This window comes from Etheostoma spectabile, unplaced genomic scaffold (assembly GCF_008692095.1).
Source record: "Etheostoma spectabile isolate EspeVRDwgs_2016 unplaced genomic scaffold, UIUC_Espe_1.0 scaffold00019182, whole genome shotgun sequence".
Classification (NCBI taxonomy): domain Eukaryota; kingdom Metazoa; phylum Chordata; class Actinopteri; order Perciformes; family Percidae; genus Etheostoma; species Etheostoma spectabile.
Window position 1 is genome coordinate 2,429 of NW_022604727.1, and position 72,089 is coordinate 74,517.

The 72,089-nt window shown below is 46.4% G+C and overlaps 1 protein-coding gene and 4 long non-coding RNA genes across 5 annotated transcripts; all 5 read right to left on the reverse strand.

The window, feature by feature from the left end:
- Positions 1-15,728: 15,728 nt before the first annotated feature.
- LOC116684008 (protein FAM98A-like) lies at positions 15,729-40,278 on the reverse strand. The gene is made up of 6 exons (XM_032510030.1): positions 40,099-40,278; positions 37,300-37,325; positions 36,123-36,265; positions 35,620-35,722; positions 29,707-29,840; positions 15,729-16,922 (listed from the first exon to the last, which is right to left on the reverse strand). The coding sequence occupies exons 1-6, from the start codon at positions 40,276-40,278 to the stop codon at positions 16,594-16,596; spliced, it is 915 nt and encodes a 304-aa protein (XP_032365921.1). The 3' UTR covers positions 15,729-16,593.
- LOC116684011 (uncharacterized) lies at positions 17,374-19,495 on the reverse strand. Its single transcript, XR_004330742.1, has 4 exons — positions 19,258-19,495; positions 18,130-18,272; positions 17,627-17,729; positions 17,374-17,435 (listed from the first exon to the last, which is right to left on the reverse strand). It is a non-coding gene; the product is annotated as an uncharacterized LOC116684011 (long non-coding RNA).
- A 2,320-nt stretch (positions 40,279-42,598) lies between the features above and the next one.
- Positions 42,599-44,387, reverse strand: LOC116684013 (uncharacterized). Its single transcript, XR_004330744.1, has 3 exons — positions 44,294-44,387; positions 43,525-43,914; positions 42,599-43,351 (listed from the first exon to the last, which is right to left on the reverse strand). It is a non-coding gene; the product is annotated as an uncharacterized LOC116684013 (long non-coding RNA).
- A 9,011-nt stretch (positions 44,388-53,398) lies between these two features.
- On the reverse strand, positions 53,399-55,221 carry LOC116684012 (uncharacterized). The gene is made up of 3 exons (XR_004330743.1): positions 55,128-55,221; positions 54,359-54,748; positions 53,399-54,184 (listed from the first exon to the last, which is right to left on the reverse strand). It is a non-coding gene; the product is annotated as an uncharacterized LOC116684012 (long non-coding RNA).
- A 14,253-nt stretch (positions 55,222-69,474) lies between these two features.
- Positions 69,475-71,495, reverse strand: LOC116684017 (uncharacterized). The gene is made up of 3 exons (XR_004330748.1): positions 71,170-71,495; positions 70,401-70,790; positions 69,475-70,227 (listed from the first exon to the last, which is right to left on the reverse strand). It is a non-coding gene; the product is annotated as an uncharacterized LOC116684017 (long non-coding RNA).
- Between the last annotated feature and the right edge of the window lie 594 nt (positions 71,496-72,089).

Genomic DNA, 72,089 nt, shown 5'->3' on the forward strand with positions numbered 1-72,089 from the left:
TTCAAATCCCATAGCCAATCAATAGATACCACCTCTGGCCATACACACTGATTGACTGATTCCGGGTTGTGGGAGGGACTCCCTCCTGCAACCTATAACTAACAAACAAATCCGTGGGCGACTCACTTACAGAGCCTCTGAAGAAGCAATAACATTGCGAAACGTCAGGCTCCTTTCTGCTAGCAGGACGAGTTTCCTCCCTTTTTTCTTCTTAACTACTCCCCATTTGGGGCAGGTTTTTACCTTTTTAACCCTTTTTTTTCTCTTTTGCACAATTTTCTTAAAAGTAACAATTATATTGAGACAGTCTCAGGGCTGCTTGTGGGGGGGCTCTGCCCATAGAGGCCGGCCTCTCAACCACTTTTTGTGCTTCCTGGAGCATACAAAAACGTTTATTCTCTCCTTATGCACTTTTATTCCTAAGTTTTAATACTTTTAATTGCTACCACCGTAGCACACAGTTGTTTTTAATTCCCCAGGCCTCCTACCTAAGAGGATTGGCCACGACAACGGACCCACCACAACAGGTAAGAGCCCCCCATTATCCAAGCAGTTTTCCAGTATGTCTTTTTTTTCAGGGAGGACCTCTCCTGCCGGCGGAAGGGTGAGTCGCCCACGGACTCTACACAACACACACACCACACCAACACCACTGATGTCACTCAACATTCTTCCAACACCTACACATAGGAATAGGAATAGAGACATGCCACCCACCCAGGCCCTAACTGGACCTCCAGATCCTCAGACAAGAGCAACCAGTAAAAGATACTTTAAGTTAATACAGGCAGTACATCACAAACAAATCATTGACAAAGCAATAACCACCAACCACTTCCCAGTGGGCATGACAAGGCAAATGTCCAGGCTGACGGAATTCATCAAACCCTCCACACCTTCTGACGACACCCGTGAAAAGGTGGAAAACAACACTACAACCTGGATGAGGAACAACATGTACATATTGCAAGAACATTATCAGAACATCATTTCCAGCCTCACCACCACTCCCCTCAACTCACTTTCACTACAAATAGCCCTGGGTTGGGCAAGAAAACGATATGGAGACCGCTTCAGACCAGAAACCCCTCTGATAATCCAACAACTTCTGGACCCATGCCCCTTCACAAACAACGTCAACTTTAACCCCCAGACCAACACTTTCCCTCCTACGGAAAACATGGCAAGTGGCATTGACTCTCCCCCCTCTCCCCCTGATGTGACCAACGAAGAAGAATTTCCCCTACTCCCGTCACTCCCCCGCCCAATACATCCACTTACTAACAAACGAACACTTTCCTTAGGACCCAGACCCTCCCTTTTTGAACTCATAAATCACCAACCACCCCAGGGTATCCAACGCCCACCGCTTCTCCCCACTCCAGTGGGAGTACCAACTATACAACAGAGACCAGGTCAGCCCACACAACCCATACCCCACCCACAACCTCCCTCTCAGGTTAACCCTGCCCAAGAGCTTCACAGACCCCGGAAACCCACCATCAATCCTGTGGTCCAATTCCCTAGACAGGGACATAAGGAACACAAACAGATCCCCATCGGTGCCACCTACCCATCAACGCCTCTACCACAAAGGAAGAAGAAGGTCATCTGGGGCCCCAAGCCAACCATTCAAAGCGAACGAACTTCACCTAATCCCTTGATAACACCACTCACATCTTCTTCAGCCACCCAGAATTGCGGCCATCCAAATCAACAACCATCCACTGTTTCACTCCTTAACCCACAAACAATAGACCCCCATCCAACAACCCCACTTCTCAGTACTTCCAAGGACACCACCCAACTCCAGGACCCAGGCCTAAGATTGATTAACCTAGAATATATCTCACCTACAAAACCAACTCCTCTCCTCTGCCCCGAGACCATCACTACAACAGCCCCCATAAAAAAGAAGAATGACATTCATCTGACCGTTGAAGTCCATACAAAACGGACTAAACCAGACCATGTCATACCCCCTCCAACATCTTTTCCAACAACACTCTATAAATCCAATGTTTCCACCATTACCCAGGATCTTATCTCCCCTCTCTCTCAACCGTCAACAGGTGGTGCTGGTGCCAGGGGAACCATGTGCTTGGCGGGGCCAAACCAAGATGCACAGGAAGCATTCTGTGGTGGAGCGGGAACACTCATGATGAAACACACTCAGATGGCTAAAACTGCCAACATTGAGAAAACCCATTCTGAACCCTCACCACAGCAATCTTCACAGACTGCCCCGCCTTGCCATGCCACTCTGGACACCAGCAACCCGTTATCCCAGACTGATGCTCCTGCCTCTATTCCCCCTTCCCCTCTCTTCTGTCTATCCGCATCCCCTCATACCAAAACATTTAAACCTAATTATCACATGGCTCGCCCCACCCGGAAGATCACTGACTGGTCGTTTCAAGGCAAAAAAGAAGTCCTAATTCTCGGCGACTCAAACATTAACAGGATCCCACCTCACTCCAATCGCATGATACAGCTGGACAGTTATCCGGGGGCCAAATTCTACCACTTCATTGAAATCTGTAAGAAAACCACCCCCAATCCACATCCCAAAATTGTGATCATATCCGTTGGAATCAACAATAAAGATGAGGACCCCAAGCAAACATCATGTAAGCAACTCAAAATCCTTTACAAACAGGCCACAGAAACATTCACAAATGCAGACATCTATTTTCCTATCATTAACTTCTCACCTCACCTCACCAGCACACAACAAGCCAATCTCACACTCATCAATAACACCATAGCCACATACTTACCGTTTCTGGCAGAAATACCACACGACACATTTACTACACAATCAGATAACATTCATTGGACGACTACTACAGCACAGACAATCTTCAAGTATTGGTGTGAACAGTTAAATTTATAGACAAACCCGAAACCAACCCGGCCATGGTTTGCACTAATAAAAGTAAACCATCTGATCCCCCACCTGGTATCACTACTGGACATGATCTGGACTGGACCTCCTCCTCCAACATCCTCAACTTATCCACACTCTTCAACCCATCACCCATGCAGCTCTCAGTTCTGGAAAAGGGACTCTCCTTTATTCCAAGGCCATCCAAATTCGATTGGGAAGAACTACATAGGGACCTTCACAAATACCACAGAAGGATAAAATTAATCGGCCATTTTTACACCCATAACCAACCACACTCAGCTCACCCATTCACTCAACCGTCCAACTGGGAACCACTCCAACATCAAGTCAACCCTGCAATTAAAAACCTTATCCGGAATAACAAACAGACTCTACGTTCATATCAACCACCACCGGAGGCCCCCGATAACCTGTCAGATGACGAACGCCGGGCACTATCACAAATCCGACAAAATCCAAACATAATCATCAAACCGGCCGACAAAGGATCGAAGATCGTCATTATGGACAGAAACCAATACCTCACTGAAGCTAACAGACAACTATCTAACACCGAGCACTACCGACCCATCCAATCAGGCATCCAACCACAAACCCAGGCACAATTGAGGAACATCATCCACTCACTTTACAACAAGAAATTCATCACAGCAAAACAGAGGGATCATCTCTTCGGACCAGACCAACCACGCCCTAGATACTTCTACCTTTTACCCAAAATCCATAAAGATCCACACACCTGGACCATTCCCTACACGGTACCCCCTGGCAGACCTATAGTTTCCGATTGCAATAGTACATCCTACAACATCTCCACGTATATTGACCACTTCCTCGGACCCCTCTCGACTCAACACCCCAGTTTCATAAAGGACACTTACCATTTTCTGGATATCATCAGACCCATGTTGGTTCCCCACTGTTCCCATCTCTTCACCATTGACATAGACAGTTTATACACCAACATCAATACCGCATCAGGATTGCGGGCAGTACAATCAGTTTTCAAAAAATACCCCGACCCAGGCAGACCGGATCAAGAAATCATACAACTCATGGAACTGTGCCTCAACAATAATGACTTTGTATTCAATAACAAACATTATCTACAGATTCACGGGACAGCTATGGGACAACGGTTTGCGCCATCATATGCCAACATTTATATGAGTGAATGGGAGCGAGAAGCACTAACCAAATGTCCATACCAACCCCTCCTCTACCTCCGCTTCCTGGACGACATATTTGGCATCTGGACACATGACATCACTCTCTTCCCGGACTTTATCAAAATTCTCAACGGCCATCACCCCTCCATTAAAGTCAAATACATACTACACCCAACACAAGTTAACTTCCTAGACACCACAGTGTTCCTGCAGTTAATTAATCCATCACAGAGTTGTCTCCTCACAAAAGTCTTCTTCAAACCAACAGATACACATGCCCTACTCCACAAAAAAAGCTATCATCCCAAACACACATTTAAAGGCATCATCAAATCCCAAATCATCAGGTTTCACCGCATTTCTTCTCGCCCACAGGACTTTCAATCAGCCATCACTGCCCTATTCAAAAGCCTCAGGTCCAGGGGTTACAGTAAAAGATTTCTTCGCGCTATTAAGAGCAGCACAATATCCGCCCTCACCCGCACTAGTTCTGTTCAATCCCCTACAACCCAACCTACACTTCCCAACTATGCCTACCTTTTGCCTAATCCTAACCTCGGTCTTAACCCCCACCCTAATCAGGATTTACGTCCCACCATCCCCCACTATGACTCCTTCAATCACAACCCTACTTGTCTCTCCCCTAACCCTAACCAGGATGTATATCCTAACCCTAACCCTAAGACTGCCCCAAGAACCAACCCTAACCCTAACCCTAACCCTAACCCTAACCCTAAGACTACCCCAAGAACTAACCCTAACCCTAACCCTAATCCTAACCATAACCCTACCCCAAGACCTAACCCTAACCCCAACCCTAACCCCAACCCTAGCCCCAACCCCCTACCTGAAGGTGCAACCTTGTCCCAGAACCCACACAAAAAATTGCCCCACCTATCAGCTTCTAGGCCTTCGACCACCCAAAATATCATACCACTTGTATCCACCTATTCCCAGCGCACAACCAGATTACACTTTCATATCAAACAGAACTACACCACCTTAAAATTGCAACATCAGGCTTTTCAGAATCACAATACCATCTCAGCTTACCGGAAGAACAAAAATCTTCAAGCAATATTAGTCCGTTCACAGTACACAGACCACAAACCAGTCACAACCATACAACACAGCACCCTCTATAAAAACCGAAAATTCATTTTTAACCCTCATGGCCAGACATCCCACCCAGTCTTTCAATCATATTCTCTCAACACCAGCAATGCTGTTTATATCATTACATGCACCATCTGTCACAAACACTATATAGGGGAAACAAAACATACCATACTTACACGACTAAAACAACACCTGTATAACATTGGGGAGGGAAAACTTGCCACACCCATTGTCACACATTTTCAAGAACATTCCGCCAGCCATCTGATCATTTCTGGACTGGAGTCCAATGACCGCTGGACCGTGGGACAAAGAAAAAGAGCCGAAAAAATATGGATCCACCTTCTTAGAACCACCGTCCCCACAGGTCTAAATGACGTCTAGCCTCCCCAGCCCACTGTATATAATAAAGGTTGTTTTGTTTTTTTATTTTTTTGTTTTTTGATTGTGCATGTCCACCTCCGTCTTCCCTGGCGGGGGATTGAACTCTGGTCTCCCGGGGGAGAGACATCGGCGCTTCCTCTACCCTATCTTCTTTCCTTTCCTATTCTATATGTTCTTAGATTAATTAATTTAATTCACATATATTTAAGCATGTACTTATCTAATTTTTTACTTAATTTATTATTAATTAGATGTGTGTTGCATGCCCTACATTGCTTTGTGTACAGTTTTTTTTAAGCACTTATGTTACCCATTATCTTTGCATGCTTCTTATTCAAATTTTATGAAATGCTTGTGTTCATTTATTATGTATCTATTTATTTATTATTCATTATTTATTCCAGTGTGTGGAGTACATGATTATATGCTCTGATTTTATGATTATATGATTTTACTGGCACTTTTATTTTTTCTAGCACTTATATTTATTAAATTTTATCAATGTGCATGCTTATGTTGTATTACACTTTGCTTAACTTAAAACTGGAGCACTTATTTTAACTCTTCTTTTAGACCTTCTTATTGTTGTGTTGTTTCTATTTTTCATCCTATTATATGTACTTCTTCTCCCATGAAGTAAATTATATTCCTAATTAAAAAGACACCCTGCTACCCTCATAATTATACACAAAGGCCCAATGTGTTCCCGTACCTGCACTGCCTTTTGTCTTGCGGTCCATTGGTGTCACCATGCCTGGGTCTCGTACCCTACTCCCCTGGGTCCTGGGGTTACCAGTCCTACCCCTACACTACGAGTCCGTCTGCCAACAGCGGATACATAGTCCATCTGTTGAGGTTGTTTATTCATTTATTCTTTAAAGTTTTTTTTTTTTTTTTTTTTTTTTTTTTTTTTTTTTTTTTTTTTTTTTTTTTTTTTTTCTCTCTCGGATCAATAGGCCAGTGCCAAAAAAATTAAAATCCTTACAGTGTAAACCCTAACCCTAACCCAACCCTAACCCTAACCCTAACCCCTAACCCTAACCCCCCTAACCCCCCTAACCCCTAACCCTAACCCTAACCCTAACCCTAACCCTAACCCTAACCCTAACCTAACCCTAACCCTAACCCCCTAACCCTAACCCTAACCCTAACCCTAACCCTAACCCCTAACCCTAACCCCCTAACCCTAACCCTAACCCCTAACCCTAACCCTAACCCTAACCCTAACCCTAACCCTAACCCTAACCCTAACTCATATCTGAGAGGCAAACTTGGTATGACAGTGGACATTGTAGGACCTGTAAGTCTATACTGACGTGCGCCGGCCCGTGCATTCACCTTTGGTCCCCTCGAACTGCCCAGTCGACGGACGACGCAGGGGGGATCATCGTAATAACTAAGTCTAACCCTAACCCTAACCCTAACCCTAACCCTAACCCTAACCCTAACCCTAGCAATACAATAGATGAGAATATGGAAGCAATCTAAATCTTTATAACTCCTCAGTACATGTACCTGGAGTCTTACTTTGAAATCTGCTGTATGCATCAATCTCTAGGCTTCCATTTCACATTAGAATCAGCCCAATTCCTTACACACCCTTTGAAATAAGAGCCTTTGAAATAATTCCAGATTTCCATCTATGAGCAATACAATAGATGAGAATTTGGAAGCACTCTCATGGCTTCATAACTCCTCAGTACATGTACCTATAGTCTTAAAGTGACCTGTGTTGTATGCATAAATGTCTAGGCTTTCGTTTATCATTAGAATTAGCCAGATTCCTCAAACGGCCTTTGAAATATGAGCCTTTGAAAAGATTCCAGATTTTCATCTATGAGTAATACAATAGATGAGAATATGGAAGCAATCTAAATCTTCATAACTCCTCAGTACATGTACCTATAGTCTTCCAGTGACCCGTGTTTTATGCATCAATCTCTACGGTTCCATTTCACATTAGAATCAGCCCGATTCCTCACACACCCTTTGAGATATGAGCCTTTGAAAAGATTCCAGATTTTCATCTATGAGTAATACAATAGGTGAGAATTTGGAAGCACTCTCATGGCTTCATAACTCCTCAGTACATGTACCTATAGTCTTACAGTGACCTGTGTTGTATGCATCTCTAGGCTTCCATTCCCATTAGAATCAGCCTGGTTCCTCAAACGGCCTTTGAAATAAGAGCCTTTGAAATAATTCCAGATTTTCATCTATGAGCCCTACAATAGATGAGAATATGGAAGCAATCTAAATCTTTATAACTCCAAAGTACATGTACCTATAGTCTTACAGTGACCTGTGTTGTATGCATCAATCTCTAGGCTTCCATTTTTCATTAGAATCAGCCCGATTCCTCCCACAACCTTTGAAATAAGAGCCTTTGAAATAATTCCAGATTTTCATCTATGAGGAATACAATAGATGAGAATATGGAAGCAATCTAAATCTTCATAACTCCTCAGTACATGTACCTATAGTCTTCCAGTGTTGTATGCATCAATCTCTAGGCTTCCATTTTTCATTAGAATCAGCCCGATTCCTCACACACCCTTGAAATAAGAGCCTTTGAAATAATTCCAGATTTTCATCTATGAGCCCTACAATAGATGAGAATATGGAAGCAATCTAAATCTTCATAACTCCTCAGTACATGTACCTATAGTCTTCCAGTGACCTGTGTTGTATGCATCAATCTCTAGGCTTTTGTTTATCATTAGAATCCGCCTGATTCCTCACACGGCCCTTGAAATATGAGCCTTTGAAAAAATTCCAGATTTTCATTTATGAGCAATGCAATAGATCAAATTTTGGAAGCACTTTCAAGACTTCATAACTCCTCAGTATATGTACCTAGAGTCTTCCAGTGACCGGTGTTGTATGCATCAATCTCTAGGCTTCCATTTTTCATTAGAATCAGCCCGATTCCTCACACAGCCTTTGAAATAAGAGCCTTTGAAATAATTCCAGATTTTCATCTATGAGCCATACAATAGATGAGAATTTGGAAGCACTCTCCAGGCTTCATAACTCCTCAGTACATGCACCTAGAGTCTTACAGTGACCTGTGTTGTATGCATCAATCTCTAGGCTTTTGTTCATCGTTGGTATTGGCCAGATTGCTTAAACGGCCTTTGAAAGATGAGCCTTTGAAAAAATCCAGATTTTCATCTATGAGCCATACAATAGATGAGAATTTGGAAGCACTCTCAAGGCTTCATAACTCCTCAGTACATGCACCTAGAGTCTTACAGTACCCTGTGTTGTATGCATCAATTTATAGGCTTTCGTTCATCGTTAGTATTGGCCAGATTTCTTAAACGGCCTTTGAAATATAAGCCTTTGAAAAAATTCCAGATTTTCATCTATGAGCCATACAATAGATGAGAATTTGGAAGCACTCTCAAGGCTTCATAACTCCTCAGTACATGCACCTAGAGTCTTCCAGTGACCCGTGTTGTATGCATCAATCTCTACGCTTCCATTTCACATTAGAATCAGCCCGATTCCTCACACACCATTTGAAATAAGAGCCTTTGAAATAATTCCAGATTTTCATCTATGAGCAATACAATAGATGAGAATTTGGAAGCACTCTCATGGCTTCATAACTCCTCAGTACATGTACCTATAGTCTTCCAGTGACCCGTGTTGTATGCATCAATCTCTACGCTTCCATTTCACATTAGAATCAGCCCAATTCCTCACACACCCTTTGAGATATGAGCCTTTGAAAAGATTCCAGATTTTCATCTATGAGTAATACAATAGGTGAGAATTTGGAAGCAACTTTTCAGGATTCATCAGAGTCTGCCCCTGACAACATATAAATGCCATAATTGGTTCAAAGTCATAGCCCGCCCGTCCCCTATGATGCGGCCATGGCCCCTTTCACAGAAAATTAACTCTGTGGCCTAGTGTCTTGTCTAAGGTGTCATTGAACTCAGCAGAGTTTACCTTCTTTATTGGTGATGGTTTGGCTACATTCACTACATTGAATTTCTTTCATGTATATGCCAAACAATCAGCAGGACACCGCAGGGAATCGAACCCCATCCCAGTAAACCAGGAGTACCATTACCGGTGCCTTTTTCTTTTTGACAATACATGGAAGGTAAAGCTAAACCTGCATTAGCTTTAGCAAGTACCACTGTTTGACTATTTACTAGTTGGGCCCATGTCCCTAGCTCGTTGCATTCCTGTGTTATCGCCGTTTATGTATGAAAGGTCAATAGGTCAACTTCCAGATTCTCATCTAGTCAATAATCAAGTCTTTTTGGCTCGTATTCCGGTGTTTGACAAGCCAGAGACTTGAAACTTGGTTTGAATGCAACTGGTATCCCCCGTATGACTTATCCTTTTTTTTGACCCTGTGGCCCCAAAGGAAGGCCCCAAAAGGGATGAAAAAGTCACTTTTTCAGATAGATGAAAATTGGAATTCAATAGATTGTATTTTGGAATGACTTTAGGACCCCATTATTTTTTAACCCTTTGACTTAGAGAGACCTGCATGCCACCGATGCGATCGGCTGACTGAGCACTACGAGACAATCCCGAGGCTATCCTGATAACACCTTGCGTTGCGGAGTTTGCCCCAGAAGGCGTCCACCTGCAGGGGGGAGACATATGTGATAGACCTTTTTGAATGCTTTCCATTGGTGCCTGTCCCACATCGCTGAGTGCTTCGGTCGGTGACTTACAACCCTTAAAAGGGTAAAAAATCTCACCCTTTAACGCCACCTAGCTCTTCACTGCAACGTAGTAGAGCTTTGTTTCCAAGACGGCTGACTCCGGCTCTGGGAGACCTTTCCGGCGATGTCTGGGTCAAGAACGTACGACCTAAAATGACTGAGATAGCATCTTTGACCTTTCCTGGAATAATCCCCTAACAGGCGTCAAGTTTTCATGGGCCTATGTTTTGTGGTCAGACCAGAGCCGGACCCTTAAAAAAAGTGACTATGGACCTGGTTTTGACATATGTTATAAAGCTCCCCGAGGGCTGTCGGGAACAATTGGGCCCTTGTCCCTAGCCCCTTGCATTCCTGTGTTATTGCCCTTTATAATTTAGGGTCAAAAGGTCACAAATTCCAAATTTGGGCCTAGTCCTAAATAGAGTCTTTTTGGCTGGTATTCGGCCGTTTGACAAGCTAGAGACTTGAAACTTGCGGTGAATTAATTTGGTATCCCCCGTATGACTTGTCTATTTTTTTGACCCTGTGGCCCCAAAGGAAGGGCCCCAAAAGGACTGAAAAAGTCATTTTTGAGGCCTGCTCTAGATAGTCCAGAATCTGGAATTCAATAGATTGTATTTTGGAATGACTTTAGGACCCCATTATTTTTCAACCCTTTGACTTACAGAGACCTGCTCCAATGCAATCTGCTCAGGTTGTCGGGCCCTTTCCGATGATGCCTGGTTTGTCGCTTTATGAAGCACCTTTCAAAAGTTGCTAATTCGCCCCTCCCCCACCCTGTTCTCTCCCTCTCATGAGCAGCCCATGGACCTGGTTCTGACATATGTTATAAAGCTCCCTGAGGGCTGTCGGGAACACTTGGCCCCTTGTCCCTAGCCCCTTGCATTCCTGTGTTATCGGCCTTTATATTTTAAGGGTCAAAAGGTCACAAATTCCAAATTTGTGCCTAGTCCTAAATAGAGACTTTTTGGCTGGCCCAGTCCAGAATCTGGAATTCAATAGATTGTATTCTGGAATAACTTTAGGACCCCATTATTTTTTAACCCTTTGACTTAGAGAGACCCGCATGCCACCGATGCGATCGGCTGACTGAGCACTACAAGACAATCCCGAGGCTATCCCGATAACACCTTGCGTTGCGGAGTTTGCCCCAGAAGACGTCCACCTGCAGGGGGGAGACATATGTGATAGACCTTTTTGAATGCTTTCCATTGGTGCCTGTCCCACATCGCTGAGTGCTTCGGTCGGTGACTTATACACCTTAAAAGGGTAAAAAATCTCACCCTTTAACGCCACCTAGCTCTTCATTGCAACATAGTAGAGCTTTGTTTCCAAGATGGCTGACTCCGGCTCTGGGAGACCTTTCCGGCGATGTCTGGGTCAAGAACGTACGACCTAAAATGACTGAGATAGCATCTTTGACCTTTCCTGGAATAATCCCCTAACAGGCGTCAAGTTTTCATGGGCCGATGTTTTGTGGTCAGACCAGAGCCGGACCCTTAAAAAAAGTGACTATGGACTTGGTTCTGACATATGTTATAAAGCTCCCCGAGGGCTGTCGGGAACAATTGGGCCCTTGTTCCTAGCCCCTTGCATTCCTGTGTTATTGCCCTTTATATTTTAGGGTCAAAAGGTCACAAATTCCAAATTTAGGCCTAGTCCTAAATAGAGTCTTTTTGGCTGGTATTCGGCCGTTTGACAAGCTACAGACTTGAAACTTGCGGTGAATCAACCTGGTATCCCCCGTATGACTTGTCTATTTTTTTGACCCTGTGGCCCCAAAGGAAGGGCCCCAAAAGGACTGAAAAAGTCATTTCTGAGGCCTGCTGTAGATAGTCCAGAATCTGGAATTCAATAGATTGTATTTTGGAATGACTTTAGGACCCCATTATTTTTCAACCCTTTGACTTAGAGAGACCTGCTCCAATGCAATCTGCTCAGGTTGTCGGGCCCTTTCCGATGATGCCTCGTTTGTCACTTTATGACGCACCCTTCAAAAGTTGCTAATTTGCCCCTCCCCCACCCTGTTCTCTCCGTCTCATGAGCAGGCTATAGACCTGGTTCTGACATATGTTATAAAGCTCCCTGAGGGCTGTTGGGAACACTTGGCCCCTTGTCCCTAGCCCCTTGCATTCCTGTGTTATCGTCCTTTACATTTTTTAAGGGTCAAAAGGTCACAAATTCCAAATTTAGGCCTAGTCCTAAATAGAGTCTTTTTGGCTGGTATTCGGCTGTTTGACAAGCTAGAGACTTGAAACTTGCGGTGAATCAACCTGGTATCCCCGTATGACTTGTCTATTTTTTTGACCCTGTGGCCCCAAAGGAAGGGCCCCAAAAGGACTGAAAAATTCATTTTTGAGGCCTGCTGAAGACAGTCCAGAATCTGGAATTCAATAGATTGTATTTTGGAATGACTTTAGGACCCCATTATTTTTTAACCCTTTGACTTAGAGAGACCCGCATGCCACCTATGCGATCGGCTGACTGAGCACTACGAGACAATCCCGAGGCTATCCCGATAACACCTTGCGTTGCGGAGTTTGCCCCAGAAGGTGTCCACCTGCAGGGGGGAGACATATGTGATAGACCTTTTTGAATGCTTTCCATTGGTGCCTGTCCCACATCGCTGAGTGCTTCGGTCGGTGACTTACAACCCTTAAAAGGGTAAAAAATGTCACCCTTTAACGCCACCTAGCTCTTCACTGCAACATAGTAGAGCTTTGTTTCCAAGACGGCTGACTCCGGCTCTGGGAGACCTTTCCGGCGATGTCTGGTTCAAGAACGTACGACCTAAAATGACTGAGATGGCATCTTTGACCTTTCCTGGAATAATCCCCTAACAGGCGTCAAGTTTTCATGGGCCGATGTTTTGTGGTCAGACCAGAGCCGGACCCTTAAAAAAAGTGACTATGGACCTGGTTCTGACATATGTTATAAAGCTCCCCGAGGGCTGTCGGGACCAATTGGGCCCTTGTCCCTAGCCCCTTGCATTCCTGTGTTATTGCCCTTTATATTTCAGGGTCAAAAGGTCACAAATTCCAAATTTAGGCCTAGTCCTAAATAGAGTCTTTTTGGCTGGTATTCGGCCGTTTGACAAGCTAGAGACTTGAAACTCGCGGTGAATCAACCTGGTATCCCCCGTAAAACTTGTCTATTTTTCTGACCCTGTGGCCCCAAAGGAAGGGCCCCAAAAGGACTGAAAAAGTCATTTATGAGGCCTGCTGAAGACAGTCCAGAATCTGGAATTCAATAGATTGCATTTTGGAATGACTTTAGGACCCCTTTATTTTTTAACCCTTTGACTTAGAGAGACCTGCTCCAAAGCAATTTGCTCAGGTTGTCGGGCCCTTTCCGACGATGCCTCGACTGTCGCTCTACGACGCACCCTTCAAAAGTTGCTAATTTGCCCCTCCCCCACCCTGTTCTCTCCCTCTCATCAGCAGCTCATTTTGCCTTTTTCAGCTCTGCAGTCAATTTTAATGAAATTTTCAAAAGTGAGCTAGCCATCTCTGCATCACATATGTTGTTAGGCTAAAGGATTTGTGCACATGACCAGATTTGGATGGACCTAACCCTAACCCAAGCCTAACTATGACGTCATCAATCACTTCCACATTATCATTCCTGATTCCAAATTCTGTCCTATTCCCATTGCAACTTCTCTTGACTTTAGCACACATTTCTCAGCAACGATGCGACGTAGCCAGCTCATTTCAAGACAGCTATGTTCAGGAAGTGGAGAGCTACGAGAAGTTGTGTGTTTTGCCGTGCTCGAGCAAACTTTGGTCCCATAGATGGCAGTAGCTGTACGGCGCTGACATATGATTGACAGCGTCTCGAGGCGATTCTGAAAACGTCTCTCTTTTGATGTGCGACTGAGGGAAAAAAAGATCATCCCCTAACCCCCCCCCACCCTGCTCTGTACCTCCCATGACTTAGGACCTCTTCTGGCTGAATGCCGGGGTCGCACTGGTAATTCCTGTCAATTTTGACACTTACAACACAAAAGGAAGTTATAAAACACTTAATTTAAATATCTGCTGAATATTTGAGTTTTTAACATGATAATACATTAAAACCTGGAATTAGGGTACTTTTTATTTAAAATATGGAATCTGTGGACATAGGACCTCTTCTGGCTGAACGCCGGGGTCGCACTGGTAATTCCTGTCAATTTTGACACTTACAACAGATAGGAAGTTATAAAACACTTAATTCAAACATCTGTTGAATATTTGAGTTTTTAGCATGAAATACATTAAAATCTGGAATTAGAGTACTTTTAATTTAAAATATGGAATCTGTGTAAAATACTGTCCCCGGTGGTCATTTTATGGAATTGTAGACAAGAATCTGGAATTTTATGTTTTGCTACCATCTAGGGGCGACTTGAGAATTGCATCCAGAATTCCAACTTTTGATTTTCAAAATCTGGAATGTGGAATCTGGAATTTCCAGATTCTTGTTTAGTAGATTGAAATCTGGGTTGGAATGTTGGAATTCAGCTTTTTCAATTCATTGTCTATACGAAAACCCTAACCCTAACCCTAACCCTAACCCTAACCCTAACCCCTAACCCTAACCCTAACCCTAACCCTAACCCTAACCCTAACCCTAACCCCCTAACCCTAACCCTAACCTAACCCTAACCCTAACCCCAACCCTAACCCCACCCCAACCCCAACCCTAACCCTAACCCTAACCCCAACCCTAACCCTAACCCCACCCCAACCCTAACCCTAACCCTAACCCTAACCCTAACCCTAACCCCTAAACCCTAACCCTAACCCTAACCATGACATGTCTAAACACTCAGGGGGACGCCCTGAGCACCGGGAACACACTCCCAACGTAATACAATCGTCCTAGTCAAAGTAAGACAAAATGAAAAAAAACAATGTCACGAAAGTAGGCCATGTTGGGTGTCTAGGAATCTGGCTTGAGGAGAGGATTACAAAGAACCAATTTTGAGCTGGCTGCGACCTTCCTACGAGGACTTATGAACTTCTTTTCGTCAAATTTTGACAATTTTTTCATATCTCGAGAACCGTAAGTCGTAGAGACAAGCGGACACTTCTGGCGTGTTCAGAGACCCCCAAAATGGGGAGGCGGAGCTTGGTTTCATCCCTCTATCTCCTTTCGTTTTTTGTCTATTAAATTATTTTCGTCAAGACGTGGTGTTTACCCCCTATCCTAACCCTAACCCTAACCCTAACCCTAACCCTAACCCTAACCCTAACCCTAACCCTAACCCTAACCCTAACCCTAACCCTACCCCTAACCCTAACCCCCCTGACCCTAACCCCTAACCCTAACCCCTGACCCTAACCCTCCGACCCTAACCCCTGACCCTAACCCCTAACCCTAACCCCCCTAACCCTAACCCCCTGACCCTAACCCCTGACCCTAACCCCTGACCCTAACCCCTGACCCTAACCCCTGACCCTAACCCCTGACCCTAACCCCCCTGACCCTAACCCCTAACCCTCTCCTCCTGCTCCTCCTCCTCCTCCTAACAACAGGTGAAACACATCAGGGAGAAAACACAGAGCAGAGAGTAGAACGAGACGTTTGAAACTGTCGTCTGAGCTCCAGTTAGCCTAAAAATCCAGAGGAATGTCAGACCCACATTTAAGCTATGAATTAGTTCTAAAGATGCAGAAATACACCTATGCCCATTGATCCATTAGATAACACCCTTACCCTGTCTGTGGGACAGCTTGTAGAGTACGTCCAGCTCCAGAGGGGCACCGGCAGCACATGGTCCTGGAAGAGCTTTTGCAGAGCAGACAGGTCCACTTTAAAAAAAAAAAAAAAAAAAAAAAAAAAACCTCTGTCGGGTCAAAGTCATAGGGGCAAAGCGTCAAGTCCCGGACATGCACCAGGTAAGAGAGCGCCCTGCTGGTAAGGGAAGCCTTGGAGTCTGGGTGGCTCAAGCCGCAAGTGACCAGCACTGCACTGCCCTGATGTTTGAAAGGATGGTTGCAATGGATGGGCGTACATCTGTAGGAAGGTTGTCCTGCCCGTCTTCGACAGCACGCTCGCAATGGCCTGGCCCACGTCCATACTCTCGGTGGGACGCAGGGTTGGTGGTGGGTTGCTTCTGGACAGTGGGGCGGGTCATGTCCTTCTCTGGCAGGTGGTTGAAGGGTCGGAAAAACTCTCAGTTACCTCATTTAGCAGTTCGGCCGCAAGTGTGCCATACAAGCTTGGATTTTTCAGGCTGAAGTCCGGCTCTGTCAGGCTGCTGGGGACGGCGTAGAGCGTCAGGACGTAGCCGCCTTCAACGTTTGATATTTTGTGGCCCAGGCAATTTCTAAGTGCCGCCACGCCTTCTGGGCTGCAGCGTGGCAACCACACGGGACAGGTTCAAATAGATCTCTGCAACCATGCCCCTCGTGTGACGCAACTGGATCATGACGCCGTCGACATCAAACGTATACCGGACGCAGTGGGGATTGGCGAGGCTGGTGCAGGGTGCGGTCCAGTGAAAGTCGGCATGAAGGAATTGGCCAAAGTCTCTGTGATTGCCGACCTCCCTCAGGAGAGCTTTGGTGTTGTCTGAGGCCACGGGGGTGAAGTCTGCGTCCGGTGCGGGGCAGAGAATTGGCGAGGCGCCGGGCCGACATCGTCTCAATCTGCCACCTTTCTCCCCAAGAAGAAAAGAAGAACGTTAAATTCATCGACAAATAGGAGAGAATTTAATGATGTAGTCCAAACGCATTTATTTAAAAGTACTTTACCAGTTTATTACAATTGCAGGAGGCCCACCTTCATATTTATTTCAATGCAAAGAGACCCGGGTTGCAGGTGTGGAACTCTTTAATGCTAGGAAGTGTCATTTTGCGCTCCAATCAGCTTCAAACTTAACCAGATGACTAACGCTAAATCAGGCGAGTACCACCCATGTGTAGAGTGAAGAAACGGATGACGGACTCCACCCCATAGTTGGAAAAGATCAAGGTTTTTTTCAACCATTTAACAAGGAAAATGAAAAGGTGCGAATGAACTGAAAATGACTCACTTTTGTTTCTCTGGGTCTGTCTGAAGGAGCCCCTCTTCCTCCTCTCTCCTCCTCCTCCTCCTCCTCCTCCTCCTCCTGTTCCCCTAGTACGGCGTCGGCGTCTTTTTCCCCTCCTCCTGCTCCTCCTCCTCCTCCTAACAACAGGTGAAACACATCAGGGAGAAAACACAGAGCAGAGAGTAGAACGAGACGTTTGAAACTGTCGTCTGAGCTCCAGTTAGCCTAAAAATCCAGAGGAATTTCAGACCCACATTTAAGCCAAGAATTAGTTCTGATGATGCAGAAATACACCGATGCCCATGGATCAATTGGATAACACCCTTACCGTCTGTGGGACAGCTTGTAGAGTACGTCCAGCTCAGTTCTGGGCCCAGTCTGGGCCTGTGGCTTGGAGCCTCCTCGCCCTCCATCCTCTCCTGACCTGCTCTCTGCACATGGAAACAAACAGCACAACAGAACGTTGTTGTTGTTGTTGTTGTTTTTTGATCTATGGATTGACTGGCTCACATCAAATTAGGCCAAGTTAAATTGATACATCTCAGTACATCATTTAATTCAGATGACGTACAGACCAAGCAGGTGCTTCTCATCTTGCGTTAGTGTGTTAAATGACATGCAAACGACCCACACACGACTTCTTAAACAATTGACTACTTCAATTTCGAGCCATGTGTTGACCGCCACCCTAACAGACCAAAAACGTCATGAAAACGCACAGGGACTTGCAAAAGCACTCGATTTCTGAATTGACTGAAATAACGTCGACACAAAACTATAAATTCAGTACCTGCGGGTTAAAAGAAAGAAGGGATTTGGGTTGTTCCTCACCTCGAAGATCGAGATCTCCTCTGTGAAACGCAGCTGCTGCTGCCTCATGTGGCTCTCCTCCCTCTGACTTCCTGTGGCTCACACTGATTGCACCTCTTGGGCCAGCTGCGTGACCACTCCCACGTGCAGCCAGGATAAAGGTGCTGCAGGGGGCAAAGAAAGAATGTTGAGGGCTGGCACCCTTAAAACATGAATTAAAAATAGAAAATAAAAATTGTATTTCTTTGAAATTGTAACAATAAATGAAGTGCATTGAGACAACTCTGACTGCTTTACCAGTTCATTAAAATTGCATTATTCAGGAGGCCCACCTTCATATTTATTTATATTCATTGCCAGGCTGGCTTCGCAATGACAGATGTGCTAGGAGACGTTGCCAGGCAGTTTCCTAAACCCAACCGGGCTATAACAGCAATGCCCCCGGGAGCATTTAATCAGTACTTCCACTTTTACCAGAGTATTCTTTAACACAAGTATCTGTACTTCTACTTAAGTACGGAAAGGGTTAGGGTTACAAGTACAGATACTTGTGTTAAAGAATACTCTGGTAAAAGTGGAAGTACTGATTAAACTTCTTTACTCAAGTAAAAGTAACAAAGTACAGGCTTGGAAATTTACTTAAAGTATAAAAGTAAAAGTAGCCTTGCGAAAGCTACCTGGAGCACAAAAATGTTACTAGAGAGACACTGAGGAACTTCAGTGGACATGGAGGACACGTCTTTATATGGCAAAGGCTACATTTTAAATGGATTTCTGCCAACAGGCCTAAAACATAACATATATGATTATTATGACAGAAACTGGGACTCCAGGTTAATAAGATTCTGACTCATTAGTAAGATATGAATTCAGTGCGTCTCTCTCTCTGTGTGTGTGCGTGTCCCTCTCTCTGTGTGTGTGCGTGTCTGTAGTCAGAACATAGCCTCAGACCGATACCTTCTAACACACGCTTTTAGCTGGTCTGCAACACAGACCACAGCGATGCAACGTACATGGATTCATTGTAGGCTACTCGCGTTTCCAGGTGCTCGCAGCCAGCCACTCTGCCCACACGAGCACACCTTGCCACGGCTAGAGCACGCAACAACTGCCACCACAAAGTCGTTTCTGCAAACACACTTGACTCACCCCTCTCTGTCTTCTTTTGCCTTTGACTGTCACTCCTTTCCAACAACGCACTGGGCGGATATATTCCTCCGTTAGCTACAACTCCACCGGCGCCGCTGACGGAAGATAAACAACTGTGTCAACTTCCTGTCATGAAATTGACATGTGACTTCCTTTGGATATCAAATTAAAAGCATCAAAACGGAAGTTGCTGTCTCTTTTGTTGTAATGTCTTGGAAAACAGATCCACTTTTTTAAATTGTCTTCTTTTAAAATAACTTGTTGTGTGTGTGTGTGGTGTGTGTGTGTGTGTGTGTGTGTGTGTGTGTGCGCGCGCGCGTGCGTGCGTGCGTGCGTGCTTAGACTTGGACTTCTCGTATTGAAATTTCCAGCAGCACTTTTAGCAAGAGAAAAAGAAATGAAAAAATAGAAAAAAGACAGTATAAAGACAACAAAATAACAATAATAACAAATATGAGAACATTTGTCAAATAAACAAAGAAAAGACCATCGACTATCATTAAAGTGTCAGTGTTGAGTCCAGTACTGAAGTGATAAAGGGACCAGGTGTGAATTGAAGTCCAGGTGTGCATGTATGTATGTCTGTGTGTGTACTGTGTGTATGTCTACTGTGTGTATGTATGTGTACTGTGTGTGTGTGTATGTGTACTGTGTGTGTGTATGTGTGTATGTGTACTGTGTGTATCTATGTATGTGTACTGTATGTTTGCATGTATGTATGTATGTATGTATGTATGCATGTATGTATGTGTGTGTGTGTGTGTGTGTGTGTGTGTGTGTGTGTGTGTGTGTGTGTGTGTGTGTGTGGTGTGTGTGTGTCTCTCACTCACTCACACACACTCCCTCCCTAGGCCCAGTAACTGGCTCTGGGTCTGACCTTTGACCTCCATGGCTACAGGCCTCCACTCTAAGCCCCAATAACCAGGACTGAGGCTGGGATAACACCCTCCAGCACCCACATGCTCCCTGCTGAGGCCCAGTAACTGGCTCTGAGTCTGACCTCTGACCTCCAGGGCTCTCAGCCTGCTCCATAAGGCCCAAAAAGATGCAAATGGGTGCAAACTGGCTAAAACAACCCTCTCCTAGCCCTAACCGTAACCCGCACAGACTTGTGCTCAGCACCACTGGAAAGCCAGTAAGTGCTTTTGGGGGGGTGCGTCTAACTGCCTCGCCTCTGGCACCTTCACGTCAAAAGTTACAGGCCAGAGAAAAAGTGCCCCCGGGGTGCACTTCTGCTTCAACCCTCTATCCTGCAGGCCCTTGCTACGAGCAGTTACACATATGTACACGTCCTTTGCTACAGAGAGCAGCTCTGACGTTGCCGTCCCTCTGGTGGCCGCCGGGGACACCGCACCCTCTGACACTTAGAAAAATTGTGTGAAATCTTGCTACAAAGGCTACACATGTGATACTGTGTGTATCCATGGAGTCTCTGGCTCTCTGTATCTCTCTGTCTCTGTGTGTGTGTGCGTGCGTGCTTAGACTTGGACTCCTCTGTATTGAAATTTGCAGCCGCACTTTTAGCAAGAGAAAAATAAATGAAAAAATAGAAAAAAGACAGTATAAAGACAACAAAGTAACAATAATAACAAATATGAGAACATTTGTCAAATAAACAAGAAAAGACCATCGACTATCATTAAAGTGTCAGTGTTGAGTCCAGTACTGAAGTGATAAAGGGACCAGGTGTGAATTGAAGTCCAGGTGTGCATGTATGTATGTCTGTGTGTGTACTGTGTGTATGTCTACTGTGTGTATGTATGTGTACTGTGTGTGTGTATGTGTACTGTGTGTGTGTATGTGTGTATGTGTACTGTGTGTATCTATGTATGCGTACTGTATGTTTGCATGTATGTATGTATGTATGCATGTATGTATTGTGTGTGTGTGTGTGTGTGGGTGTGTGTGTGTGTGTGTGTGTCTCTCACTCACTCACACACACTCCCTCCCTAGGCCCAGTAACTGGCTCTGGGTCTGACCTTTGACCTCCATGGCTACAGGCCTCCACTCTAAGCCCCAATAACCAGGACTGAGGCTGGGTTAACACGCTCCAGCACCCACATGCTCCCTGCTGAGGCCCAGCAACTGGCTCTGAGTCTGGCCTCTGACCTCCAGGGCTCTCAGCCTGCTCCATAAGGCCCAAAAAGATGCAAATGGGTGCAAACTGGCTAAAACAACCCTCGCCTGGCCCTAACCGTAACCCGCACAGACTTGTGCTCGGCACCACTGGAAAGCCAGTAAGTGCTTTTGGGGGGGTGCGTCTAACTGCCTCGCCTCTGGCACCTTCACGTCAAAAGTTACAGGCCAGAGAAAAAGTGCCCCCGGGGTGCACTTCTGCTTCAACCCTCTATCCTGCAGGCCCTTGCTACGAGCAGTTACACATATGTACACGTCCTTTGCTACAGAGAGCAGCTCTGACGTTGCCGTCCCTCTGGTGGCCGCCGGGGACACCGCACCCTCTGACACTTAGAAAAATTGTGTGAAATCTTGCTACAAAGGCTACACATGTGATACTGTGTGTATCCATGGAGTCTCTGGCTCTCTGTATCTCTCTGTCTCTGTGTGTGTGTGCGTGCGTGCTTAGACTTGGACTCCTCTGTATTGAAATTTGCAGCCGCACTTTTAGCAAGAGAAAAATAAATGAAAAAATAGAAAAAAGACAGTATAAAGACAACAAAGTAACAATAATAACAAATATAAGAACATTTGTCAAATAAACAAAGAAAAGACCATCGACTATCATTAAAGTGTCAGTGTTGAGTCCAGTACTGAAGTGATAAAGGGACCAGGTGTGAATTGAAGTCCAGGTGTGCATGTATGTATGTCTGTGTGTGTACTGTGTGTATGTCTACTGTGTGTATGTATGTGTACTGTGTGTGTGTATGTGTACTGTGTGTGTGTATGTGTGTATGTGTACTGTGTGTATCTATGTATGCGTACTGTATGTTTGCATGTATGTATGTATGTATGCATGTATGTATTGTGTGTGTGTGTGTGTGTGGGTGTGTGTGTGTGTGTGTGTGTGTCTCTCACTCACTCACACACACTCCCTCCCTAGGCCCAGTAACTGGCTCTGGGTCTGACCTTTGACCTCCATGGCTACAGGCCTCCACTCTAAGCCCCAATAACCAGGACTGAGGCTGGGTTAACACGCTCCAGCACCCACATGCTCCCTGCTGAGGCCCAGCAACTGGCTCTGAGTCTGGCCTCTGACCTCCAGGGCTCTCAGCCTGCTCCATAAGGCCCAAAAAGATGCAAATGGGTGCAAACTGGCTAAAACAACCCTCGCCTGGCCCTAACCGTAACCCGCACAGACTTGTGCTCGGCACCACTGGAAAGCCAGTAAGTGCTTTTGGGGGGGTGCGTCTAACTGCCTCGCCTCTGGCACCTTCACGTCAAAAGTTACAGGCCAGAGAAAAAGTGCCCCCGGGGTGCACTTCTGCTTCAACCCTCTATCCTGCAGGCCCTTGCTACGAGCAGTTACACATATGTACACGTCCTTTGCTACAGAGAGCAGCTCTGACGTTGCCGTCCCTCTGGTGGCCGCCGGGGACACCGCACCCTCTGACACTTAGAAAAATTGTGTGAAATCTTGCTACAAAGGCTACACATGTGATACTGTGTGTATCCATGGAGTCTCTGGCTCTCTGTATCTCTCTGTCTCTGTGTGTGTGTGCGTGCGTGCTTAGACTTGGACTCCTCTGTATTGAAATTTGCAGCCGCACTTTTAGCAAGAGAAAAATAAATGAAAAAATAGAAAAAAGACAGTATAAAGACAACAAAGTAACAATAATAACAAATATGAGAACATTTGTCAAATAAACAAAGAAAAGACCATCGACTATCATTAAAGTGTCAGTGTTGAGTCCAGTACTGAAGTGATAAAGGGACCAGGTGTGAATTGAAGTCCAGGTGTGCATGTATGTATGTCTGTGTGTGTACTGTGTGTATGTCTACTGTGTGTATGTATGTGTACTGTGTGTGTGTATGTGTACTGTGTGTGTGTATGTGTGTATGTGTACTGTGTGTATCTATGTATGCGTACTGTATGTTTGCATGTATGTATGTATGTATGCATGTATGTATTGTGTGTGTGTGTGTGTGTGGGTGTGTGTGTGTGTGTGTGTGTGTCTCTCACTCACTCACACACACTCCCTCCCTAGGCCCAGTAACTGGCTCTGGGTCTGACCTTTGACCTCCATGGCTACAGGCCTCCACTCTAAGCCCCAATAACCAGGACTGAGGCTGGGTTAACACCCTCCAGCACCCACATGCTCCCTGCTGAGGCCCAGCAACTGGCTCTGAGTCTGGCCTCTGACCTCCAGGGCTCTCAGCCTGCTCCATAAGGCCCAAAAAGATGCAAATGGGTGCAAACTGGCTAAAACAACCCTCGCCTGGCCCTAACCGTAACCCGCACAGACTTGTGCTCGGCACCACTGGAAAGCCAGTAAGTGCTTTTGGGGGGGTGCGTCTAACTGCCTCGCCTCTGGCACCTTCACGTCAAAAGTTACAGGCCAGAGAAAAAGTGCCCCCGGGTGCACTTCTGCTTCAACCCTCTATCCTGCAGGCCCTTGCTACGAGCAGTTACACATATGTACACGTCCTTTGCTACAGAGAGCAGCTCTGATGTTGCCGTCCCTCTGGTGGCCGCCGGGGACACCGCACCCTCTGACACTTAGAAAAATTGTGTGAAATCTTGCTACAAAGGCTACACATGTGATACTGTGTGTATCCATGGAGTCTCTGGCTCTCTGTATCTCTCTGTCTCTGTGTGTGTGTGCGTGCGTGCTTAGACTTGGACTCCTCTGTATTGAAATTTGCAGCCGCACTTTTAGCAAGAGAAAAATAAATGAAAAAATAGAAAAAAGACAGTATAAAGACAACAAAGTAACAATAATAACAAATATAGAACATTTGTCAAATAAACAAAGAAAAGACCATCGACTATCATTAAAGTGTCAGTGTTGAGTCCAGTACTGAAGTGATAAAGGGACCAGGTGTGAATTGAAGTCCAGGTGTGCATGTATGTATGTCTGTGTGTGTACTGTGTGTATGTCTACTGTGTGTATGTATGTGTACTGTGTGTGTGTATGTGTACTGTGTGTGTGTATGTGTGTATGTGTACTGTGTGTATCTATGTATGCGTACTGTATGTTTGCATGTATGTATGTATGTATGCATGTATGTATTGTGTGTGTGTGTGTGTGTGTGGGTGTGTGTGTGTGTGTGTGTGTCTCTCACTCACTCACACACACTCCCTCCCTAGGCCCAGTAACTGGCTCTGGGTCTGACCTTTGACCTCCATGGCTACAGGCCTCCACTCTAAGCCCCAATAACCAGGACTGAGGCTGGGATAACACCCTCCAGCACCCACATGCTCCCTGCTGAGGCCCAGTAACTGGCTCTGAGTCTGACCTCTGACCTCCAGGGCTCTCAGCCTGCTCCATAAGGCCCAAAAAGATGCAAATGGGTGCAAACTGGCTAAAACAACCCTCTCCTAGCCCTAACCGTAACCCGCACAGACTTGTGCTCGGCACCACTGGAAAGCCAGTAAGTGCTTTTGGGGGGGTGCGTCTAACTGCCTCGCCTCTGGCACCTTCACGTCAAAAGTTACAGGCCAGAGAAAAAGTGCCCCCGGGGTGCACTTCTGCTTCAACCCTCTATCCTGCAGGCCCTTGCTACCAGCAGTTACACATATGTAGATGCCCTTTGCTACAGAGAGCAGCTCTGATGTTGCCGTCCCTCGGGTGGCAGCTGAGTGCAACTGCACCCTTAAAGACTTAGAAAAATTGTGTGAAATCTTGCTACAAAGGAAACACATGTGTTACTGTGTGTATCCATGGAGTCCCTCGCTCTCTGTATCTCTCTGTCTCTGTGTGTGCGTGCGTGCGTGCGTTCGTGCGTGCGTGTGTGTGCGTGCGTGCGTGCTTGTGTGTGTGTGTGTGCGCGTGCATGCTTAGACTTGGACTTCTCGGTATTGAAATTTCCAGCAGCACTTTTAGCAAGAGAAAATGAAATGAAAAAATAGAAAAAAGACAGTATAAAGACAACAAAATAACAATAATAACAAATATAAGAACATTTGTCAAATAAAAAAAAAAAAGACCATCAATTATCATTAAAGTGTCAGTGTTGAGTCCAGTACAGAAGTGATAAAGTGACCAGGTGTGAATTGAAGTCCAGGTGTGCATGTATGTATGTCTGTATGTATGTATGTAAGTGTACTGTGTGTATGTATGTGTACTGTGTGTGTGTATGTGTACTGTATGTTTGCATGTATGTATGTATGTATGTATGTATGCATGCATGTATGTATTGTGTGTGTGTGTGTGTGTGTGTGTGTGTGTGTGTGTGGGTGTGTGTGTGTGTGTGTGTCTCTCACTCACTCACACACACTCCCTCCCTAGGCCCAGTAACTGGCTCTGGGTCTGACCTTTGACCTCCATGGCTACAGGCCACCACTCTAAGCCCCAATAACCAGGACTGAGGCTGGGATAACACCCTCCAGCACCCCCTTGCTCCCTTCCAAGGCCCAGTAAGTGGCTCTGTTGCTGGCCTACGGCCTCCAGGCCTCCAGGCCTCCCCTCTGAGCGCCGGATACATGCACTGCAGCTGGGTTAAAATGCTCCAGAGCACTCCCGCTCCCTCCCGTGGCCCAGTTGGGCCGGCCTTGGACCTCCCGGGCTGCAGGCCTACACTCTGAGCCCCATTATTCAGAGGCAACAGCCACATTGTAAATGTATTGACTTATTTCGTCATTTTTTCCTGTTTTGTTGGGCATTTTGATAAGTCATTCTCATGCTGGACTGACAGACACAACCTCTCAGAAAGAAAGTCCATTCAAAATGACATCAGAAAGGTTTGTCCTAGACAGATTGCTGCCAATGCAAAGGTGGAGTTTTTTTTCAGCCCCAACTTGTCTAATCACCTGCTTAACCAGATGAAGCAAAATCTGGTTAAAAAAAAATCTCTGGCTCGCTCGCTCTCCCCTCTCTCTCTCTGTCTCTCTCTCTCTGTCCCTCTGTGTGTGTGTGTGTGTGTGTGTGTGTGTGTGTGTGTGTGTGTGTGTGTGTGTGTGTGTGTGTGCACAACGGCAATGACGGCGTTTCTTACATGTGCACGCTGAAGCAAATATATGCAAAGTATTATTTTGTGACTGGTCACTGGTGCCTTAATCAGAGTACATATGTGTTGACTTTCTCTGATTAAGGGGGGGGAAAAAGAATCTTCCTTTGTGCTTTTAACTGGGGTTATTTCTGATATAAACTCATCTCATTTTAACCCCGGAAGAGCGCGCCTTGGGCGGGGACAGCTGCTGCCAATTCCCCCCTCTCCCACCTGTCCCTCTCTCCGGTCCCTCGCGGTTCATTTTACCCCAGGAAGAGCGCGCCTTGAGCGGGCAGACCTGCTGCAAACTCGCGCGCTGCCTCCGGTCCTAGTCTCCGTTATCTCCCCCCCCCCTCTCTCCCCCCCCACCACCACCTCTACTTTACCGCGGTGAGGACGCGCCGTCAGCGGTCCGAGCTCTGCCAGTCCAGCCCAGCCCCCCCCCCCCAGACTCCCACAGCCCCAGTCCCAACCCTCCAGAACCTTGCGCACCGGGCGAACCTGTGTACCCGAACTTAAGCACCCCCCCTCGGACTAAACCCCCCATCCGCACCCGCCAAAGCTCCGTGCCCCTGGTAACCTAAATCAAGTTTCGTGCCTCGGGTAACCTAACTGACTTACAGCGAGGTGAATGACAGCTTTCGCCAGAGCAGCGTGTGTTGTTTATCGTGCAGACACGTGAGAGAGTGGTCCACCTGAAATATTGCTGTTCATTCTGCTGTCTCCATACACATTATTTGCACTTAACGCTTGTGTTTTACCCACACCAAAGTACCGAAAAGTTCGAATTAAAAGTGTGGGGAGAGCCGTGTGCAAGCTGACGTAGCCGTGCTCTTCTTGGCAAAAGCACGGCTACCGCCGACACAACTTCTTCCGGGCCCTGGCCTGAATCCTGACCGCAGCCTACACATGAGCTCAGTTCAATCAGCGCCACATGCTCTATATAAAGGACCCAATGTGTCCCACTCCCTTAATCCATGGTGCGGTTACCCAGAGTTCCTCGCTTTCGCTTGACGTTAATTTATGCAATTTAACCAGGAAATAGACCCGTTTTTGATAATATCTCCGGAGGGGAAGGTCGTACGGACTATTGCTTGGCACCACTGGGAAGCCAGTAAGGGCTTTTGGGGGGGTAGGTCTAGCTGCCATAGCTCTGGCACCTTCCTGTCAAACGTTATAAGCCGAACAAAAACGGCAGCGCCTGGTCTCCTGTTAACCCGGCCCGTTGACACGGAGAGCAGCGTGTTGCCGCCCCCTCGTGGCCAAGTTGTGTAAGTTGTGTGCCAGCTTGACCTCTGACGCTCTCCACCTGAGCGGGCTGCTCGAGCCTCACTGGGATGGACAGGAGGACAGCTTTGATTCACCACGTATCCACTATTCCCACAGCCAACAATGGGACTGAAGCAGGGAGGAGGGAACATTAAAAACTAATAAAATGTTGAATATGTTTGAATTCAGTACGGCCTAATCTTGTCTCTGTATTCAAAGTAGACGTGGCTTATTACTCTTAGCACTGGGGCTTCATTAGTGCTGAACATATGACAATATATAAAACCAGACGAGAAATGAGTGCGTGCCAAGAAATGATGAAAATGTGTTTTTTCAGCAACAGCTTTATTGAATAAAACACATTCAAATAGAGCTACACACCAATGCAAACACATACTTTTCTCAAAATAAGTGTCTACAGACAAGAACATGACTTTGACCTAATAATAACAACAACAATACTAACAATCATTATTATAGGCATTACCTATGCAGAGGGGGATCAGATCTGTGATGTGGGTGGAGAGCTACAGACCTAAGCAAGCTGTGCTTGCCTCCGACTTCAGCTCAGCTTTGAAAAGCCTTCCGTAGACTCTGAGTCTAGACAGGACCTAGCGCAGCAATCCCACTAGCTATCAGTCTGACTGCGTTCATGTGGGCACATTAAAACATTCACAAAGACAGTTACAGAACAAAGCTCGTCAGTGCAATGCTCAGTTTCCAGGGACTGAGGACAACGGGAGGGAAAATCGCAACTCCAAGCATCCAGCATGCAATAACAACTATTATATACCATTATATAACTATTATGTTATAACATATTGCATTATACACTTACTTTCTTACATTTAACATTTACTTTGGTCATTCAGTGTCACTCTAATTCAAATAAAACGTGCATCTTTTTTCAGTTGAACAGTTTCTTTAGCCTGCACTTGGTAAGCTGGCAAACCATAAGATCCTTCACTTTCGTCTGACAGACCCTTCTCTTCCACTTTCACCGACAGATCCAACGCCTCCAACAGACCCATATCTTCTTCCAACAGACCGCTCTTCCTGGGGCTGGCCAAAGTCCTCCAATTTGGTGGGTGGCGGTGGCAGGGACGGGATGAGGGCAGCTTGATTCTGCAACTTATACAAATAGAACAATGACGATAAGTAATAGCAATAGCCATTGTTATTGTGGCAATAGTAATTTGAAAAGCTTCATTTGCACAGCGCCTTTATAAAAAAAAACAGACAGTGCTTGGGAAAAAGCAACCACCAAAAAGAAACAAAGAACCACATGAACATATCAAAACAAACCTTGTAGGGGACAGTCTGACGCAGCCTCCAAATCCTCATTCTTCACTTTGTCCAGGGTGAGTTTCCCCGGGATCAGCAGCTGCTGCAGTCTGGCCTGCGGCAAGGCCCATTTGGTGGCAAAGATTTTGAAGATGCACATGGTCTACGTAGGCTCCATTCTGGATAAAGGCCACGCAGGACATGAAGGTCAGCGTGTTGAGGAGCAAACCTCCCTCCATCTCCTTTGGGAGCCTCTGCAAGGATGTTGCCATCCAGGGCCTGCCGTGCTATGTGTACACCTCCAGCTCAGGAGAGCTTTGGTGTTGTCTGAGGCCACGGGGGTGAAGTCTGCGTCCGGTGCGGGGCAGAGAATTGGCGAGGCGCCGGGCCGACATCGTCTCAATCTGCCACCTTTCTCCCAAGAAGAAAAGAAGAACGTTAAATTCATCGACAAATAGGAGAGAATTTAATGATGTAGTCCAAACGCATTTATTTAAAAGTACTTTACCAGTTTATTACAATTGCAGGAGGCCCACCTTCATATTTATTTCAATGCAAAGAGACCCGGGTTGCAGGTGTGGAACTCTTTAATGCTAGGAAGTGTCATTTTGCGCTCCAATCAGCTTCAAACTTAACCAGATGACTAACGCTAAATCAGGCGAGTACCACCCATGTGTAGAGTGAAGAAACGGATGACGGACTCCACCCCATAGTTGGAAAAGATCAAGGTTTTTTTCAACCATTTAACAAGGAAAATGAAAAGGTGCGAATGAACTGAAAATGACTCACTTTTGGTTCTCTGGGTCTGTCTGAAGGAGCCCCTCTTCCTCCTCTCTCCTCCTCCTCCTCCTCCTCCTCCTCCTCCTCCTGTTCCCCTAGTACGGCGTCGGCGTCTTTTTCCCCTCCTCCTGCTCCTCCTCCTCCTAACAACAGGTGAAACACATCAGGGAGAAAACACAGAGCAGAGAGTAGAACGAGACGTTTGAAACTGTCGTCTGAGCTCCAGTTAGCCTAAAAATCCAGAGGAATTTCAGACCCACATTTAAGCCAAGAATTAGTTCTGATGATGCAGAAATACACCGATGCCCATGGATCAATTGGATACACCCTTACCGTCTGTGGGACAGCTTGTAGAGTACGTCCAGCTCAGTTCTGGGCCCAGTCTGGCCTGTGGCTTGGAGCCTCCTCGCCCTCCATCCTCTCCTGACCTGCTCTCTGCACATGGAAACAAACAGCACAACAGAACGTTGTTGTTGTTGTTGTTTTTTGATCTATGGATTGACTGGCTCACATCAAATTAGGCCAAGTTAAATTGATACATCTCAGTACATCATTTAATTCAGATGACGTACAGACCAAGCAGGTGCTTCTCATCTTGCGTTAGTGTGTTAAATGACATGCAAACGACCCACACACGACTTCTTAAACAATTGACTACTTCAATTTCGAGCCATGTGTTAACCGCCACCCTAACAGACCAAAAACGTCATGAAAATGTGAGTGTGTGTGTGTGTGTGTGCGCGCGTGTGCGTGCGTGCTTAGACTTGGACTTCTTTGTATTGAAATTTCCAGCAGCACTTTTAGCAAGAGAAAAAGAAATGAAAAATAGAAAAAGACAGTATAAAGACAACAAAATAACAATAATAACAAATATAAGAACATTTGTCAAATAAACAAGAAAAGACCATCAACTATCATTAAAGTGTCAGTGTTGAGTCCAGTACTGAAGTGATAAGTGACCAGGTGTGAATTGAAGTCCAGGTGTGCATGTATGTATGTCTGTGTGTGTACTGTGTGTATGTCTACTGTGTGTATGTATGTGTACTGTGTGTGTGATGTGTATTGTGTGTGTGTATGTGTGTATGTGTACTGTGTGTATCTATGTATGTGTACTGTATGTTTGCATGTATGTATGTATGTATGTATGCATGCATGCATGCATGCATGCATGTATTGGTGTGTGTGTTGTGTGTGTGTGTGTGTGTGTGTGTGGTGTGTTGTGTGTGTGTGTGTGTGTGTGTGTGTGTGTGTGTGTGTGGTGTGTGTGTGTGTGTGTGTGTGTGTGTGTGTGTGTGTGTGTGTGTGTGTGTGTGTGTGTGTGTGTGTGTGTGTGTGTGTGTGTGTGTGTCTCACTCACTCACACACACTCCCTCCCTAGCCCCAGTAACTGGCTCTGGGTCTGACCTTTGACCTCCATGGCTACAGGCCTCCACTCTAAGCCCCCAATAACCAGGACTGAGGCTGGGATAACACCCTCCAGCACCCACATGCTCCCTGCTGAGGCCCAGCAACTGGCTCTGAGTCTGGCCTCTGACCTCCAGGGCTCTCAGCCTGCTCCATAAGGCCCAAAAAGATGCAAATGGGTGCAAACTGGCTAAAACAACCCTCTCCTGGCCCTAACCGTAACCCGCACAGACTTGTGCTCGGCACCACTGGAAAGCCAGTAAGTGCTTTTGGGGGGGTGCGTCTAACTGCCTCGCCTCTGGCACCTTCACGTCAAAAGTTACAGGCCAGAGAAAAAGTGCCCCCGGGGTGCACTTCTGCTTCAACCCTCTATCCTGCAGGCCCTTGCTACGAGCAGTTACACATATGTACACGTCCTTTGCTACAGAGAGCAGCTCTGATGTTGCCGTCCCTCTGGTGGCCGCCGGGGACACCGCACCCTCTGACACTTAGAAAAATTGTGTGAAATCTTGCTACAAAGGCTACACATGTGATACTGTGTGTATCCATGGAGTCTCTGGCTCTCTGTATCTCTCTGTCTCTGTGTGTGTGTGCGTGCGTGCTTAGACTTGGACTCCTCTGTATTGAAATTTGCAGCCGCACTTTTAGCAAGAGAAAAATAAATGAAAAAATAGAAAAAGACAGTATAAAGACAACAAAGTAACAATAATAACAAATATGAGACATTTGTCAAATAAACAAAGAAAGACCATCGACTATCATTAAAGTGTCAGTGTTGAGTCCAGTACTGAAGTGATAAAGGGACCAGGTGTGAATTGAAGTCCAGGTGTGCATGTATGTATGTCTGTGTGTGTACTGTGTGTATGTCTACTGTGTGTATGTATGTGTACTGTGTGTGTGTATGTGTACTGTGTGTGTGTATGTGTGTATGTGTACTGTGTGTATCTATGTATGCGTACTGTATGTTTGCATGTATGTATGTATGTATGCATGTATGTATTGTGTGTGTGTGTGTGTGTGGGTGTGTGTGTGTGTGTGTGTGTGTGTGTGTCTCTCACTCACTCACACACACTCCCTCCCTAGGCCCAGTAACTGGCTCTGGGTCTGACCTTTGACCTCCATGGCTACAGGCCTCCACTCTAAGCCCCAATAACCAGGACTGAGGCTGGGATAACACCCTCCAGCACCCACATGCTCCCTGCTGAGGCCCAGCAACTGGCTCTGAGTCTGGCCTCTGACCTCCAGGGCTCTCAGCCTGCTCCATAAGGCCCAAAAGATGCAAATGGGTGCAAACTGGCTAAAACAACCCTCTCCTGGCCCTAACCGTAACCCGCACAGACTTGTGCTCGGCACCACTGGAAGCCAGTAAGTGCTTTTGGGGGGTGCGTCTAACTGCCTCGCCTCTGGCACCTTCACGTCAAAAGTTACAGGCCAGAGAAAAAGTGCCCCCGGGTGCACTTCTGCTTCAACCCTCTATCCTGCAGGCCCTTGCTACGAGCAGTTACACATATGTACACGTCCTTTGCTACAGAGAGCAGCTCTGATGTTGCCGTCCCTCTGGTGGCCGCCGGGGACACCGCACCCTCTGACACTTAGAAAAATTGTGTGAAATCTTGCTACAAAGGCTACACATGTGATACTGTGTGTATCCATGGAGTCTCTGGCTCTCTGTATCTCTCTGTCTCTGTGTGTGTGTGCGTGCGTGCTTAGACTTGGACTCCTCTGTATTGAAATTTGCAGCCGCACTTTTAGCAAGAGAAAAATAAATGAAAAATAGAAAAAAGACAGTATAAAGACAACAAAGTAACAATAATAACAAATATGAGAACATTTGTCAAATAAACAAAGAAAAGACCATCGACTATCATTAAAGTGTCAGTGTTGAGTCCAGTACTGAAGTGATAAAGGGACCAGGTGTGAATTGAAGTCCAGGTGTGCATGTATGTATGTCTGTGTGTGTACTGTGTGTATGTCTACTGTGTGTATGTATGTGTACTGTGTGTGTGTATGTGTACTGTGTGTGTGTATGTGTGTATGTGTACTGTGTGTATCTATGTATGCGTACTGTATGTTTGCATGTATGTATGTATGTATGCATGTATGTATTGTGTGTGTGTGTGTGTGTGTGTGTGTGTGTGGTGTGTGTGTGTGTGTCTCTCACTCACTCACACACACTCCCTCCCTAGGCCCAGTAACTGGCTCTGGGTCTGACCTTTGACCTCCATGGCTACAGGCCTCCACTCTAAGCCCCAATAACCAGGACTGAGGCTGGGATAACACCCTCCAGCACCCACATGCTCCCTGCTGAGGCCCAGCAACTGGCTCTGAGTCTGGCCTCTGACCTCCAGGGCTCTCAGCCTGCTCCATAAGGCCCAAAAAGATGCAAATGGGTGCAAACTGGCTAAAACAACCCTCTCCTGGCCCTAACCGTAACCCGCACAGACTTGTGCTCGGCACCACTGGAAAGCCAGTAAGTGCTTTTGGGGGGGTGCGTCTAACTGCCTCGCCTCTGGCACCTTCACGTCAAAAGTTACAGGCCAGAGAAAAAGTGCCCCCGGGGTGCACTTCTGCTTCAACCCTCTATCCTGCAGGCCCTTGCTACGAGCAGTTACACATATGTACACGTCCTTTGCTACAGAGAGCAGCTCTGATGTTGCCGTCCCTCTGGTGGCCGCCGGGGACACCGCACCCTCTGACACTTAGAAAAATTGTGTGAAATCTTGCTACAAAGCTACACATGTGATACTGTGTGTATCCATGGAGTCTCTGGCTCTCTGTATCTCTCTGTCTCTGTGTGTGTGTGCGTGCGTGCTTAGACTTGGACTCCTCTGTATTGAAATTTGCAGCCGCACTTTTAGCAAGAGAAAAATAAATGAAAAAATAGAAAAAAGACAGTATAAAGACAACAAAGTAACAATAATAACAAATATGAGAACATTTGTCAAATAAACAAAGAAAAGACCATCGACTATCATTAAAGTGTCAGTGTTGAGTCCAGTACTGAAGTGATAAAGGGACCAGGTGTGAATTGAAGTCCAGGTGTGCATGTATGTATGTCTGTGTGTGTACTGTGTGTATGTCTACTGTGTGTATGTATGTGTACTGTGTGTGTGTATGTGTACTGTGTGTGTGTATGTGTGTATGTGTACTGTGTGTATCTATGTATGCGTACTGTATGTTTGCATGTATGTATGTATGTATGCATGTATGTATTGTGTGTGTGTGTGTGTGTGTGGGTGTGTGTGTGTGTGTGTGTGTGTGTCTCTCACTCACTCACACACACTCCCTCCCTAGGCCCAGTAACTGGCTCTGGGTCTGACCTTTGACCTCCATGGCTACAGGCCTCCACTCTAAGCCCCAATAACCAGGACTGAGGCTGGGATAACACCCTCCAGCACCCACATGCTCCCTGCTGAGGCCCAGCAACTGGCTCTGAGTCTGGCCTCTGACCTCCAGGGCTCTCAGCCTGCTCCATAAGGCCCAAAAAGATGCAAATGGGTGCAAACTGGCTAAAACAACCCTCTCCTGGCCCTAACCGTAACCCGCACAGACTTGTGCTCGGCACCACTGGAAAGCCAGTAAGTGCTTTTGGGGGGGTGCGTCTAACTGCCTCGCCTCTGGCACCTCCACGTCAAAAGTTACAGGCCAGAGAAAAAGTGCCCCCGGGGTGCACTTCTGCTTCAACCCCTTATCCTAACCCTAACCCTAACCCTAACCCCCGACCCTAACCCCTGACCCTAACCCCCTGACCCTAACCCCTGACCCTAACCCTCCGACCCTAACCCCTGACCCTAACCCCTGACCCTAACCCCTAACCCTAACCCTAACCCCCCCCTGACCCTAACCCCTGACCCTAACCCTCCGACCCTAACCCCTGACCCTAACCCCCCTGACCCTAACCCCTGACCCTAACCCCTAACACCTAACCCCTAACCCTAACCCCCCTGACCCTAACCCCTGACCCTAACCCTCCGACCCTAACCCCTGACCCTAATCCCCCTGACCCTAATCCCCTGACCCTAACCCCTGACCCTAACCCCTGACCCTAACCCCTAACACCTAACCCCTAACCCTAACCCCCCTGACCCTAACCCCTGACCCTAACCCTCCGACCCTAACCCCTGACCCTAATCCCCCTGACCCTAACCCCTGACCCTAACCCCTGACCCTAACCCCCTGACCCTAACCCCCCTGACCCTAACCCCTGACCCTAACCCTCCGACCCTAACCCCTGACCCTAACCCCTGACCCTAACCCCTAACCCTAACCCCTAACCCTAACCCCCCTGACCCTAACCCCTAACCCTCTCCTCCTGCTCCTCCTCCTCCTAACAACAGGTGAAACACATCAGGGAGAAAACACAGAGCAGAGAGTAGAACGAGACGTTTGAAACTGTCGTCTGAGCTCCAGTTAGCCTAAAAATCCAGAGGAATTTCAGACCCACATTTAAGCCAAGAATTAGTTCTGATGATGCAGAAATACACCGATGCCCATGGATCAATTGGATAACACCCTTACCGTCTGTGGGACAGCTTGTAGAGTACGTCCAGCTCAGTTCTGGGCCCAGTCTGGGCCTGTGGCTTGGAGCCTCCTCGCCCTCCATCCTCTCCTGACCTGCTCTCTGCACATGGAAACAAACAGCACAACAGAACGTTGTTGTTGTTGTTGTTGTTTTTTGATCTATGGATTGACTGGCTCACATCAAATTAGGCCAAGTTAAATTGATACATCTCAGTACATCATTTAATTCAGATGACGTACAGACCAAGCAGGTGCTTCTCATCTTGCGTTAGTGTGTTAAATGACATGCAAACGACCCACACACGACTTCTTAAACAATTGACTACTTCAATTTCGAGCCATGTGTTGACCGCCACCCTAACAGACCAAAAACGTCATGAAAACGCACAGGGACTTGCAAAAGCACTCGATTTCTGAATTGACTGAAATAACGTCGACACAAAACTATAAATTCAGTACCTGCGGGTTAAAAGAAAGAAGGGATTTGGGTTGTTCCTCACCTCGAAGATCGAGATCTCCTCTGTGAAACGCAGCTGCTGCTGCCTCATGTGGCTCTCCTCCCTCTGACTTCCTGTGGCTCACACTGATTGCACCTCTTGGGCCAGCTGCGTGACCACTCCCACGTGCAGCCAGGATAAAGGTGCTGCAGGGGGCAAAGAAAGAATGTTGAGGGCTGGCACCCTTAAAAACATGAATTAAAAATAGAAAATAAAAATTGTATTTCTTTGAAATTGTAACAATAAATGAAGTGCATTGAGACAACTCTGACTGCTTTACCAGTTCATTAAAATTGCATTATTCAGGAGGCCCACCTTCATATTTATTTATATTCATTGCCAGGCTGGCTTCGCAATGACAGATGTGCTAGGAGACGTTGCCAGGCAGTTTCCTAAACCCAACCGGGCTATAACAGCAATGCCCCCGGGAGCATTTAATCAGTACTTCCACTTTTACCAGAGTATTCTTTAACACAAGTATCTGTACTTCTACTTAAGTACGGAAAGGGTTAGGGTTACAAGTACAGATACTTGTGTTAAAGAATACTCTGGTAAAAGTGGAAGTACTGATTAAACTTCTTTACTCAAGTAAAAGTAACAAAGTACAGGCTTGGAAATTTACTTAAAGTATAAAAGTAAAAGTAGCCTTGCGAAAGCTACCTGGAGCACAAAAATGTTACTAGAGAGACACTGAGGAACTTCAGTGGACATGGAGGACACGTCTTTATATGGCAAAGGCTACATTTTAAATGGATTTCTGCCAACAGGCCTAAAACATAACATATATGATTATTATGACAGAAACTGGGACTCCAGGTTAATAAGATTCTGACTCATTAGTAAGATATGAATTCAGTGCGTCTCTCTCTCTGTGTGTGTGCGTGTCCCTCTCTCTGTGTGTGTGCGTGTCCCTCTCTCTGTGTGTGTGCGTGTCCCTCTCTCTGTGTGTGTGCGTGTCTGTAGTCAGAACATAGCCTCAGACCGATACCTTCTAACACACGCTTTTAGCTGGTCTACAACACAGACCACAGCGATGCAACGTACATGGATTCATTGTAGGCTACTCGCGTTTCCAGGTGCTCGCAGCCAGCCACTCTGCCCACACGAGCACACCTTGCCACGGCTAGAGCACGCAACAACTGCCACCACAAAGTCGTTTCTGCAAACACACTTGACTCACCCCTCTCTGTCTTCTTTTGCCTTTGACTGTCACTCCTTTCCAACAACGCACTGGGCGGATATATTCCTCCGTTAGCTACAACTCCACCGGCGCCGCTGACGGAAGATAAACAACTGTGTCAACTTCCTGTCATGAAATTGACATGTGACTTCCTTTGGATATCAAATTAAAAGCATCAAAACGGAAGTTGCTGTCTCTTTTGTTGTAATGTCTTGGAAAACAGATCCACTTTTTTAAATTGTCTTCTTTTAAAATAACTTGTTGTGTGTGTGTGTGTGTGTGTGTGTGTGTGTGTGTGTGTGTGTGTGTGTGTGTGTGTGTGTGTGTGTGTGGTGTGTGTGTGGGGTGGGTGGGTGTGTGTGTGTGTGTGTGTGTGTGTGTGTCTCTCACTCACTCACACACACTCCCTCCCTAGGCCCAGTAACTGGCTCTGGGTCTGACCTTTGACCTCCATGGCTACAGGCCTCCACTCTAAGCCCCAATAACCAGGACTGAGGCTGGGATAACACCCTCCAGCACCCACATGCTCCCTGCTGAGGCCCAGTAACTGGCTCTGAGTCTGACCTCTGACCTCCAGGGCTCTCAGCCTGCTCCATAAGGCCCAAAAAGATGCAAATGGGTGCAAACTGGCTAAAACAACCCTCGCCTGGCCCTAACCGTAACCCGCACAGACTTGTGCTCGGCACCACTGGAAAGCCAGTAAGTGCTTTTGGGGGGGTGCGTCTAACTGCCTCGCCTCTGGCACCTTCACGTCAAAAGTTACAGGCCAGAGAAAAAGTGCCCCCGGGGTGCACTTCTGCTTCAACCCTCTATCCTGCAGGCCCTTGCTACGAGCAGTTACACATATGTACACGTCCTTTGCTACAGAGAGCAGCTCTGATGTTGCCGTCCCTCTGGTGGCCGCCGGGGACACCGCACCCTCTGACACTTAGAAAAATTGTGTGAAATCTTGCTACAAAGGCTACACATGTGATACTGTGTGTATCCATGGAGTCTCTGGCTCTCTGTATCTCTCTGTCTCTGTGTGTGTGTGCGTGCGTGCTTAGACTTGGACTCCTCTGTATTGAAATTTGCAGCCGCACTTTTAGCAAGAGAAAAATAAATGAAAAAATAGAAAAAAGACAGTATAAAGACAACAAAGTAACAACAATAACAAATATGAGAACATTTGTCAAATAAACAAAGAAAAGACCATCGACTATCATTAAAGTGTCAGTGTTGAGTCCAGTACTGAAGTGATAAAGGGACCAGGTGTGAATTGAAGTCCAGGTGTGCATGTATGTATGTCTGTGTGTGTACTGTGTGTATGTCTACTGTGTGTATGTATGTGTACTGTGTGTGTGTATGTGTACTGTGTGTGTGTATGTGTGTATGTGTACTGTGTGTATCTATGTATGCGTACTGTATGTTTGCATGTATGTATGTATGTATGCATGTATGTATTGTGTGTGTGTGTGTGTGTGTGTGTGTGTGTGTCTCTCACTCACTCACACACACTCCCTCCCTAGGCCCAGTAACTGGCTCTGGGTCTGACCTTTGACCTCCATGGCTACAGGCCTCCACTCTAAGCCCCAATAACCAGGACTGAGGCTGGGTTAACACCCTCCAGCACCCACATGCTCCCTGCTGAGGCCCAGCAACTGGCTCTGAGTCTGGCCTCTGACCTCCAGGGCTCTCAGCCTGCTCCATAAGGCCCAAAAAGATGCAAATGGGTGCAAACTGGCTAAAACAACCCTCGCCTGGCCCTAACCGTAACCCGCACAGACTTGTGCTCGGCACCACTGGAAAGCCAGTAAGTGCTTTTGGGGGGGTGCGTCTAACTGCCTCGCCTCTGGCACCTTCACGTCAAAAGTTACAGGCCAGAGAAAAAGTGCCCCCGGGTGCACTTCTGCTTCAACCCTCTATCCTGCAGGCCCTTGCTACGAGCAGTTACACATATGTACACGTCCTTTGCTACAGAGAGCAGCTCTGATGTTGCCGTCCCTCTGGTGGCCGCCGGGGACACCGCACCCTCTGACACTTAGAAAAATTGTGTGAAATCTTGCTACAAAGGCTACACATGTGATACTGTGTGTATCCATGGAGTCTCTGGCTCTCTGTATCTCTCTGTCTCTGTGTGTGTGTGCGTGCGTGCTTAGACTTGGACTCCTCTGTATTGAAATTTGCAGCCGCACTTTTAGCAAGAGAAAAATAAATGAAAAAATAGAAAAAAGACAGTATAAAGACAACAAAGTAACAATAATAACAAATATGAGAACATTTGTCAAATAAACAAAGAAAAGACCATCAACTATCATTAAAGTGTCAGTGTTGAGTCCAGTACTGAAGTGATAAAGGGACCAGGTGTGAATTGAAGTCCAGGTGTGCATGTATGTATGTCTGTGTGTGTACTGTGTGTATGTCTACTGTGTGTATGTATGTGTACTGTGTGTGTGTATGTGTACTGTGTGTGTGTATGTGTGTATGTGTACTGTGTGTATCTATGTATGCGTACTGTATGTTTGCATGTATGTATGTATGTATGTATGTATGTATGCATGTATGTATTGTGTGTGTGTGTGTGTGTGTGTGTGTGTGTGTGTGTGGGTGTGTGTGTGTGTGTGCACAACGGCAATGACGGCGTTTCTTACATGTGCACGCTGAAGCAAATATATGCAAAGTATTATTTTGTGACTGGTCACTGGTGCCTTAATCAGAGTACATATGTGTTGACTTTCTCTGATTAAGGGGGGGGAAAAAGAATCTTCCTTTGTGCTTTTAACTGGGGTTATTTCTGATATAAACTCATCTCATTTTAACCCAGGAAGAGCGCGCCTTTGGCGGGGACAGCTGCTGCCAATTCCCCCCTCTCCCACCTGTCCCTCTCTCCGGTCCCTCGCGGTTCATTTTACCCCAGGAAGAGCGCGCCTTGGGCGGGGACAGCTGCTGCCAATTCCCCCCTCTCCCACCTGTCCCTCTCTCCGGTCCCTCGCGGTTCATTTTACCCCAGGAAGAGCGCGCCTTGAGCGGGCAGACCTGCTGCAAACTCGCGCGCTGCCTCCGGTCCTAGTCTCCGTTATCTCCCCCCCCCCCCCCTCTCTCCCCCCCCACCACCACCTCTACTTTACCGCGGTGAGGACGCGCCGTCAGCGGTCCGAGCTCTGCCAGTCCAGCCCAGCCCCCCCCCCCAGACTCCCACAGCCCCAGTCCCAACCCTCCAGAACCTTGCGCACCGGGCGAACCTGTGTACCCGAACTTAAGCACCCCCCCCTCGGACTAAACCCCCCATCCGCACCCGCCAAAGCTCCGTGCCCCTGGTAACCTAAATCAAGTTTCGTGCCTCGGGTAACCTAACTGACTTACAGCGAGGTGAATGACAGCTTTCGCCAGAGCAGCGTGTGTTGTTTATCGTGCAGACACGTGAGAGAGTGGTCCACCTGAAATATTGCTGTTCATTCTGCTGTCTCCATACACATTATTTGCACTTAACGCTTGTGTTTTACCCACACCAAAGTACCGAAAAGTTCGAATTAAAAGTGTGGGGAGAGCCGTGTGCAAGCTGACGTAGCCGTGTTCTTCTTGGCAAAAGCACGGCTACCGCCGACACAACTTCTTCCGGGCCCTGGCCTGAATCCTGACCGCAGCCTACACATGAGCTCAGTTCAATCAGCGCCACATGCTCTATATAAAGGACCCAATGTGTCCCACTCCCTTAATCCATGGTGCGGTTACCCAGAGTTCCTCGCTTTCGCTTGACGTTAATTTATGCAATTTAACCAGGAAATAGACCCGTTTTTGATAATATCTCCGGAGGGGAAGGTCGTACGGACTATTGCTTGGCACCACTGGGAAGCCAGTAAGGGCTTTTGGGGGGGTAGGTCTAGCTGCCATAGCTCTGGCACCTTCCTGTCAAACGTTATAAGCCGAACAAAAACGGCAGCGCCTGGTCTCCTGTTAACCCGGCCCGTTGACACGGAGAGCAGCGTGTTGCCGCCCCCTCGTGGCCAAGTTGTGTAAGTTGTGTGCCAGCTTGACCTCTGACGCTCTCCACCTGAGCGGGCTGCTCGAGCCTCACTGGGATGGACAGGAGGACAGCTTTGATTCACCACGTATCCACTATTCCCACAGCCAACAATGAGACTGAAGCATGGGGGAGGGAAAATAAAAATAAATAAAAAATGTTTGAATTCAGTATGGCCTACTTTTGCCTTTGTATTCAAAGTAGATATGGCTTATTACTCTTAACACTGGGGCTTCATTAGTGCTGAACATATAAAAATAGATAAAACCAGATGAGAACTGAGTAAGTGCTAATACGAAAACGTTACTTGAACAATAACTAACAGCTAATACATTTAAAAGAGCCACAGCCTTGATGGGAGCTCTGTTACATGTTATGTAAATGAATATTTCGCCACACGGTGGCACTGTTGCCTAAGCTATGCCCCAGAGCTTAGGCAACAGTGCCACCGTGTGGCGAAATATTCACCATGCAACACAATCTGGTTGGCCATTGTGTCCATTTTGGTAACATGATTGCTGCAAACATTAACCAAACAGACGGACTGGAGTGTTTTTTTAGCCACAGCTTTATTGAATAAACACATTCAAATCTCACTATACTGTATATATATATATATATATATATATATATATATATATATTGTATAGATTTATGTGTAGGGTGTCTGAGTCAGAAAATGACATAATCTCTGTTTTGGCAAACCCTGTACGTAGTTCTGTCAGATTCCCCTCCAGATTGTGGAACCATTGGCGAACATGTCTGTATACTAGACACTGAACATTGTGGAAGGCTTTATTTTTAATTTTATTATTTGTGTATTTTGTATTTTTGTGTTTGTATATGTTCTTATTTTGATATGGATCCCCCTGGGTCTGAAATAAAGTTTACTACATATACACCAATGTAAACACGTACTTTTCTCAAAATAAGTATCTACAGACAATGTAAGTTTTATGCCAGATTGACCTCTGAGGCTCTCCACCTCTGAAGATTGATAGCAGCGTTACTTCCCCACATCTCCACTATTCCCACAGCCAACAATGGGACTGAAGCAGGGAGGAGGGAACATTAAAAACTAATAAAATGTTGAATATGTTTGAATTCAGTACGGCCTAATCTTGTCTCTGTATTCAAAGTAGACGTGGCTTATTACTCTTAGCACTGGGGCTTCATCAGTGCTGAACATATGACAATATATAAAACCAGACGAGAAATGAGTGCGTGCTAAGAAATGATGAAAATGTGTTTTTTCAGCAACAGCTTTATTGAATAAAACACATTCAAATAGAGCTACACACCAATGCAAACACATACTTTTCTCAAAATAAGTGTCTACAGACAAGAACATGACTTTGACCTAATAATAACAACAACAATACTAACAATCATTATTATAGGCATTACCTATGCAGAGGGGGATCAGATCTGTGATGTGGGTGGAGAGCTACAGACCTAAGCAAGCTGTGCTTGCCTCCGACTTCAGCTCAGCTTTGAAAAGCCTTCCGTAGACTCTGAGTCTAGACAGGACCTAGCGCAGCAATCCCACTAGCTATCAGTCTGACTGCGTTCATGTGGGCACATTAAAACATTCACAAAGACAGTTACAGAACAAAGCTCGTCAGTGCAATGCTCAGTTTCCAGGGACTGAGGACAACGGGAGGAAAAATCGCAACTCCAAGCATCCAGCATGCAATAACAACTATTATATACCATTATATAAACTATTATGTTATAACATATTGCATTATACACTTACTTTCTTACATTTAACATTTACTTTGGTCATTCAGTGTCACTCTAATTCAAATAAAACGTGCATCTTTTTTCAGTTGAACAGTTTCTTTAGCCTGCACTTGGTAAGCTGGCAAACCATAAGATCCTTCACTTTCGTCTGACAGACCCTTCTCTTCCACTTTCACCGACAGATCCAACGCCTCCAACAGACCCATATCTTCTTCCAACAGACCGCTCTTCCTGGGGCTGGCCAAAGTCCTCCAATTTGGTGGGTGGCGGTGGCAGGGACGGGATGAGGGCAGCTTGATTCTGCAACTTATACAAATAGAACAATGATGATAAGTAATAGCAATAGCCATTGTTATTGTGGCAATAGTAATTTGAAAAGCTTCATTTGCACAGCGCCTTTATAAAAAAAAACAGACAGTGCTTGGGAAAAGCAACCACCAAAAAGAAACAAAGAACCACATGAACATATCAAAACAAACCTTGTAGGGGACAGTCTGACGCAGCCTCCAAATCCTCATTCTTCACTTTGTCCAGGGTGAGTTTCCCCGGGATCAGCAGCTGCTGCAGTCTGGCCTGCGGCAAGGCCCATTTGGTGGCAAAGATTTTGAAGATGCACATGGTCTACGTAGGCTCCATTCTGGATAAAGGCCACGCAGGACATGAAGGTCAGCGTGTTGAGGAGCAAACCTCCCTCCATCTCCTTTGGGAGCCTCTGCAAGGATGTCGCCATCCTGGGCCTGCCGTGCTATGTGTACACCTCCAGCTCAGGAGAGCTTTGGTGTTGTCTGAGGCCACGGGGGTGAAGTCTGCGTCCGGTGCGGGGCAGAGAATTGGCGAGGCGCCGGGCCGACATCGTCTCAATCTGCCACCTTTCTCCCCAAGAAGAAAAGAAGAACGTTAAATTCATCGACAAATAGGAGAGAATTTAATGATGTAGTCCAAACGCATTTATTTAAAAGTACTTTACCAGTTTATTACAATTGCAGGAGGCCCACCTTCATATTTATTTCAATGCAAAGAGACCCGGGTTGCAGGTGTGGAACTCTTTAATGCTAGAAAGTGTCATTTTGCGCTCCAATCAGCTTCAAACTTAACCAGATGACTAACGCTAAATCAGGCGAGTACCACCCATGTGTAGAGTGAAGAAACGGATGACGGACTCCACCCCATAGTTGGAAAAGATCAAGGTTTTTTTCAACCATTTAACAAGGAAAATGAAAAGGTGCGAATGAACTGAAAATGACTCACTTTTGGTTCTCTGGGTCTGTCTGAAGGAGCCCCTCTTCCTCCTCTCTCCTCCTCCTCCTCCTCCTCCTCCTGTTCCCCTAGTACGGCGTCGGCGTCTTTTTCCCCTCCTCCTGCTCCTCCTCCTCCTCCTAACAACAGGTGAAACACAGAGCAAGTTACACAATGTAACTTGTGTGTGTGTGTGTGTGTGTGTGTGTGCGCGCGCGCGTGCGTGCTTAGACTTGGACTTCTTTGTATTGAAATTTCCAGCAGCACTTTTAGCAAGAGAAAAAGAAATGAAAAAATAGAAAAAAGACAGTATAAAGACAACAAAATAACAATAATAACAAATATAAGAACATTTGTCAAATAAACAAAGAAAAGACCATCAACTATCATTAAAGTGTCAGTGTTGAGTCCAGTACTGAAGTGATAAAGTGACCAGGTGTGAATTGAAGTCCAGGTGTGCATGTATGTATGTCTGTGTGTGTACTGTGTGTATGTCTACTGTGTGTATGTATGTGTACTGTGTGTGTGTATGTGTACTGTGTGTGTGTATCTATATGTGTACTGTATGTTTGCATGTATGTATGTATGTATGTATGTATGTATGTATTTATTGTGTGTGTGTGTGTGTGTGTGTGTATGTATGTCTGTGTGTGTACTGTGTGTATGTCTACTGTGTGTATGTATGTGTACTGTGTGTGTGTGTATGTGTACTGTGTGTGTGTATGTGTGTATCTATGTATGTGTACTGTATGTTTGCATGTATGTATGTATGTATGTATGCATGCATGCATGCATGTATGGTGTGTGTGTGTGTGTGTGTGTGTGTGTGTGTGTGTGTGTGTGTGTGTGTGTGTGTGTGTCTCTCACTCACTCACACACACTCCCTCCCTAGGCCCAGTAACTGGCTCTGGGTCTGACCTTTGACCTCCATGGCTACAGGCCTCCACTCTAAGCCCCAATAACCAGGACTGAGGCTGGGATAACACCCTCCAGCACCCACATGCTCCCTGCTGAGGCCCAGCAACTGGCTCTGAGTCTGACCTCTGACCTCCAGGGCTCTCAGCCTGCTCCATAAGGCCCAAAAAGATGCAAATGGGTGCAAACTGGCTAAAACAACCCTCGCCTGGCCCTAACCGTAACCCGCACAGACTTGTGCTCGGCACCACTGGAAAGCCAGTAAGTGCTTTTGGGGGGGTGCGTCTAACTGCCTCGCCTCTGGCACCTTCACGTCAAAAGTTACAGGCCAGAGAAAAAGTGCCCCCGGGTGCACTTCTGCTTCAACCCTCTATCCTAACCCTGCAGGCCCTTGCTACGAGCAGTTACACATATGTACACGTCCTTTGCTACAGAGAGCAGCTCTGATGTTGCCGTCCCTCTGGTGGCCGCCGGGGACACCGCACCCTCTGACACTTAGAAAAATTGTGTGAAATCTTGCTACAAAGGCTACACATGTGATACTGTGTGTATCCATGGAGTCTCTGGCTCTCTGTATCTCTCTGTCTCTGTGTGTGTGTGCGTGCGTGCTTAGACTTGGACTCCTCTGTATTGAAATTTGCAGCCGCACTTTTAGCAAGAGAAAATAAATGAAAAAATAGAAAAAAGACAGTATAAAGACAACAAAGTAACAACAATAACAAATATGAGAACATTTGTCAAATAAACAAAGAAAAGACCATCGACTATCATTAAAGTGTCAGTGTTGAGTCCAGTACTGAAGTGATAAAGGGACCAGGTGTGAATTGAAGTCCAGGTGCATGTATGTATGTCTGTGTGTACTGTGTGTATGTCTACTGTGTGTATGTATGTGTACTGTGTGTGTGTATGTGTACTGTGTGTGTGTATGTGTGTATGTGTACTGTGTGTATCTATGTATGCGTACTGTATGTTGCATGTATGTATGTATGTATGCATGTATGTATTGTGTGTGTGTGTGTGTGTGTGTGTGTGTGTGTCTCTCACTCACTCACACACACTCCCTCCCTAGGCCCAGTAACTGGCTCTGGGTCTGACCTTTGACCTCCATGGCTACAGGCCTCCACTCTAAGCCCCAATAACCAGGACTGAGGCTGGGTTAACACCCTCCAGCACCACATGCTCCCTGCTGAGGCCCAGCAACTGGCTCTGAGTCTGGCCTCTGACCTCCAGGGCTCTCAGCCTGCTCCATAAGGCCCAAAAAGATGCAAATGGGTGCAAACTGGCTAAAACAACCCTCGCCTGGCCCTAACCGTAACCCGCACAGACTTGTGCTCGGCACCACTGGAAAGCCAGTAAGTGCTTTTGGGGGGGTGCGTCTAACTGCCTCGCCTCTGGCACCTTCACGTCAAAAGTTACAGGCCAGAGAAAAAGTGCCCCCGGGGTGCACTTCTGCTTCAACCCTCTATCCTGCAGGCCCTTGCTACGAGCAGTTACACATATGTACACGTCCTTTGCTACAGAGAGCAGCTCTGATGTTGCCGTCCCTCTGGTGGCCGCCGGGGACACCGCACCCTCTGACACTTAGAAAAATTGTGTGAAATCTTGCTACAAAGGCTACACATGTGATACTGTGTGTATCCATGGAGTCTCTGGCTCTCTGTATCTCTCTGTCTCTGTGTGTGTGTGCGTGCGTGCTTAGACTTGGACTCCTCTGTATTGAAATTTGCAGCCGCACTTTTAGCAAGAAAGAAAATAATGAAAAAATAGAAAAAGACAGTATAAAGACAACAAAGTAACAATAATAACAAATGAGAACATTTGTCAAATAAACAAAGAAAAGACCATCAACTATCATTAAAGTGTCAGTGTTGAGTCCAGTACTGAAGTGATAAAGGGACCAGGTGTGAATTGAAGTCCAGGTGTGCATGTATGTATTCTGGTGTGTACTGTGTGTATGTCTACTGTGTGTATGTATGTGTACTGTGTGTGTGTATGTGTACTGTGTGTGTGTATGTGTGTATGGTACTGTGTGATCTATGTATGCGTACTGTATGTTTGCATGTATGTATGTATGTATGTATGTGTATGCATGTATGTATTGTGTGTGTGTGTGTGTTGTGTGTGGTGTGTGTGTGTGTGTGGTGTGTGTGGTGTGTGCACAACGGCAATGACGGCGTTTCTTACATTGCACGCTGAAGCAAATATATGCAAAGTATTATTTTGTGACTGGTCACGGTGCCTTAATCAGAGTACATATGTGTTGACTTTCTCTGATTAAGGGGGGGGAAAAAGAATCTTCCTTGTGCTTTTAACTGGGGTTTTTCTGATATACTCATCTCATTTAACCCAGGAAGAGCGCGCCTTTGGCGGACAGCTGCTGCCATTCCCCCCTCTCCCACCTGTCCCTCTTCCGGTCCCTCGCGGTTCATTTACCCCAGGAAGAGCGCGCCTTGGGCGGGGACAGCTGCTGCCAATTCCCCCCTCTCCCACCTGTCCCTCTCTCCGGTCCCTCGCGGTTCATTTTACCCCAGGAGAGCGCGCCTTGAGCGGGCAGACCTGCTGCAAACTCGCGCGCTGCCTCCGGTCCTAGTCTCCGTTATCTCCCCCCCCCCCCTCTCTCCCCCCCCACCACCACCTCTACTTTACCGCGGTGAGGACGCGCCGTCAGCGGTCCGAGCTCTGCCAGTCCAGCCCAGCCCCCCCCCAGACTCCCACAGCCCCAGTCCCAAGTCCAGAACCTTGCGCACCGGGCGAACCTGTGTACCCGAACTTAGCCCCCCCCCTGGACTAAACCCCCATTGCACCGCCAAAGCTCGTGCCACTGGTAACCTAAATCAGTTCGTGCCTCGGGTAATAACTGACTTACAGGAGGTGAATGACAGCTTTCGCCAGAGCAGCGTGTGTTGTTTATCGTGCAGACACGTGAGAGTGTGGTCCACCTGAAATTTGCTGTTCATTCTGTGTCTCCATACACATTATTTGCCTTAACGCTTGTGCTTCTACCCACACCAAAGTACCGGAAAGTTCGCGTTAAAAGTGTGGCAGCCAGCCGTGTGCAACTGACGTATGTTCTTCTTGGCAAAACACTGCTACCGCCGAACAACTTCTTCCGCCCTGGCCTGAACTCCTGACCGCAGCCTAACATGAGCTCAGTTCAATCAGCGCCACTGCTCTATATAAAACTTGTCAACTCCCTTAAATGTGTTCGGTTATCCAAGTTGCTGTCGCTTTGTGCTTGGTGTAATTTGTGCAATTTGTGTGGAAATAACTGTTGTGTGTGTGTGTGTGTGTGTGTGTGTGGTGTGGTGTGTGTGTGTGTGTGTGTGTGTGTGTCTCTCACTCACTCCAGTAACTCCCTTTGGGGTGGTAGGTCTGGGTCTGACCTTTGCTCTGGCTCCTCCACTCTAAGCCCCAATAACCAGGACTGAGGCTGGGATAACCCCTCCAGCACCCACATGCTCCCTGCTGAGGCCCAGTAACTGGCTCTGAGTCTGACCTCTGACCTCCAGGGCTCTCAGCCTGCTCCATAAGGCCCAAAAAGATGCAAATGGGTGCAAACTGGCTAAAACAACCCTCGCCTGGCCCTAACCGTAACCCGCACAGACTTGTGCTCGGCACCACTGGAAAGCCAGTAAGTGCTTTTGGGGGGTGCGTCTAACTGCCTCGCCTCTGGCACCTTCACGTCAAAAGTTACAGGCCAGAGAAAAAGTGCCCCCGGGGTGCACTTCTGCTTCAACCCTCTATCCTGCAGGCCCTTGCTACGAGCAGTTACACATATGTACACGTCCTTTGCTACAGAGAGCAGCTCTGATGTTGCCGTCCCTCTGGTGGCCGCCGGGGACACCGCACCCTCTGACACTTAGAAAAATTGTGTGAAATCTTGCTACAAAGGCTACACATGTGATACTGTGTGTATCCATGGAGTCTCTGGCTCTCTGTATCTCTCTGTCTCTGTGTGTGTGTGCGTGCGTGCTTAGACTTGGACTCCTCTGTATTGAAATTTGCAGCCGCACTTTTAGCAAGAGAAAAATAAATGAAAAAATAGAAAAAAGACAGTATAAAGACAACAAAGTAACAACAATAACAAATATGAGAACATTTGTCAAATAAACAAAGAAAAGACCATCGACTATCATTAAAGTGTCAGTGTTGAGTCCAGTACTGAAGTGATAAAGGGACCAGGTGTGAATTGAAGTCCAGGTGTGCATGTATGTATGTCTGTGTGTGTACTGTGTGTATGTCTACTGTGTGTATGTATGTGTACTGTGTGTGTGTATGTGTACTGTGTGTGTGTATGTGTGTATGTGTACTGTGTGTATCTATGTATGCGTACTGTATGTTTGCATGTATGTATGTATGTATGCATGTATGTATTGTGTGTGTGTGTGTGTGTGTGTGTGTGTGTGTGTCTCTCACTCACTCACACACACTCCCTCCCTAGGCCCAGTAACTGGCTCTGGGTCTGACCTTTGACCTCCATGGCTACAGGCCTCCACTCTAAGCCCCAATAACCAGGACTGAGGCTGGGTTAACACCCTCCAGCACCCACATGCTCCCTGCTGAGGCCCAGCAACTGGCTCTGAGTCTGGCCTCTGACCTCCAGGGCTCTCAGCCTGCTCCATAAGGCCCAAAAAGATGCAAATGGGTGCAAACTGGCTAAAACAACCCTCGCCTGGCCCTAACCGTAACCCGCACAGACTTGTGCTCGGCACCACTGGAAAGCCAGTAAGTGCTTTTGGGGGGGTGCGTCTAACTGCCTCGCCTCTGGCACCTTCACGTCAAAAGTTACAGGCCAGAGAAAAAGTGCCCCCGGGGTGCACTTCTGCTTCAACCCTCTATCCTGCAGGCCCTTGCTACGAGCAGTTACACATATGTACACGTCCTTTGCTACAGAGAGCAGCTCTGATGTTGCCGTCCCTCTGGTGGCCGCCGGGGACACCGCACCCTCTGACACTTAGAAAAATTGTGTGAAATCTTGCTACAAAGGCTACACATGTGATACTGTGTGTATCCATGGAGTCTCTGGCTCTCTGTATCTCTCTGTCTCTGTGTGTGTGTGCGTGCGTGCTTAGACTTGGACTCCTCTGTATTGAAATTTGCAGCCGCACTTTTAGCAAGAGAAAAATAAATGAAAAAATAGAAAAAAGACAGTATAAAGACAACAAAGTAACAATAATAACAAATATGAGAACATTTGTCAAATAAACAAAGAAAAGACCATCAACTATCATTAAAGTGTCAGTGTTGAGTCCAGTACTGAAGTGATAAAGGGACCAGGTGTGAATTGAAGTCCAGGTGTGCATGTATGTATGTCTGTGTGTGTACTGTGTGTATGTCTACTGTGTGTATGTATGTGTACTGTGTGTGTGTATGTGTACTGTGTGTGTGTATGTGTGTATGTGTACTGTGTGTATCTATGTATGCGTACTGTATGTTTGCATGTATGTATGTATGTATGTATGTATGTATGCATGTATGTATTGTGTGTGTGTGTGTGTGTGTGTGTGTGTGTGTGTGTGTGGGTGTGTGTGTGTGTGTGCACAACGGCAATGACGGCGTTTCTTACATGTGCACGCTGAAGCAAATATATGCAAAGTATTATTTTGTGACTGGTCACTGGTGCCTTAATCAGAGTACATATGTGTTGACTTTCTCTGATTAAGGGGGGGGAAAAAGAATCTTCCTTTGTGCTTTTAACTGGGGTTATTTCTGATATAAACTCATCTCATTTTAACCCAGGAAGAGCGCGCCTTTGGCGGGGACAGCTGCTGCCAATTCCCCCCTCTCCCACCTGTCCCTCTCTCCGGTCCCTCGCGGTTCATTTTACCCCAGGAAGAGCGCGCCTTGGGCGGGGACAGCTGCTGCCAATTCCCCCCTCTCCCACCTGTCCCTCTCTCCGGTCCCTCGCGGTTCATTTTACCCCAGGAAGAGCGCGCCTTGAGCGGGCAGACCTGCTGCAAACTCGCGCGCTGCCTCCGGTCCTAGTCTCCGTTATCTCCCCCCCCCCCCCCTCTCTCCCCCCCCACCACCACCTCTACTTTACCGCGGTGAGGACGCGCCGTCAGCGGTCCGAGCTCTGCCAGTCCAGCCCAGCCCCCCCCCCCAGACTCCCACAGCCCCAGTCCCAACCCTCCAGAACCTTGCGCACCGGGCGAACCTGTGTACCCGAACTTAAGCACCCCCCCCTCGGACTAAACCCCCCATCCGCACCCGCCAAAGCTCCGTGCCCCTGGTAACCTAAATCAAGTTTCGTGCCTCGGGTAACCTAACTGACTTACAGCGAGGTGAATGACAGCTTTCGCCAGAGCAGCGTGTGTTGTTTATCGTGCAGACACGTGAGAGAGTGGTCCACCTGAAATATTGCTGTTCATTCTGCTGTCTCCATACACATTATTTGCACTTAACGCTTGTGTTTTACCCACACCAAAGTACCGAAAAGTTCGAATTAAAAGTGTGGGGAGAGCCGTGTGCAAGCTGACGTAGCCGTGTTCTTCTTGGCAAAAGCACGGCTACCGCCGACACAACTTCTTCCGGGCCCTGGCCTGAATCCTGACCGCAGCCTACACATGAGCTCAGTTCAATCAGCGCCACATGCTCTATATAAAGGACCCAATGTGTCCCACTCCCTTAATCCATGGTGCGGTTACCCAGAGTTCCTCGCTTTCGCTTGACGTTAATTTATGCAATTTAACCAGGAAATAGACCCGTTTTTGATAATATCTCCGGAGGGGAAGGTCGTACGGACTATTGCTTGGCACCACTGGGAAGCCAGTAAGGGCTTTTGGGGGGGTAGGTCTAGCTGCCATAGCTCTGGCACCTTCCTGTCAAACGTTATAAGCCGAACAAAAACGGCAGCGCCTGGTCTCCTGTTAACCCGGCCCGTTGACACGGAGAGCAGCGTGTTGCCGCCCCCTCGTGGCCAAGTTGTGTAAGTTGTGTGCCAGCTTGACCTCTGACGCTCTCCACCTGAGCGGGCTGCTCGAGCCTCACTGGGATGGACAGGAGGACAGCTTTGATTCACCACGTATCCACTATTCCCACAGCCAACAATGAGACTGAAGCATGGGGGAGGGAAAATAAAAATAAATAAAAAATGTTTGAATTCAGTATGGCCTACTTTTGCCTTTGTATTCAAAGTAGATATGGCTTATTACTCTTAACACTGGGGCTTCATTAGTGCTGAACATATAAAAATAGATAAAACCAGATGAGAACTGAGTAAGTGCTAATACGAAAACGTTACTTGAACAATAACTAACAGCTAATACATTTAAAAGAGCCACAGCCTTGATGGGAGCTCTGTTACATGTTATGTAAATGAATATTTCGCCACACGGTGGCACTGTTGCCTAAGCTATGCCCCAGAGCTTAGGCAACAGTGCCACCGTGTGGCGAAATATTCACCATGCAACACAATCTGGTTGGCCATTGTGTCCATTTTGGTAACATGATTGCTGCAAACATTAACCAAACAGACGGACTGGAGTGTTTTTTTAGCCACAGCTTTATTGAATAAACACATTCAAATCTCACTATACTGTATATATATATATATATATATATATATATATATATATATTGTATAGATTTATGTGTAGGGTGTCTGAGTCAGAAAATGACATAATCTCTGTTTTGGCAAACCCTGTACGTAGTTCTGTCAGATTCCCCTCCAGATTGTGGAACCATTGGCGAACATGTCTGTATACTAGACACTGAACATTGTGGAAGGCTTTATTTTTAATTTTATTATTTGTGTATTTTGTATTTTTGTGTTTGTATATGTTCTTATTTTGATATGGATCCCCCTGGGTCTGAAATAAAGTTTACTACATATACACCAATGTAAACACGTACTTTTCTCAAAATAAGTATCTACAGACAATGTAAGTTTTATGCCAGATTGACCTCTGAGGCTCTCCACCTCTGAAGATTGATAGCAGCGTTACTTCCCCACATCTCCACTATTCCCACAGCCAACAATGGGACTGAAGCAGGGAGGAGGGAACATTAAAAACTAATAAAATGTTGAATATGTTTGAATTCAGTACGGCCTAATCTTGTCTCTGTATTCAAAGTAGACGTGGCTTATTACTCTTAGCACTGGGGCTTCATTAGTGCTGAACATATGACAATATATAAAACCAGACGAGAAATGAGTGCGTGCTAAGAAATGATGAAAATGTGTTTTTTCAGCAACAGCTTTATTGAATAAAACACATTCAAATAGAGCTACACACCAATGCAAACACATACTTTTCTCAAAATAAGTGTCTACAGACAAGAACATGACTTTGACCTAATAATAACAACAACAATACTAACAATCATTATTATAGGCATTACCTATGCAGAGGGGGATCAGATCTGTGATGTGGGTGGAGAGCTACAGACCTAAGCAAGCTGTGCTTGCCTCCGACTTCAGCTCAGCTTTGAAAAGCCTTCCGTAGACTCTGAGTCTAGACAGGACCTAGCGCAGCAATCCCACTAGCTATCAGTCTGACTGCGTTCATGTGGGCACATTAAAACATTCACAAAGACAGTTACAGAACAAAGCTCGTCAGTGCAATGCTCAGTTTCCAGGGACTGAGGACAACGGGAGGAAAAATCGCAACTCCAAGCATCCAGCATGCAATAACAACTATTATATACCATTATATAAACTATTATGTTATAACATATTGCATTATACACTTACTTTCTTACATTTAACATTTACTTTGGTCATTCAGTGTCACTCTAATTCAAATAAAACGTGCATCTTTTTTCAGTTGAACAGTTTCTTTAGCCTGCACTTGGTAAGCTGGCAAACCATAAGATCCTTCACTTTCGTCTGACAGACCCTTCTCTTCCACTTTCACCGACAGATCCAACGCCTCCAACAGACCCATATCTTCTTCCAACAGACCGCTCTTCCTGGGGCTGGCCAAAGTCCTCCAATTTGGTGGGTGGCGGTGGCAGGGACGGGATGAGGGCAGCTTGATTCTGCAACTTATACAAATAGAACAATGATGATAAGTAATAGCAATAGCCATTGTTATTGTGGCAATAGTAATTTGAAAAGCTTCATTTGCACAGCGCCTTTATAAAAAAAAACAGACAGTGCTTGGGAAAAAGCAACCACCAAAAAGAAACAAAGAACCACATGAACATATCAAAACAAACCTTGTAGGGGACAGTCTGACGCAGCCTCCAAATCCTCATTCTTCACTTTGTCCAGGGTGAGTTTCCCCGGGATCAGCAGCTGCTGCAGTCTGGCCTGCGGCAAGGCCCATTTGGTGGCAAAGATTTTGAAGATGCACATGGTCTACGTAGGCTCCATTCTGGATAAAGGCCACGCAGGACATGAAGGTCAGCGTGTTGAGGAGCAAACCTCCCTCCATCTCCTTTGGGAGCCTCTGCAAGGATGTCGCCATCCTGGGCCTGCCGTGCTATGTGTACACCTCCAGCTCAGGAGAGCTTTGGTGTTGTCTGAGGCCACGGGGGTGAAGTCTGCGTCCGGTGCGGGGCAGAGAATTGGCGAGGCGCCGGGCCGACATCGTCTCAATCTGCCACCTTTCTCCCCAAGAAGAAAAGAAGAACGTTAAATTCATCGACAAATAGGAGAGAATTTAATGATGTAGTCCAAACGCATTTATTTAAAAGTACTTTACCAGTTTATTACAATTGCAGGAGGCCCACCTTCATATTTATTTCAATGCAAAGAGACCCGGGTTGCAGGTGTGGAACTCTTTAATGCTAGAAAGTGTCATTTTGCGCTCCAATCAGCTTCAAACTTAACCAGATGACTAACGCTAAATCAGGCGAGTACCACCCATGTGTAGAGTGAAGAAACGGATGACGGACTCCACCCCATAGTTGGAAAAGATCAAGGTTTTTTTCAACCATTTAACAAGGAAAATGAAAAGGTGCGAATGAACTGAAAATGACTCACTTTTGGTTCTCTGGGTCTGTCTGAAGGAGCCCCTCTTCCTCCTCTCTCCTCCTCCTCCTCCTCCTCCTCCTGTTCCCCTAGTACGGCGTCGGCGTCTTTTTCCCCTCCTCCTGCTCCTCCTCCTCCTCCTAACAACAGGTGAAACACAGAGCAAGTTACACAATGTAACTTGTGTGTGTGTGTGTGTGTGTGTGTGCGCGCGCGCGTGCGTGCTTAGACTTGGACTTCTTTGTATTGAAATTTCCAGCAGCACTTTTAGCAAGAGAAAAAGAAATGAAAAAATAGAAAAAAGACAGTATAAAGACAACAAAATAACAATAATAACAAATATAAGAACATTTGTCAAATAAACAAAGAAAAGACCATCAACTATCATTAAAGTGTCAGTGTTGAGTCCAGTACTGAAGTGATAAAGTGACCAGGTGTGAATTGAAGTCCAGGTGTGCATGTATGTATGTCTGTGTGTGTACTGTGTGTATGTCTACTGTGTGTATGTATGTGTACTGTGTGTGTGTATGTGTACTGTGTGTGTGTATCTATGTATGTGTACTGTATGTTTGCATGTATGTATGTATGTATGTATGTATGTATGTATTTATTGTGTGTGTGTGTGTGTGTGTGTGTATGTATGTCTGTGTGTGTACTGTGTGTATGTCTACTGTGTGTATGTATGTGTACTGTGTGTGTGTGTATGTGTACTGTGTGTGTGTATGTGTGTATCTATGTATGTGTACTGTATGTTTGCATGTATGTATGTATGTATGTATGCATGCATGCATGCATGTATGGTGTGTGTGTGTGTGTGTGTGTGTGTGTGTGTGTGTGTGTGTGTGTGTGTGTGTGTCTGTCTCTCACTCACTCACACACACTCCCTCCCTAGGCCCAGTAACTGGCTCTGGGTCTGACCTTTGACCTCCATGGCTACAGGCCTCCACTCTAAGCCCCAATAACCAGGACTGAGGCTGGGATAACACCCTCCAGCACCCACATGCTCCCTGCTGAGGCCCAGCAACTGGCTCTGAGTCTGACCTCTGACCTCCAGGGCTCTCAGCCTGCTCCATAAGGCCCAAAAAGATGCAAATGGGTGCAAACTGGCTAAAACAACCCTCGCCTGGCCCTAACCGTAACCCGCACAGACTTGTGCTCGGCACCACTGGAAAGCCAGTAAGTGCTTTTGGGGGGGTGCGTCTAACTGCCTCGCCTCTGGCACCTTCACGTCAAAAGTTACAGGCCAGAGAAAAAGTGCCCCCGGGGTGCACTTCTGCTTCAACCCTCTATCCTAACCCTGCAGGCCCTTGCTACGAGCAGTTACACATATGTACACGTCCTTTGCTACAGAGAGCAGCTCTGATGTTGCCGTCCCTCTGGTGGCCGCCGGGGACACCGCACCCTCTGACACTTAGAAAAATTGTGTGAAATCTTGCTACAAAGGCTACACATGTGATACTGTGTGTATCCATGGAGTCTCTGGCTCTCTGTATCTCTCTGTCTCTGTGTGTGTGTGCGTGCGTGCTTAGACTTGGACTCCTCTGTATTGAAATTTGCAGCCGCACTTTTAGCAAGAGAAAAATAAATGAAAAAATAGAAAAAAGACAGTATAAAGACAACAAAGTAACAACAATAACAAATATGAGAACATTTGTCAAATAAACAAAGAAAAGACCATCGACTATCATTAAAGTGTCAGTGTTGAGTCCAGTACTGAAGTGATAAAGGGACCAGGTGTGAATTGAAGTCCAGGTGTGCATGTATGTATGTCTGTGTGTGTACTGTGTGTATGTCTACTGTGTGTATGTATGTGTACTGTGTGTGTGTATGTGTACTGTGTGTGTGTATGTGTGTATGTGTACTGTGTGTATCTATGTATGCGTACTGTATGTTTGCATGTATGTATGTATGTATGCATGTATGTATTGTGTGTGTGTGTGTGTGTGTGTGTGTGTGTGTCTCTCACTCACTCACACACACTCCCTCCCTAGGCCCAGTAACTGGCTCTGGGTCTGACCTTTGACCTCCATGGCTACAGGCCTCCACTCTAAGCCCCAATAACCAGGACTGAGGCTGGGTTAACACCCTCCAGCACCCACATGCTCCCTGCTGAGGCCCAGCAACTGGCTCTGAGTCTGGCCTCTGACCTCCAGGGCTCTCAGCCTGCTCCATAAGGCCCAAAAAGATGCAAATGGGTGCAAACTGGCTAAAACAACCCTCGCCTGGCCCTAACCGTAACCCGCACAGACTTGTGCTCGGCACCACTGGAAAGCCAGTAAGTGCTTTTGGGGGGGTGCGTCTAACTGCCTCGCCTCTGGCACCTTCACGTCAAAAGTTACAGGCCAGAGAAAAAGTGCCCCCGGGGTGCACTTCTGCTTCAACCCTCTATCCTGCAGGCCCTTGCTACGAGCAGTTACACATATGTACACGTCCTTTGCTACAGAGAGCAGCTCTGATGTTGCCGTCCCTCTGGTGGCCGCCGGGGACACCGCACCCTCTGACACTTAGAAAAATTGTGTGAAATCTTGCTACAAAGGCTACACATGTGATACTGTGTGTATCCATGGAGTCTCTGGCTCTCTGTATCTCTCTGTCTCTGTGTGTGTGTGCGTGCGTGCTTAGACTTGGACTCCTCTGTATTGAAATTTGCAGCCGCACTTTTAGCAAGAGAAAAATAAATGAAAAAATAGAAAAAAGACAGTATAAAGACAACAAAGTAACAATAATAACAAATATGAGAACATTTGTCAAATAAACAAAGAAAAGACCATCAACTATCATTAAAGTGTCAGTGTTGAGTCCAGTACTGAAGTGATAAAGGGACCAGGTGTGAATTGAAGTCCAGGTGTGCATGTATGTATGTCTGTGTGTGTACTGTGTGTATGTCTACTGTGTGTATGTATGTGTACTGTGTGTGTGTATGTGTACTGTGTGTGTGTATGTGTGTATGTGTACTGTGTGTATCTATGTATGCGTACTGTATGTTTGCATGTATGTATGTATGTATGTATGTATGTATGCATGTATGTATTGTGTGTGTGTGTGTGTGTGTGTGTGTGTGTGTGTGTGTGTGTGTGTGTGTGTGTGTGCACAACGGCAATGACGGCGTTTCTTACATGTGCACGCTGAAGCAAATATATGCAAAGTATTATTTTGTGACTGGTCACTGGTGCCTTAATCAGAGTACATATGTGTTGACTTTCTCTGATTAAGGGGGGGGAAAAAGAATCTTCCTTTGTGCTTTTAACTGGGGTTATTTCTGATATAAACTCATCTCATTTTAACCCAGGAAGAGCGCGCCTTTGGCGGGGACAGCTGCTGCCAATTCCCCCCTCTCCCACCTGTCCCTCTCTCCGGTCCCTCGCGGTTCATTTTACCCCAGGAAGAGCGCGCCTTGGGCGGGGACAGCTGCTGCCAATTCCCCCCTCTCCCACCTGTCCCTCTCTCCGGTCCCTCGCGGTTCATTTTACCCCAGGAAGAGCGCGCCTTGAGCGGGCAGACCTGCTGCAAACTCGCGCGCTGCCTCCGGTCCTAGTCTCCGTTATCTCCCCCCCCCCCCCCTCTCTCCCCCCCCACCACCACCTCTACTTTACCGCGGTGAGGACGCGCCGTCAGCGGTCCGAGCTCTGCCAGTCCAGCCCAGCCCCCCCCCCCAGACTCCCACAGCCCCAGTCCCAACCCTCCAGAACCTTGCGCACCGGGCGAACCTGTGTACCCGAACTTAAGCACCCCCCCCTCGGACTAAACCCCCCATCCGCACCCGCCAAAGCTCCGTGCCCCTGGTAACCTAAATCAAGTTTCGTGCCTCGGGTAACCTAACTGACTTACAGCGAGGTGAATGACAGCTTTCGCCAGAGCAGCGTGTGTTGTTTATCGTGCAGACACGTGAGAGAGTGGTCCACCTGAAATATTGCTGTTCATTCTGCTGTCTCCATACACATTATTTGCACTTAACGCTTGTGTTTTACCCACACCAAAGTACCGAAAAGTTCGAATTAAAAGTGTGGGGAGAGCCGTGTGCAAGCTGACGTAGCCGTGTTCTTCTTGGCAAAAGCACGGCTACCGCCGACACAACTTCTTCCGGGCCCTGGCCTGAATCCTGACCGCAGCCTACACATGAGCTCAGTTCAATCAGCGCCACATGCTCTATATAAAGGACCCAATGTGTCCCACTCCCTTAATCCATGGTGCGGTTACCCAGAGTTCCTCGCTTTCGCTTGACGTTAATTTATGCAATTTAACCAGGAAATAGACCCGTTTTTGATAATATCTCCGGAGGGGAAGGTCGTACGGACTATTGCTTGGCACCACTGGGAAGCCAGTAAGGGCTTTTGGGGGGGTAGGTCTAGCTGCCATAGCTCTGGCACCTTCCTGTCAAACGTTATAAGCCGAACAAAAACGGCAGCGCCTGGTCTCCTGTTAACCCGGCCCGTTGACACGGAGAGCAGCGTGTTGCCGCCCCCTCGTGGCCAAGTTGTGTAAGTTGTGTGCCAGCTTGACCTCTGACGCTCTCCACCTGAGCGGGCTGCTCGAGCCTCACTGGGATGGACAGGAGGACAGCTTTGATTCACCACGTATCCACTATTCCCACAGCCAACAATGAGACTGAAGCATGGGGGAGGGAAAATAAAAATAAATAAAAAATGTTTGAATTCAGTATGGCCTACTTTTGCCTTTGTATTCAAAGTAGATATGGCTTATTACTCTTAACACTGGGGCTTCATTAGTGCTGAACATATAAAAATAGATAAAACCAGATGAGAACTGAGTAAGTGCTAATACGAAAACGTTACTTGAACAATAACTAACAGCTAATACATTTAAAAGAGCCACAGCCTTGATGGGAGCTCTGTTACATGTTATGTAAATGAATATTTCGCCACACGGTGGCACTGTTGCCTAAGCTATGCCCCAGAGCTTAGGCAACAGTGCCACCGTGTGGCGAAATATTCACCATGCAACACAATCTGGTTGGCCATTGTGTCCATTTTGGTAACATGATTGCTGCAAACATTAACCAAACAGACGGACTGGAGTGTTTTTTTAGCCACAGCTTTATTGAATAAACACATTCAAATCTCACTATACTGTATATATATATATATATATATATATATATATATATATATATTGTATAGATTTATGTGTAGGGTGTCTGAGTCAGAAAATGACATAATCTCTGTTTTGGCAAACCCTGTACGTAGTTCTGTCAGATTCCCCTCCAGATTGTGGAACCATTGGCGAACATGTCTGTATACTAGACACTGAACATTGTGGAAGGCTTTATTTTTAATTTTATTATTTGTGTATTTTGTATTTTTGTGTTTGTATATGTTCTTATTTTGATATGGATCCCCCTGGGTCTGAAATAAAGTTTACTACATATACACCAATGTAAACACGTACTTTTCTCAAAATAAGTATCTACAGACAATGTAAGTTTTATGCCAGATTGACCTCTGAGGCTCTCCACCTCTGAAGATTGATAGCAGCGTTACTTCCCCACATCTCCACTATTCCCACAGCCAACAATGGGACTGAAGCAGGGAGGAGGGAACATTAAAAACTAATAAAATGTTGAATATGTTTGAATTCAGTACGGCCTAATCTTGTCTCTGTATTCAAAGTAGACGTGGCTTATTACTCTTAGCACTGGGGCTTCATTAGTGCTGAACATATGACAATATATAAAACCAGACGAGAAATGAGTGCGTGCTAAGAAATGATGAAAATGTGTTTTTTCAGCAACAGCTTTATTGAATAAAACACATTCAAATAGAGCTACACACCAATGCAAACACATACTTTTCTCAAAATAAGTGTCTACAGACAAGAACATGACTTTGACCTAATAATAACAACAACAATACTAACAATCATTATTATAGGCATTACCTATGCAGAGGGGGATCAGATCTGTGATGTGGGTGGAGAGCTACAGACCTAAGCAAGCTGTGCTTGCCTCCGACTTCAGCTCAGCTTTGAAAAGCCTTCCGTAGACTCTGAGTCTAGACAGGACCTAGCGCAGCAATCCCACTAGCTATCAGTCTGACTGCGTTCATGTGGGCACATTAAAACATTCACAAAGACAGTTACAGAACAAAGCTCGTCAGTGCAATGCTCAGTTTCCAGGGACTGAGGACAACGGGAGGAAAAATCGCAACTCCAAGCATCCAGCATGCAATAACAACTATTATATACCATTATATAAACTATTATGTTATAACATATTGCATTATACACTTACTTTCTTACATTTAACATTTACTTTGGTCATTCAGTGTCACTCTAATTCAAATAAAACGTGCATCTTTTTTCAGTTGAACAGTTTCTTTAGCCTGCACTTGGTAAGCTGGCAAACCATAAGATCCTTCACTTTCGTCTGACAGACCCTTCTCTTCCACTTTCACCGACAGATCCAACGCCTCCAACAGACCCATATCTTCTTCCAACAGACCGCTCTTCCTGGGGCTGGCCAAAGTCCTCCAATTTGGTGGGTGGCGGTGGCAGGGACGGGATGAGGGCAGCTTGATTCTGCAACTTATACAAATAGAACAATGATGATAAGTAATAGCAATAGCCATTGTTATTGTGGCAATAGTAATTTGAAAAGCTTCATTTGCACAGCGCCTTTATAAAAAAAAACAGACAGTGCTTGGGAAAAAGCAACCACCAAAAAGAAACAAAGAACCACATGAACATATCAAAACAAACCTTGTAGGGGACAGTCTGACGCAGCCTCCAAATCCTCATTCTTCACTTTGTCCAGGGTGAGTTTCCCCGGGATCAGCAGCTGCTGCAGTCTGGCCTGCGGCAAGGCCCATTTGGTGGCAAAGATTTTGAAGATGCACATGGTCTACGTAGGCTCCATTCTGGATAAAGGCCACGCAGGACATGAAGGTCAGCGTGTTGAGGAGCAAACCTCCCTCCATCTCCTTTGGGAGCCTCTGCAAGGATGTCGCCATCCTGGGCCTGCCGTGCTATGTGTACACCTCCAGCTCAGGAGAGCTTTGGTGTTGTCTGAGGCCACGGGGGTGAAGTCTGCGTCCGGTGCGGGGCAGAGAATTGGCGAGGCGCCGGGCCGACATCGTCTCAATCTGCCACCTTTCTCCCCAAGAAGAAAAGAAGAACGTTAAATTCATCGACAAATAGGAGAGAATTTAATGATGTAGTCCAAACGCATTTATTTAAAAGTACTTTACCAGTTTATTACAATTGCAGGAGGCCCACCTTCATATTTATTTCAATGCAAAGAGACCCGGGTTGCAGGTGTGGAACTCTTTAATGCTAGAAAGTGTCATTTTGCGCTCCAATCAGCTTCAAACTTAACCAGATGACTAACGCTAAATCAGGCGAGTACCACCCATGTGTAGAGTGAAGAAACGGATGACGGACTCCACCCCATAGTTGGAAAAGATCAAGGTTTTTTTCAACCATTTAACAAGGAAAATGAAAAGGTGCGAATGAACTGAAAATGACTCACTTTTGGTTCTCTGGGTCTGTCTGAAGGAGCCCCTCTTCCTCCTCTCTCCTCCTCCTCCTCCTCCTCCTCCTGTTCCCCTAGTACGGCGTCGGCGTCTTTTTCCCCTCCTCCTGCTCCTCCTCCTCCTCCTAACAACAGGTGAAACACAGAGCAAGTTACACAATGTAACTTGTGTGTGTGTGTGTGTGTGTGTGTGTGCGCGCGCGCGTGCGTGCTTAGACTTGGACTTCTTTGTATTGAAATTTCCAGCAGCACTTTTAGCAAGAGAAAAAGAAATGAAAAAATAGAAAAAAGACAGTATAAAGACAACAAAATAACAATAATAACAAATATAAGAACATTTGTCAAATAAACAAAGAAAAGACCATCAACTATCATTAAAGTGTCAGTGTTGAGTCCAGTACTGAAGTGATAAAGTGACCAGGTGTGAATTGAAGTCCAGGTGTGCATGTATGTATGTCTGTGTGTGTACTGTGTGTATGTCTACTGTGTGTATGTATGTGTACTGTGTGTGTGTATGTGTACTGTGTGTGTGTATCTATGTATGTGTACTGTATGTTTGCATGTATGTATGTATGTATGTATGTATGTATGTATTTATTGTGTGTGTGTGTGTGTGTGTGTATGTATGTCTGTGTGTGTGTGTGTATGTCTACTGTGTGTATGTATGTGTACTGTGTGTGTGTGTATGTGTACTGTGTGTGTGTATGTGTGTATCTATGTATGTGTACTGTATGTTTGCATGTATGTATGTATGTATGTATGCATGCATGCATGCATGTATGGTGTGTGTGTGTGTGTGTGTGTGTGTGTGTGTGTGTGTGTGTGTGTGTGTGTGTGTGTGTGTGTCTCTCACTCACTCACACACACTCCCTCCCTAGGCCCAGTAACTGGCTCTGGGTCTGACCTTTGACCTCCATGGCTACAGGCCTCCACTCTAAGCCCCAATAACCAGGACTGAGGCTGGGATAACACCCTCCAGCACCCACATGCTCCCTGCTGAGGCCCAGCAACTGGCTCTGAGTCTGACCTCTGACCTCCAGGGCTCTCAGCCTGCTCCATAAGGCCCAAAAAGATGCAAATGGGTGCAAACTGGCTAAAACAACCCTCGCCTGGCCCTAACCGTAACCCGCACAGACTTGTGCTCGGCACCACTGGAAAGCCAGTAAGTGCTTTTGGGGGGGTGCGTCTAACTGCCTCGCCTCTGGCACCTTCACGTCAAAAGTTACAGGCCAGAGAAAAAGTGCCCCCGGGGTGCACTTCTGCTTCAACCCTCTATCCTAACCCTGCAGGCCCTTGCTACGAGCAGTTACACATATGTACACGTCCTTTGCTACAGAGAGCAGCTCTGATGTTGCCGTCCCTCTGGTGGCCGCCGGGGACACCGCACCCTCTGACACTTAGAAAAATTGTGTGAAATCTTGCTACAAAGGCTACACATGTGATACTGTGTGTATCCATGGAGTCTCTGGCTCTCTGTATCTCTCTGTCTCTGTGTGTGTGTGCGTGCGTGCTTAGACTTGGACTCCTCTGTATTGAAATTTGCAGCCGCACTTTTAGCAAGAGAAAAATAAATGAAAAAATAGAAAAAAGACAGTATAAAGACAACAAAGTAACAACAATAACAAATATGAGAACATTTGTCAAATAAACAAAGAAAAGACCATCGACTATCATTAAAGTGTCAGTGTTGAGTCCAGTACTGAAGTGATAAAGGGACCAGGTGTGAATTGAAGTCCAGGTGTGCATGTATGTATGTCTGTGTGTGTACTGTGTGTATGTCTACTGTGTGTATGTATGTGTACTGTGTGTGTGTATGTGTACTGTGTGTGTGTATGTGTGTATGTGTACTGTGTGTATCTATGTATGCGTACTGTATGTTTGCATGTATGTATGTATGTATGCATGTATGTATTGTGTGTGTGTGTGTGTGTGTGTGTGTGTGTGTGTCTCTCACTCACTCACACACACTCCCTCCCTAGGCCCAGTAACTGGCTCTGGGTCTGACCTTTGACCTCCATGGCTACAGGCCTCCACTCTAAGCCCCAATAACCAGGACTGAGGCTGGGTTAACACCCTCCAGCACCCACATGCTCCCTGCTGAGGCCCAGCAACTGGCTCTGAGTCTGGCCTCTGACCTCCAGGGCTCTCAGCCTGCTCCATAAGGCCCAAAAAGATGCAAATGGGTGCAAACTGGCTAAAACAACCCTCGCCTGGCCCTAACCGTAACCCGCACAGACTTGTGCTCGGCACCACTGGAAAGCCAGTAAGTGCTTTTGGGGGGGTGCGTCTAACTGCCTCGCCTCTGGCACCTTCACGTCAAAAGTTACAGGCCAGAGAAAAAGTGCCCCCGGGGTGCACTTCTGCTTCAACCCTCTATCCTAACCCTGCAGGCCCTTGCTACGAGCAGTTACACATATGTACACGTCCTTTGCTACAGAGAGCAGCTCTGATGTTGCCGTCCCTCTGGTGGCCGCCGGGGACACCGCACCCTCTGACACTTAGAAAAATTGTGTGAAATCTTGCTACAAAGGCTACACATGTGATACTGTGTGTATCCATGGAGTCTCTGGCTCTCTGTATCTCTCTGTCTCTGTGTGTGTGTGCGTGCGTGCTTAGACTTGGACTCCTCTGTATTGAAATTTGCAGCCGCACTTTTAGCAAGAGAAAAATAAATGAAAAAATAGAAAAAAGACAGTATAAAGACAACAAAGTAACAACAATAACAAATATGAGAACATTTGTCAAATAAACAAAGAAAAGACCATCGACTATCATTAAAGTGTCAGTGTTGAGTCCAGTACTGAAGTGATAAAGGGACCAGGTGTGAATTGAAGTCCAGGTGTGCATGTATGTATGTCTGTGTGTGTACTGTGTGTATGTCTACTGTGTGTATGTATGTGTACTGTGTGTGTGTATGTGTACTGTGTGTGTGTATGTGTGTATGTGTACTGTGTGTATCTATGTATGCGTACTGTATGTTTGCATGTATGTATGTATGTATGCATGTATGTATTGTGTGTGTGTGTGTGTGTGTGTGTGTGTGTGTGTCTCTCACTCACTCACACACACTCCCTCCCTAGGCCCAGTAACTGGCTCTGGGTCTGACCTTTGACCTCCATGGCTACAGGCCTCCACTCTAAGCCCCAATAACCAGGACTGAGGCTGGGTTAACACCCTCCAGCACCCACATGCTCCCTGCTGAGGCCCAGCAACTGGCTCTGAGTCTGGCCTCTGACCTCCAGGGCTCTCAGCCTGCTCCATAAGGCCCAAAAAGATGCAAATGGGTGCAAACTGGCTAAAACAACCCTCGCCTGGCCCTAACCGTAACCCGCACAGACTTGTGCTCGGCACCACTGGAAAGCCAGTAAGTGCTTTTGGGGGGTGCGTCTAACTGCCTCGCCTCTGGCACCTTCACGTCAAAAGTTACAGGCCAGAGAAAAAGTGCCCCCGGGGTGCACTTCTGCTTCAACCCTCTATCCTGCAGGCCCTTGCTACGAGCAGTTACACATATGTACACGTCCTTTGCTACAGAGAGCAGCTCTGATGTTGCCGTCCCTCTGGTGGCCGCCGGGGACACCGCACCCTCTGACACTTAGAAAAATTGTGTGAAATCTTGCTACAAAGGCTACACATGTGATACTGTGTGTATCCATGGAGTCTCTGGCTCTCTGTATCTCTCTGTCTCTGTGTGTGTGTGCGTGCGTGCTTAGACTTGGACTCCTCTGTATTGAAATTTGCAGCCGCACTTTTAGCAAGAGAAAAATAAATGAAAAAATAGAAAAAAGACAGTATAAAGACAACAAAGTAACAATAATAACAAATATGAGAACATTTGTCAAATAAACAAAGAAAAGACCATCAACTATCATTAAAGTGTCAGTGTTGAGTCCAGTACTGAAGTGATAAAGGGACCAGGTGTGAATTGAAGTCCAGGTGTGCATGTATGTATGTCTGTGTGTGTACTGTGTGTATGTCTACTGTGTGTATGTATGTGTACTGTGTGTGTGTATGTGTACTGTGTGTGTGTATGTGTGTATGTGTACTGTGTGTATCTATGTATGCGTACTGTATGTTTGCATGTATGTATGTATGTATGTATGTATGTATGCATGTATGTATTGTGTGTGTGTGTGTGTGTGTGTGTGTGTGTGTGTGTGGGTGTGTGTGTGTGTGTGCACAACGGCAATGACGGCGTTTCTTACATGTGCACGCTGAAGCAAATATATGCAAAGTATTATTTTGTGACTGGTCACTGGTGCCTTAATCAGAGTACATATGTGTTGACTTTCTCTGATTAAGGGGGGGGAAAAAGAATCTTCCTTTGTGCTTTTAACTGGGGTTATTTCTGATATAAACTCATCTCATTTTAACCCAGGAAGAGCGCGCCTTTGGCGGGGACAGCTGCTGCCAATTCCCCCCTCTCCCACCTGTCCCTCTCTCCGGTCCCTCGCGGTTCATTTTACCCCAGGAAGAGCGCGCCTTGGGCGGGGACAGCTGCTGCCAATTCCCCCCTCTCCCACCTGTCCCTCTCTCCGGTCCCTCGCGGTTCATTTTACCCCAGGAAGAGCGCGCCTTGAGCGGGCAGACCTGCTGCAAACTCGCGCGCTGCCTCCGGTCCTAGTCTCCGTTATCTCCCCCCCCCCCCCTCTCTCCCCCCCCACCACCACCTCTACTTTACCGCGGTGAGGACGCGCCGTCAGCGGTCCGAGCTCTGCCAGTCCAGCCCAGCCCCCCCCCCCAGACTCCCACAGCCCCAGTCCCAACCCTCCAGAACCTTGCGCACCGGGCGAACCTGTGTACCCGAACTTAAGCACCCCCCCCTCGGACTAAACCCCCCATCCGCACCCGCCAAAGCTCCGTGCCCCTGGTAACCTAAATCAAGTTTCGTGCCTCGGGTAACCTAACTGACTTACAGCGAGGTGAATGACAGCTTTCGCCAGAGCAGCGTGTGTTGTTTATCGTGCAGACACGTGAGAGAGTGGTCCACCTGAAATATTGCTGTTCATTCTGCTGTCTCCATACACATTATTTGCACTTAACGCTTGTGTTTTACCCACACCAAAGTACCGAAAAGTTCGAATTAAAAGTGTGGGGAGAGCCGTGTGCAAGCTGACGTAGCCGTGTTCTTCTTGGCAAAAGCACGGCTACCGCCGACACAACTTCTTCCGGGCCCTGGCCTGAATCCTGACCGCAGCCTACACATGAGCTCAGTTCAATCAGCGCCACATGCTCTATATAAAGGACCCAATGTGTCCCACTCCCTTAATCCATGGTGCGGTTACCCAGAGTTCCTCGCTTTCGCTTGACGTTAATTTATGCAATTTAACCAGGAAATAGACCCGTTTTTGATAATATCTCCGGAGGGGAAGGTCGTACGGACTATTGCTTGGCACCACTGGGAAGCCAGTAAGGGCTTTTGGGGGGGTAGGTCTAGCTGCCATAGCTCTGGCACCTTCCTGTCAAACGTTATAAGCCGAACAAAAACGGCAGCGCCTGGTCTCCTGTTAACCCGGCCCGTTGACACGGAGAGCAGCGTGTTGCCGCCCCCTCGTGGCCAAGTTGTGTAAGTTGTGTGCCAGCTTGACCTCTGACGCTCTCCACCTGAGCGGGCTGCTCGAGCCTCACTGGGATGGACAGGAGGACAGCTTTGATTCACCACGTATCCACTATTCCCACAGCCAACAATGAGACTGAAGCATGGGGGAGGGAAAATAAAAATAAATAAAAAATGTTTGAATTCAGTATGGCCTACTTTTGCCTTTGTATTCAAAGTAGATATGGCTTATTACTCTTAACACTGGGGCTTCATTAGTGCTGAACATATAAAAATAGATAAAACCAGATGAGAACTGAGTAAGTGCTAATACGAAAACGTTACTTGAACAATAACTAACAGCTAATACATTTAAAAGAGCCACAGCCTTGATGGGAGCTCTGTTACATGTTATGTAAATGAATATTTCGCCACACGGTGGCACTGTTGCCTAAGCTATGCCCCAGAGCTTAGGCAACAGTGCCACCGTGTGGCGAAATATTCACCATGCAACACAATCTGGTTGGCCATTGTGTCCATTTTGGTAACATGATTGCTGCAAACATTAACCAAACAGACGGACTGGAGTGTTTTTTTAGCCACAGCTTTATTGAATAAACACATTCAAATCTCACTATACTGTATATATATATATATATATATATATATATATATATATATATATGTATAGATTTATGTGTAGGGTGTCTGAGTCAGAAAATGACATAATCTCTGTTTTGGCAAACCCTGTACGTAGTTCTGTCAGATTCCCCTCCAGATTGTGGAACCATTGGCGAACATGTCTGTATACTAGACACTGAACATTGTGGAAGGCTTTATTTTTAATTTTATTATTTGTGTATTTTGTATTTTTGTGTTTGTATATGTTCTTATTTTGATATGGATCCCCCTGGGTCTGAAATAAAGTTTACTACATATACACCAATGTAAACACGTACTTTTCTCAAAATAAGTATCTACAGACAATGTAAGTTTTATGCCAGATTGACCTCTGAGGCTCTCCACCTCTGAAGATTGATAGCAGCGTTACTTCCCCACATCTCCACTATTCCCACAGCCAACAATGGGACTGAAGCAGGGAGGAGGGAACATTAAAAACTAATAAAATGTTGAATATGTTTGAATTCAGTACGGCCTAATCTTGTCTCTGTATTCAAAGTAGACGTGGCTTATTACTCTTAGCACTGGGGCTTCATCAGTGCTGAACATATGACAATATATAAAACCAGACGAGAAATGAGTGCGTGCTAAGAAATGATGAAAATGTGTTTTTTCAGCAACAGCTTTATTGAATAAAACACATTCAAATAGAGCTACACACCAATGCAAACACATACTTTTCTCAAAATAAGTGTCTACAGACAAGAACATGACTTTGACCTAATAATAACAACAACAATACTAACAATCATTATTATAGGCATTACCTATGCAGAGGGGGATCAGATCTGTGATGTGGGTGGAGAGCTACAGACCTAAGCAAGCTGTGCTTGCCTCCGACTTCAGCTCAGCTTTGAAAAGCCTTCCGTAGACTCTGAGTCTAGACAGGACCTAGCGCAGCAATCCCACTAGCTATCAGTCTGACTGCGTTCATGTGGGCACATTAAAACATTCACAAAGACAGTTACAGAACAAAGCTCGTCAGTGCAATGCTCAGTTTCCAGGGACTGAGGACAACGGGAGGAAAAATCGCAACTCCAAGCATCCAGCATGCAATAACAACTATTATATACCATTATATAAACTATTATGTTATAACATATTGCATTATACACTTACTTTCTTACATTTAACATTTACTTTGGTCATTCAGTGTCACTCTAATTCAAATAAAACGTGCATCTTTTTTCAGTTGAACAGTTTCTTTAGCCTGCACTTGGTAAGCTGGCAAACCATAAGATCCTTCACTTTCGTCTGACAGACCCTTCTCTTCCACTTTCACCGACAGATCCAACGCCTCCAACAGACCCATATCTTCTTCCAACAGACCGCTCTTCCTGGGGCTGGCCAAAGTCCTCCAATTTGGTGGGTGGCGGTGGCAGGGACGGGATGAGGGCAGCTTGATTCTGCAACTTATACAAATAGAACAATGATGATAAGTAATAGCAATAGCCATTGTTATTGTGGCAATAGTAATTTGAAAAGCTTCATTTGCACAGCGCCTTTATAAAAAAAACAGACAGTGCTTGGGAAAAAGCAACCACCAAAAAGAAACAAAGAACCACATGAACATATCAAAACAAACCTTGTAGGGGACAGTCTGACGCAGCCTCCAAATCCTCATTCTTCACTTTGTCCAGGGTGAGTTTCCCCGGGATCAGCAGCTGCTGCAGTCTGGCCTGCGGCAAGGCCCATTTGGTGGCAAAGATTTTGAAGATGCACATGGTCTACGTAGGCTCCATTCTGGATAAAGGCCACGCAGGACATGAAGGTCAGCGTGTTGAGGAGCAAACCTCCCTCCATCTCCTTTGGGAGCCTCTGCAAGGATGTCGCCATCCTGGGCCTGCCGTGCTATGTGTACACCTCCAGCTCAGGAGAGCTTTGGTGTTGTCTGAGGCCACGGGGGTGAAGTCTGCGTCCGGTGCGGGGCAGAGAATTGGCGAGGCGCCGGGCCGACATCGTCTCAATCTGCCACCTTTCTCCCCAAGAAGAAAAGAAGAACGTTAAATTCATCGACAAATAGGAGAGAATTTAATGATGTAGTCCAAACGCATTTATTTAAAAGTACTTTACCAGTTTATTACAATTGCAGGAGGCCCACCTTCATATTTATTTCAATGCAAAGAGACCCGGGTTGCAGGTGTGGAACTCTTTAATGCTAGAAAGTGTCATTTTGCGCTCCAATCAGCTTCAAACTTAACCAGATGACTAACGCTAAATCAGGCGAGTACCACCCATGTGTAGAGTGAAGAAACGGATGACGGACTCCACCCCATAGTTGGAAAAGATCAAGGTTTTTTTCAACCATTTAACAAGGAAAATGAAAAGGTGCGAATGAACTGAAAATGACTCACTTTTGGTTCTCTGGGTCTGTCTGAAGGAGCCCCTCTTCCTCCTCTCTCCTCCTCCTCCTCCTCCTCCTCCTCCTCCTGTTCCCCTAGTACGGCGTCGGCGTCTTTTTCCCCTCCTCCTGCTCCTCCTCCTCCTAACAACAGGTGAAACACATCAGGGAGAAAACACAGAGCAGAGAGTAGAACGAGACGTTTGAAACTGTCGTCTGAGCTCCAGTTAGCCTAAAAATCCAGAGGAATTTCAGACCCACATTTAAGCCAAGAATTAGTTCTGATGATGCAGAAATACACCGATGCCCATGGATCAATTGGATAACACCCTTACCGTCTGTGGGACAGCTTGTAGAGTACGTCCAGCTCAGTTCTGGCCCAGTCTGGGCTGTGGCTGGAGCCTCCTCGCCCTCCATCCTCTCCTGACCTGCTCTCTGCACATGGAAACAACAGCACAACAGAACGTTGTTGTTGTTGTTTTTGATCTATGGATTGACTGGCTCACATCAAATTAGGCCAAGTTAATTGATACATCTCAGTACATCATTTAATTCAGATGACGTACAGACCAAGCAGGTGCTTCTCATCTTGCGTTAGTGTGTTAAATGACATGCAAACGACCCACACACGACTTCTTAAACAATGACTACTTCAATTTCGAGCCATGTGTTAACCGCCACCCTAACAACCAAAAACGTCATGAAATGTGTGTGTGTGTGTGTGTGTGTGTGCGCGCGCGTGCGTGCGTGCGTGCTTAGACTTGGACTTCTTTGTATTGAATTTCGCAGCCTTTTAGCCCAGAAAAGAAATGAAAAAGAAAAAGACAGTATAAAGACACCAAATAACAATAATAACAAATATAAGTCTTTGTCATTAAACAAAGAAAGACCATCACCTATCATTAAAGTGTCAGTGTTGAGTCCAGTACTGAG

What these genes read in the sequence shown, in the direction of transcription:
- LOC116684008 (XM_032510030.1), bottom strand. Translation starts at nt 40,278, where the DNA reads ATGAACCGCGAGGGACCGGAGAGAGGGACAGGTGGGAGAGGGGGGAAT. An exon ending in AGGAGATCTCGATCTTCGAG is followed by an intron (nt 35,723 to 36,122) that starts GTGAGGAACAAC and finishes TTCCATGTGCAG; the next exon opens with AGAGCAGGTCAGGAGAGGAT. An exon ending in TACAAGCTGTCCCACAGACG is followed by an intron (nt 29,841 to 35,619) that starts GTAAGGGTGTTA and finishes ACCTGTTGTTAG; the next exon opens with GAGGAGGAGGAGCAGGAGGA.